Source organism: Vulpes vulpes, chromosome 16 (assembly GCF_048418805.1).
Source record: "Vulpes vulpes isolate BD-2025 chromosome 16, VulVul3, whole genome shotgun sequence".
In the NCBI taxonomy this organism is placed as follows: Eukaryota; Metazoa; Chordata; class Mammalia; order Carnivora; family Canidae; genus Vulpes; species Vulpes vulpes.
The window spans coordinates 32,074,506-32,146,594 of record NC_132795.1 but is presented as its reverse complement, the minus strand read 5'-3'; positions in this window follow the sequence as shown (position 1 = coordinate 32,146,594).

Below are 72,089 nucleotides of genomic sequence, written 5' to 3'. Positions count from 1 at the left end.
ACTTAGGATGGAGCACCTGGCTCATGCAGGGAACACTAGAAAATCGATGGATTGAGCTTGGATGCCTAGTCTTGTGGGCCGGGACTTTCCACTTAGCTTTCACAACACTTCAGGCACGCATCAGGGCTAGGCCTGTTAGGAACGCGGTGTATCTCCAGGCAGGATGTGGGAGGGACAGTCCATAAGCTCAACTCTCGGAAGTGTGTATGCTTTGCAGGCAGATGTCTGCTAGACACTTTGATGGGAGCTAGGACCGAGCTACACTCTCATTGAACAAGGACGTTTGCAATGTCTGTATTGAGATCAGATACACTTGAGGAGAATCCTGTCACTTCCACAAGCTTTTCACACAACCTCTTCGGCACCTAACATAAGGATGCTGGGAACTACGTCCACGGGCAGTCATGATGCGGGAGGGTCCTGCCCTTATCTCAGCTCGCAGAAGGAAGCTCGCCTACAAGCCAGCTTTCAAGTAGCTGCGTTCCTCGGGCACTGAGAACGTAACAGTGTTCTAAGCCAGGAGGTACCCAGAATACAACTCCAAGGCAGCTGGAGACACCCTCCAGGTCTGCTTATTCCACTTGCGTCTCACAAGCCTCTGACAAACGGCTCTGGGTCAGATAATGGAAACTCTTTCTGCAGGCAGTGTGCAACTGTGAGGGACTGAGGGTGATCTCCACTCTCGGAACAAAGTTGATTTTGGACAAGGCGTTCAGCTAGCTTCTCTCGAATGGCGGTTAGGATGTAGCAACTGGTTCATACAGGGAATACTAGGAAAACGCTTGTTGAGCTTGGATGCACTAGTCTTGTGGGCCGGGAATTTCCACTTATCTCTCACAACACTTCAGGCACGCATCGGAGCTAGGCCTGTTAGGTGCGCGGTGTACCTGCAGGCAGGATGTGAGAGGGACAGTCCATAAGCTCAACTCTGAGACGTCTGTATGGTTTGCAGGCAGATGTCTGCTAGACACTTTGATGGGAGCTAGGACCGAGCTACACTCTCATTGAACAAGGACGTTTGCAATGTCTGTATTGAGATCAGATACACTTGAGGAGAATCCTGTCACTTCCACAAGATTTTCACACAACCTCTTCGGGACCTAAAATAAGGATGCTGGGACCTACATCTACGGGCAGTCAGGATGGGGGCGGGTCCTGCCCTGACATCAGCTCGCAGAACGAAGCATGCCTCCAAGCAAGCTTTCAACTAGCTGCGTTCTTAGGGCACTGAGAACGTCGCAGTACTCTAAGCCAGGAGGTACCCAGAATACCCCTCCACTGCAGCTAGAGACACCCTCCAGCTCTGCTTATTCCACCTGCGTCTCACAAGACTCTGACAAATGGCTGTGATGCAGATGTTGGAAAATCTTTCTGCAGGCAGTGTGCAACTGCGAGGGACTGAGGGTTAGCTCAACTCTCCGAAGTAAGTTGCTTTTGGACAAGGCGTTCAGCTAGCTTCTCTCGTATGGCACTTAGGATGTAGCACGTGGTTCATACAGGGAATACTAGGAAATCGCTGGTTTGAGCTTGGATGCACTAGTCTTGTGGGCCGTGAATTTCCACTTAACTCTCACAACACTTCAGGCACGCATCGGGGCTAGGCCTGTTAGGAGCGCGGTGTTCCTGCAGGCAGAATGTGAGAGGGACAGTCCATAAGCTCAACTCTGAGACGTCTGTATGGTTTGTAGCAGATGTCTGCTAGACACTTTGATGGGAGCTTGGACCGAGCTACACTCTCATTGAACAAGGACGTTTGCAATGTCTGTATTGAGATCAGATACACTTGAGGAGAATCCTGTCACTTCCACAAGATTTTCACACAACCTCTTCGGGACCTAAAATAAGGATGCTGGGACCTACATCTACGGGCAGTCAGGATGGGGGCGGGTCCTGCCCTGATCTCAGCTCGCACAAGTAAGCTCGCCTAAAAGCCAGCTTTCAACTAGCTGCGTTCCTCGGGCACTGAGAACGTAACAGTGTTCTAAGCCAGGAGGTACCTAGAATACAACTCCACTGCAGCTGGAGACACCCTCCAGGTCTGCTTATTCCACTTGCGTCTCACAAGCCTCTGACAAACGGCTCAGATGCAGATGTTGGAAAATCTTTCTGCAGGTAGTGTGCAACTGCGAGGGACTGAGTGTTAGCTCAACTCTCCGAAGTATGTTGCTTTTGGACTAGGCGTTCAGCTAGCTTCTCTCGTATGGCACTTAGGATGTAGCACCTGGTTCATACAGGGAATACTAGGAAATCGCTGGATTGAGCTTGGATGCACTAGTCTCGTGGGCCGGGACTTTCCACTTAGCTCTCACAACACTCAGGCTCGCATCGGGGCTAGGCCTCTTAGGAGCGTGGTGTAACTGCAGGCAGGATGAGGGAGGGACAGTCCATAAGCTCAACTCTCGGAAGTGTGTATGCTTTGCAGGCAGATGTCTGCTAGACACTTTGATGGGAGCTAGGACGGAGCTACACTCCCATTGAACAAGGACGTTTGCAATGTCTGTATTGAGATCAGATACACTTGAGGAGAATCCTGTCACTTCCACATGCTATGCACAAAACCTCTTCCAGCACCAAACATAAGGATGCTAGGTCCTATGTCTACGGGCAGTCAGGATGCGGGTGGGTCCTGCCCTGACATCAGCTCGCAGAACGAAGCATGCCTACAAGCAAGCTTTCAACTAGCTGCGTTCTTAGGGCACTGAGAACGTCGCAGTACTCTAAGCCAGGAGGTACCCAGAATACCCCTCCACTGCAGCTGGAGACACCCTCCAGCTCTGCTTATTCCACCTGCGTCTCACAAGACTCTGACAAACGGCTGTGATGCAGATGTTGGAAAATCTTTCTGCAGGCAGTGTGCAACTGCGAGGGACTGAGGGTTAGCTCAACTCTCCGAAATAAGTTGCTTTTGGACAAGGCGTTCAGCTAGCTTCTCTCGTATGGCACTTAGGATGGAGCACCTGGCTCATGCAGGGAACACTAGAAAATCGATGGATTGAGCTTGGATGCCTAGTCTTGTGGGCCGGGACTTTCCACTTAGCTTTCACAACACTTCAGGCACGCATCAGGGCTAGGCCTGTTAGGAACGCGGTGTATCTCCAGGCAGGATGTGGGAGGGACAGTCCATAAGCTCAACTCTCGGAAGTGTGTATGCTTTGCAGGCAGATGTCTGCTAGACACTTTGATGGGAGCTAGGACCGAGCTACACTCTCATTGAACAAGGACGTTTGCAATGTCTGTATTGAGATCAGATACACTTGAGGAGAATCCTGTCACTTCCACAAGCTTTTCACACAACCTCTTCGGCACCTAACATAAGGATGCTGGGAACTACGTCCACGGGCAGTCATGATGCGGGAGGGTCCTGCCCTTATCTCAGCTCGCAGAAGGAAGCTCGCCTACAAGCCAGCTTTCAAGTAGCTGCGTTCCTCGGGCACTGAGAACGTAACAGTGTTCTACGCCAGGAGGTACCCAGAATACAACTCCAAGGCAGCTGGAGACACCCTCCAGGTCTGCTTATTCCACTTGCGTCTCACAAGCCTCTGACAAACGGCTCTGGGTCAGATAATGGAAACTCTTTCTGCAGGCAGTGTGCAACTGTGAGGGACTGAGGGTGATCTCCACTCTCGGAACAAAGTTGATTTTGGACAAGGCGTTCAGCTAGCTTCTCTCGAATGGCGGTTAGGATGTAGCAACTGGTTCATACAGGGAATACTAGGAAAACGCTTGTTGAGCTTGGATGCACTAGTCTTGTGGGCCGGGAATTTCCACTTATCTCTCACAACACTTCAGGCACGCATCGGAGCTAGGCCTGTTAGGTGCGCGGTGTACCTGCAGGCAGGATGTGAGAGGGACAGTCCATAAGCTCAACTCTGAGACGTCTGTATGGTTTGCAGGCAGATGTCTGCTAGACACTTTGATGGGAGCTTGGACCGAGCTACACTCTCATTGAACAAGGACGTTTGCAATGTCTGTATTGAGATCAGATACACTTGAGGAGAATCCTGTCACTTCCACAAGATTTTCACGCAACCTCTTCGGGACCTAAAATAAGGATGCTGGGACCTACATCTACGGGCAGTCAGGATGGGGGCGGGTCCTGCCCTGATCTCAGCTCGCACAAGTAAGCTCGCCTAAAAGCCAGCTTTCAACTAGCTGCGTTCCTCGGGCACTGAGAACGTAACAGTGTTCTAAGCCAGGAGGTACCTAGAATACAACTCCACTGCAGCTGGAGACACCCTCCAGGTCTGCTTATTCCACTTGCGTCTCACAAGCCTCTGACAAACGGCTCAGATGCAGATGTTGGAAAATCATTCTGCAGGTAGTGTGCAACTGCGAGGGACTGAGTGTTAGCTCAACTCTCCGAAGTATGTTGCTTTTGGACTAGGCGTTCAGCTAGCTTCTCTCGTATGGCACTTAGGATGTAGCACCTGGTTCATACAGGGAATACTAGGAAATCGCTGGATTGAGCTTGGATGCACTAGTCTCGTGGGCCGGGACTTTCCACTTAGCTCTCACAACACTCAGGCTCGCATCGGGGCTAGGCCTGTTAGGAGCGTGGTGTAACTGCAGGCAGGATGAGGGAGGGACAGTCCATAAGCTCAACTCTCGGAAGTGTGTATGCTTTCCATGCAGATGTCTGCTAGACACTTTGATGGGAGCTAGGACGGAGCTACACTCCCATTGAACAAGGACGTTTGCAATGTCTGTATTGAGATCAGATACACTTGAGGAGAATCCTGTCACTTCCACATGCTATGCACAAAACCTCTTCCAGCACCAAACATAAGGATGCTAGGTCCTATGTCTACGGGCAGTCAGGATGCGGGTGGGTCCTGCCCTGACATCAGCTCGCAGAACGAAGCATGCCTCCAAGCAAGCTTTCAACTAGCTGCGTTCTTAGGGCACTGAGAACGTCGCAGTACTCTAAGCCAGGAGGTACCCAGAATACCCCTCCACTGCAGCTGGAGACACCCTCCAGCTCTGCTTATTCCACCTGCGTCTCACAAGACTCTGACAAACGGCTGTGATGCAGATGTTGGAAAATCTTTCTGCAGGCAGTGTGCAACTGCGAGGGACTGAGGGTTAGCTCAACTCTCCGAAGTAAGTTGCTTTTGGACAAGGCGTTCAGCTAGCTTCTCTCGTATGGCACTTAGGATGTAGCACCTGGCTCATGCAGGGAATACCTGGAAATCGCTGCATTGAGCTTGGATGCACTAGTCTTGTGGGCCGGGACTTTCCACTTAGCTCTGACAACACTTCAGGCACGCATCGGGGCTAGGCCTGTTAGGAGCGTGGTGTTCCTGCAGGCAGGATGTGATAGGGACAGTCCATAAGTTCAACTCTGAGACGTCTGTATGGTTTGTAGATGTCTGCTAGACACTTTGATGGGAGCTAGGACCGAGCTACACTCTCATTGAACAAGGACGTTTGCAATGTCTGTATTGAGATCAGATACACTTGAGGAGAATCCTGTCACTTCCACAAGGTTTTCACACAACCTCTTCGGGACCTAAAATAAGGATGCTGGGACCTACATCTACGGGCAGTCAGGATGGGGGCGCGTCCTGCCCTGATCTCACCTCGCACAAGTAAGCTCGCCTAAAATCCAGCTTTCAACTAGCTGCGTTCCTCGGGCACTGGGAACGTAACAGTGTTCTAAGCCAGGAGGTACCTAGAATACAACTCCACTGCAGCTGGAGACACCCTCCAGGTCTGCTTATTCCACCTGCGTCTCACCAGACTCTGACAAACGGCTGTGGTGCAGATGTTGGAAACTGTCTGCGGGCAGTGTGCAACTGTGAGGGACTGAGGGTTAGCTCAACTCTCCAAAGTACGTTGATTTTGGACAAGGCGTTCAGCTAGCTTCTCTCGTATGGCACTTAGGATGTAGCACGTGGTTCATACAGGGAATACTAGGAAATCGCTGGTTTGAGCTTGGATGCACTAGTCTTGTGGGCCGTGAATTTCCACTTACCTCTCACAACACTTCAGGCACGCATCGGGGCTAGGCCTGTTAGGAGCGCGGTGTTCCTGCAGGCAGGATGTGAAAGGGACAGTCCATAAGCTCAACTCTGAGACGTCTGTATGGTTTGTAACAGATGTCTGCTAGACACTTTGATGGGAGCTAGGACCGAGCTACACTCTCATTGAACAAGGACGTTTGCAATGTGTGTATTGAGATCAGATACACTTGAGGAGAATCCAGTCACTTCCACAAGATTTTCACACAACCTCTTCGGGACCTAAAATAAGGATGCTGGGACCTACATCTACGGGCAGTCAGGATGGGGGAGGGTCCTGCCCTCATCTCAGCTCGCACAAGTAAGCTCGCCTAAAAGCCAGCTTTCAACTAGCTGCGTTCCTCGGGCACTGAGAAGGTAACAGTGTTCTAAGCCAGGAGGTACCTAGAATACAACTCCACTGCAGCTGGAGACACCCTCCAGGTCTGCTTATTCCACTTGCGTCTCACAAGCCTCTGACAAACGGCTCAGATGCAGATGTTGGAAAATCTTTCTGCAGGTAGTGTGCAACTGCGAGGGACTGAGGGTTAGCTCAACTCTCCGAAGTATGTTGCTTTTAGACTAGGCGTTCAGCTAGCTTCTCTCGTATGGCACTTAGGATGTAGCACCTGGTTCATACAGGGAATACTAGGAAATCGGTGGATTGAGCTTGGATGCACTAGACTTGTGGGCCGGGACTTTCCACTTAGCTCTCACAACACTCAGGCACGCATCGGGGCTAGGCCTGTTAGGAGCGTGGTGTAACTGCAGGCAGGATGAGGGAGGGACAGTCCATAAGCTCAACTCTCGGAAGTGTGTATGCTTTCCATGCAGATGTCTGCTAGACACTTTGATGGGAGCTAGGACGGAGCTACACTCCCATTGAACAAGGACGTTTGCAATGTCTGTATTGAGATCAGATACACTTGAGGAGAATCCTGTCACTTCCACATGCTATGCACAAAACCTCTTCCAGCACCAAACATAAGGATGCTAGGTCCTATGTCTACGGGCAGTCAGGATGCGGGTGGGTCCTGCCCTGACATCAGCTCGCAGAACGAAGCATGCCTCCAAGCAAGCTTTCAACTAGCTGCGTTCTTAGGGCACTGAGAACGTCGCAGTACTCTAAGCCAGGAGGTACCCAGAATACCCCTCCACTGCAGCTAGAGACACCCTCCAGCTCTGCTTATTCCACCTGCGTCTCACAAGACTCTGACAAATGGCTGTGATGCAGATGTTGGAAAATCTTTCTGCAGGCAGTGTGCAACTGCGAGGGACTGACGGTTAGCTCAACTCTCCGAAGTAAGTTGCTTTTGGACAAGGCGTTCAGCTAGCTTCTCTCGTATGGCACTTAGGATTTAGCACGTGGTTCATACAGGGAATACTAGGAAATCGCTGGTTTGAGCTTGGATGCACTAGTCTTGTGGGCCGTGAATTTCCACTTAACTCTCACAACACTTCAGGCACGCATCGGGGCTAGGCCTGTTAGGAGCGCGGTGTTCCTGCAGGCAGGATGTGAGAGGGACAGTCCATAAGCTCAACTCTGAGACGTCTGTATGGTTTGTAGCAGATGTCTGCTAGACACTTTGATGGGAGCTTGGACCGAGCTACACTCTCATTGAACAAGGACGTTTGCAATGTCTGTATTGAGATCAGATACACTTGAGGAGAATCCTGTCACTTCCACATGCTATGCACAAAACCTCTTCCAGCACCAAACATAAGGATGCTAGGTCCTATGTCTACGGGCAGTCAGGATGCGGGTGGGTCCTGCCCTGACATCAGCTCGCAGAACGAAGCATGCCTCCAAGCAAGCTTTCAACTAGCTGCGTTCTTAGGGCACTGAGAACGTCGCAGTACTCTAAGCCAGGAGGTACCCAGAATACCCCTCCACTGCAGCTGGAGACACCCTCCAGCTCTGCTTATTCCACCTGCGTCTCACAAGACTCTGACAAACGGCTGTGATGCAGATGTTGGAAAATCTTTCTGCAGGCAGTGTGCAACTGCGAGGGACTGAGGGTTAGCTCAACTCTCCGAAGTAAGTTGCTTTTGGACAAGGCGTTCAGCTAGCTTCTCTCGTATGGCACTTAGGATGGAGCACCTGGCTCATGCAGGGAACACTAGAAAATCGATGGATTGAGCTTGGATGCCTAGTCTTGTGGGCCGGGACTTTCCACTTAGCTTTCACAACACTTCAGGCACGCATCAGGGCTAGGCCTGTTAGGAACGCGGTGTATCTCCAGGCAGGATGTGGGAGGGACAGTCCATAAGCTCAACTCTCGGAAGTGTGTATGCTTTGCAGGCAGATGTCTGCTAGACACTTTGATGGGAGCTAGGACCGAGCTACACTCTCATTGAACAAGGACGTTTGCAATGTCTGTATTGAGATCAGATACACTTGAGGAGAATCCTGTCACTTCCACAAGCTTTTCACACAACCTCTTCGGCACCTAACATAAGGATGCTGGGAACTACGTCCACGGGCAGTCATGATGCGGGAGGGTCCTGCCCTTATCTCAGCTCGCAGAAGGAAGCTCGCCTACAAGCCAGCTTTCAAGTAGCTGCGTTCCTCGGGCACTGAGAACGTAACAGTGTTCTAAGCCAGGAGGTACCCAGAATACAACTCCAAGGCAGCTGGAGACACCCTCCAGGTCTGCTTATTCCACTTGCGTCTCACAAGCCTCTGACAAACGGCTCTGGGTCAGATAATGGAAACTCTTTCTGCAGGCAGTGTGCAACTGTGAGGGACTGAGGGTGATCTCCACTCTCGGAACAAAGTTGATTTTGGACAAGGCGTTCAGCTAGCTTCTCTCGAATGGCGGTTAGGATGTAGCAACTGGTTCATACAGGGAATACTAGGAAAACGCTTGTTGAGCTTGGATGCACTAGTCTTGTGGGCCGGGAATTTCCACTTATCTCTCACAACACTTCAGGCACGCATCGGAGCTAGGCCTGTTAGGTGCGCGGTGTACCTGCAGGCAGGATGTGAGAGGGACAGTCCATAAGCTCAACTCTGAGACGTCTGTATGGTTTGCAGGCAGATGTCTGCTAGACACTTTGATGGGAGCTAGGACCGAGCTACACTCTCATTGAACAAGGACGTTTGCAATGTCTGTATTGAGATCAGATACACTTGAGGAGAATCCTGTCACTTCCACAAGATTTTCACACAACCTCTTCGGGACCTAAAATAAGGATGCTGGGACCTACATCTACGGGCAGTCAGGATGGGGGAGGGTCCTGCCCTCATCTCAGCTCGCACAAGTAAGCTCGCCTAAAAGCCAGCTTTCAACTAGCTGCGTTCCTCGGGCACTGAGAAGGAAACAGTGTTCTAAGCCAGGAGGTACCTAGAATACAACTCCACTGCAGCTGGAGACACCCTCCAGGTCTGCTTATTCCACTTGCGTCTCACAAGCCTCTGACAAACGGCTCAGATGCAGATGTTGGAAAATCTTTCTGCAGGTAGTGTGCAACTGCGAGGGACTGAGGGTTAGCTCAACTCTCCGAAGTATGTTGCTTTTAGACTAGGCGTTCAGCTAGCTTCTCTCGTATGGCACTTAGGATGTAGCACCTGGTTCATACAGGGAATACTAGGAAATCGGTGGATTGAGCTTGGATGCACTAGACTTGTGGGCCGGGACTTTCCACTTAGCTCTCACAACACTCAGGCACGCATCGGGGCTAGGCCTGTTAGGAGCGTGGTGTAACTGCAGGCAGGATGAGGGAGGGACAGTCCATAAGCTCAACTCTCGGAAGTGTGTATGCTTTCCATGCAGATGTCTGCTAGACACTTTGATGGGAGCTAGGACGGAGCTACACTCCCATTGAACAAGGACGTTTGCAATGTCTGTATTGAGATCAGATACACTTGAGGAGAATCCTGTCACTTCCACATGCTATGCACAAAACCTCTTCCAGCACCAAACATAAGGATGCTAGGTCCTATGTCTACGGGCAGTCAGGATGCGGGTGGGTCCTGCCCTGACATCAGCTCGCAGAACGAAGCATGCCTCCAAGCAAGCTTTCAACTAGCTGCGTTCTTAGGGCACTGAGAACGTCGCAGTACTCTAAGCCAGGAGGTACCCAGAATACCCCTCCACTGCAGCTAGAGACACCCTCCAGCTCTGCTTATTCCACCTGCGTCTCACAAGACTCTGACAAATGGCTGTGATGCAGATGTTGGAAAATCTTTCTGCAGGCAGTGTGCAACTGCGAGGGACTGACGGTTAGCTCAACTCTCCGAAGTAAGTTGCTTTTGGACAAGGCGTTCAGCTAGCTTCTCTCGTATGGCACTTAGGATTTAGCACGTGGTTCATACAGGGAATACTAGGAAATCGCTGGTTTGAGCTTGGATGCACTAGTCTTGTGGGCCGTGAATTTCCACTTAACTCTCACAACACTTCAGGCACGCATCGGGGCTAGGCCTGTTAGGAGCGCGGTGTTCCTGCAGGCAGGATGTGAGAGGGACAGTCCATAAGCTCAACTCTGAGACGTCTGTATGGTTTGTAGCAGATGTCTGCTAGACACTTTGATGGGAGCTTGGACCGAGCTACACTCTCATTGAACAAGGACGTTTGCAATGTCTGTATTGAGATCAGATACACTTGAGGAGAATCCTGTCACTTCCACATGCTATGCACAAAACCTCTTCCAGCACCAAACATAAGGATGCTAGGTCCTATGTCTACGGGCAGTCAGGATGCGGGTGGGTCCTGCCCTGACATCAGCTCGCAGAACGAAGCATGCCTCCAAGCAAGCTTTCAACTAGCTGCGTTCTTAGGGCACTGAGAACGTCGCAGTACTCTAAGCCAGGAGGTACCCAGAATACCCCTCCACTGCAGCTGGAGACACCCTCCAGCTCTGCTTATTCCACCTGCGTCTCACAAGACTCTGACAAACGGCTGTGATGCAGATGTTGGAAAATCTTTCTGCAGGCAGTGTGCAACTGCGAGGGACTGAGGGTTAGCTCAACTCTCCGAAGTAAGTTGCTTTTGGACAAGGCGTTCAGCTAGCTTCTCTCGTATGGCACTTAGGATGGAGCACCTGGCTCATGCAGGGAACACTAGAAAATCGATGGATTGAGCTTGGATGCCTAGTCTTGTGGGCCGGGACTTTCCACTTAGCTTTCACAACACTTCAGGCACGCATCAGGGCTAGGCCTGTTAGGAACGCGGTGTATCTCCAGGCAGGATGTGGGAGGGACAGTCCATAAGCTCAACTCTCGGAAGTGTGTATGCTTTGCAGGCAGATGTCTGCTAGACACTTTGATGGGAGCTAGGACCGAGCTACACTCTCATTGAACAAGGACGTTTGCAATGTCTGTATTGAGATCAGATACACTTGAGGAGAATCCTGTCACTTCCACAAGCTTTTCACACAACCTCTTCGGCACCTAACATAAGGATGCTGGGAACTACGTCCACGGGCAGTCATGATGCGGGAGGGTCCTGCCCTTATCTCAGCTCGCAGAAGGAAGCTCGCCTACAAGCCAGCTTTCAAGTAGCTGCGTTCCTCGGGCACTGAGAACGTAACAGTGTTCTAAGCCAGGAGGTACCCAGAATACAACTCCAAGGCAGCTGGAGACACCCTCCAGGTCTGCTTATTCCACTTGCGTCTCACAAGCCTCTGACAAACGGCTCTGGGTCAGATAATGGAAACTCTTTCTGCAGGCAGTGTGCAACTGTGAGGGACTGAGGGTGATCTCCACTCTCGGAACAAAGTTGATTTTGGACAAGGCGTTCAGCTAGCTTCTCTCGAATGGCGGTTAGGATGTAGCAACTGGTTCATACAGGGAATACTAGGAAAACGCTTGTTGAGCTTGGATGCACTAGTCTTGTGGGCCGGGAATTTCCACTTATCTCTCACAACACTTCAGGCACGCATCGGAGCTAGGCCTGTTAGGTGCGCGGTGTACCTGCAGGCAGGATGTGAGAGGGACAGTCCATAAGCTCAACTCTGAGACGTCTGTATGGTTTGCAGGCAGATGTCTGCTAGACACTTTGATGGGAGCTAGGACCGAGCTACACTCTCATTGAACAAGGACGTTTGCAATGTCTGTATTGAGATCAGATACACTTGAGGAGAATCCTGTCACTTCCACAAGATTTTCACACAACCTCTTCGGGACCTAAAATAAGGATGCTGGGACCTACATCTACGGGCAGTCAGGATGGGGGCGGTTCCTGCCCTGATCTCAGCTCGCACAAGTAAGCTCGCCTAAAAGCCAGCTTTCAACTAGCTGCGTTCCTCGGGCACTGAGAACGTAACAGTGTTCTAAGCCAGGAGGTACCTAGAATACAACTCCACTGCAGCTGGAGACACCCTCCAGGTCTGCTTATTCCACTTGCGTCTCACAAGCCTCTGACAAACGGCTCAGATGCAGATGTTGGAAAATCTTTCTGCAGGTAGTGTGCAACTGCGAGGGACTGTTAGCTCAACTCTCCGAAGTATGTTGCTTTTGGACTAGGCGTTCAGCTAGCTTCTCTCGTATGGCACTTAGGATGTAGCACCTGGTTCATACAGGGAATACTAGGAAATCGGTGGATTGAGCTTGGATGCACTAGACTTGTGGGCCGGGACTTTCCACTTAGCTCTCACAACACTCAGGCACGCATCGGGGCTAGGCCTGTTAGGAGCGTGGTGTAACTGCAGGCAGGATGAGGGAGGGACAGTCCATAAGCTCAACTCTCGGAAGTGTGTATGCTTTCCATGCAGATGTCTGCTAGACACTTTGATGGGAGCTAGGACGGAGCTACACTCCCATTGAACAAGGACGTTTGCAATGTCTGTATTGAGATCAGATACACTTGAGGAGAATCCTGTCACTTCCACATGCTATGCACAAAACCTCTTCCAGCACCAAACATAAGGATGCTAGGTCCTATGTCTACGGGCAGTCAGGATGCGGGTGGGTCCTGCCCTGACATCAGCTCGCAGAACGAAGCATGCCTCCAAGCAAGCTTTCAACTAGCTGCGTTCTTAGGGCACTGAGAACGTCGCAGTACTCTAAGCCAGGAGGTACCCAGAATACCCCTCCACTGCAGCTAGAGACACCCTCCAGCTCTGCTTATTCCACCTGCGTCTCACAAGACTCTGACAAATGGCTGTGATGCAGATGTTGGAAAATCTTTCTGCAGGCAGTGTGCAACTGCGAGGGACTGAGGGTTAGCTCAACTCTCCGAAGTAAGTTGCTTTTGGACAAGGCGTTCAGCTAGCTTCTCTCGTATGGCACTTAGGATGTAGCACGTGGTTCATACAGGGAATACTAGGAAATCGCTGGTTTGAGCTTGGATGCACTAGTCTTGTGGGCCGTGAATTTCCACTTAACTCTCACAACACTTCAGGCACGCATCGGGGCTAGGCCTGTTAGGAGCGCGGTGTTCCTGCAGGCAGGATGTGAGAGGGACAGTCCATAAGCTCAACTCTGAGACGTCTGTATGGTTTGTAGCAGATGTCTGCTAGACACTTTGATGGGAGCTTGGACCGAGCTACACTCTCATTGAACAAGGACGTTTGCAATGTCTGTATTGAGATCAGATACACTTGAGGAGAATCCTGTCACTTCCACAAGATTTTCACACAACCTCTTCGGGACCTAAAATAAGGATGCTGGGACCTACATCTACGGGCAGTCAGGATGGGGGCGGGTCCTGCCCTGATCTCAGCTCGCACAAGTAAGCTCGCCTAAAAGCCAGCTTTCAACTAGCTGCGTTCCTCGGGCACTGAGAACGTAACAGTGTTCTAAGCCAGGAGGTACCTAGAATACAACTCCACTGCAGCTGGAGACACCCTCCAGGTCTGCTTATTCCACTTGCGTCTCACAAGCCTCTGACAAACGGCTCAGATGCAGATGTTGGAAAATCTTTCTGCAGGTAGTGTGCAACTGCGAGGGACTGAGTGTTAGCTCAACTCTCCGAAGTATGTTGCTTTTGGACTAGGCGTTCAGCTAGCTTCTCTCGTATGGCACTTAGGGTGTAGCACCTGGTTCATACAGGGAATACTAGGAAATCGCTGGATTGAGCTTGGATGCACTAGTCTCGTGGGCCGGGACGTTCCACTTAGCTCTCACAACACTCAGGCTCGCATCGGGGCTAGGCCTCTTAGGAGCGTGGTGTAACTGCAGGCAGGATGAGGGAGGGACAGTCCATAAGCTCAACTCTCGGAAGTGTGTATGCTTTGCAGGCAGATGTCTGCTAGACACTTTGATGGGAGCTAGGACGGAGCTACACTCCCATTGAACAAGGACGTTTGCAATGTCTGTATTGAGATCAGATACACTTGAGGAGAATCCTGTCACTTCCACATGCTATGCACAAAACCTCTTCCAGCACCAAACATAAGGATGCTAGGTCCTATGTCTACGGGCAGTCAGGATGCGGGTGGGTCCTGCCCTGACATCAGCTCGCAGAACGAAGCATGCCTACAAGCAAGCTTTCAACTAGCTGCGTTCTTAGGGCACTGAGAACGTCGCAGTACTCTAAGCCAGGAGGTACCCAGAATACCCCTCCACTGCAGCTGGAGACACCCTCCAGCTCTGCTTATTCCACCTGCGTCTCACAAGACTCTGACAAACGGCTGTGATGCAGATGTTGGAAAATCTTTCTGCAGGCAGTGTGCAACTGCGAGGGACTGAGGGTTAGCTCAACTCTCCGAAATAAGTTGCTTTTGGACAAGGCGTTCAGCTAGCTTCTCTCGTATGGCACTTAGGATGGAGCACCTGGCTCATGCAGGGAACACTAGAAAATCGATGGATTGAGCTTGGATGCCTAGTCTTGTGGGCCGGGACTTTCCACTTAGCTTTCACAACACTTCAGGCACGCATCAGGGCTAGGCCTGTTAGGAACGCGGTGTATCTCCAGGCAGGATGTGGGAGGGACAGTCCATAAGCTCAACTCTCGGAAGTGTGTATGCTTTGCAGGCAGATGTCTGCTAGACACTTTGATGGGAGCTAGGACCGAGCTACACTCTCATTGAACAAGGACGTTTGCAATGTCTGTATTGAGATCAGATACACTTGAGGAGAATCCTGTCACTTCCACAAGCTTTTCACACAACCTCTTCGGCACCTAACATAAGGATGCTGGGAACTACGTCCACGGGCAGTCATGATGCGGGAGGGTCCTGCCCTTATCTCAGCTCGCAGAAGGAAGCTCGCCTACAAGCCAGCTTTCAAGTAGCTGCGTTCCTCGGGCACTGAGAACGTAACAGTGTTCTAAGCCAGGAGGTACCCAGAATACAACTCCAAGGCAGCTGGAGACACCCTCCAGGTCTGCTTATTCCACTTGCGTCTCACAAGCCTCTGACAAACGGCTCTGGGTCAGATAATGGAAACTCTTTCTGCAGGCAGTGTGCAACTGTGAGGGACTGAGGGTGATCTCCACTCTCGGAACAAAGTTGATTTTGGACAAGGCGTTCAGCTAGCTTCTCTCGAATGGCGGTTAGGATGTAGCAACTGGTTCATACAGGGAATACTAGGAAAACGCTTGTTGAGCTTGGATGCACTAGTCTTGTGGGCCGGGAATTTCCACTTATCTCTCACAACACTTCAGGCACGCATCGGAGCTAGGCCTGTTAGGTGCGCGGTGTACCTGCAGGCAGGATGTGAGAGGGACAGTCCATAAGCTCAACTCTGAGACGTCTGTATGGTTTGCAGGCAGATGTCTGCTAGACACTTTGATGGGAGCTAGGACCGAGCTACACTCTCATTGAAAAAGGACGTTTGCAATGTCTGTATTGAGATCAGATACACTTGAGGAGAATCCTGTCACTTCCACAAGATTTTCACACAACCTCTTCGGGACCTAAAATAAGGATGCTGGGACCTACATCTACGGGCAGTCAGGATGGGGGCGGGTCCTGCCCTCATCTCAGCTCGCACAAGTAAGCTCGCCTAAAAGCCAGCTTTCAACTAGCTGCGTTCCTCGGGCACTGAGAAGGTAACAGTGTTCTAAGCCAGGAGGTACCTAGAATACAACTCCACTGCAGCTGGAGACACCCTCCAGGTCTGCTTATTCCACTTGCGTCTCACAAGCCTCTGACAAACGGCTCAGATGCAGATGTTGGAAAATCTTTCTGCAGGTAGTGTGCAACTGCGAGGGACTGAGGGTTAGCTCAACTCTCCGAAGTATGTTGCTTTTGGACTAGGCGTTCAGCTAGCTTCTCTCGTATGGCACTTAGGATGTAGCACCTGGTTCATACAGGGAATACTAGGAAATCGCTGGATTGAGCTTGGATGCACTAGTCTCGTGGGCCGGGACTTTCCACTTAGCTCTCACAACACTCAGGCTCGCATCGGGGCTAGGCCTGTTAGGAGCGTGGTGTAACTGCAGGCAGGATGAGGGAGGGACAGTCCATAAGCTCAACTCTCGGAAGTGTGTATGCTTTCCATGCAGATGTCTGCTAGACACTTTGATGGGAGCTAGGACGGAGCTACACTCCCATTGAACAAGGACGTTTGCAATGTCTGTATTGAGATCAGATACACTTGAGGAGAATCCTGTCACTTCCACATGCTATGCACAAAACCTCTTCCAGCACCAAACATAAGGATGCTAGGTCCTATGTCTACGGGCAGTCAGGATGCGGGTGGGTCCTGCCCTGACATCAGCTCGCAGAACGAAGCATGCCTCCAAGCAAGCTTTCAACTAGCTGCGTTCTTAGGGCACTGAGAACGTCGCAGTACTCTAAGCCAGGAGGTACCCAGAATACCCCTCCACTGCAGCTAGAGACACCCTCCAGCTCTGCTTATTCCACCTGCGTCTCACAAGACTCTGACAAATGGCTGTGATGCAGATGTTGGAAAATCTTTCTGCAGGCAGTGTGCAACTGCGAGGGACTGACGGTTAGCTCAACTCTCCGAAGTAAGTTGCTTTTGGACAAGGCGTTCAGCTAGCTTCTCTCGTATGGCACTTAGGATGTAGCACGTGGTTCATACAGGGAATACTAGGAAATCGCTGGTTTGAGCTTGGATGCACTAGTCTTGTGGGCCGTGAATTTCCACTTAACTCTCACAACACTTCAGGCACGCATCGGGGCTAGGCCTGTTAGGAGCGCGGTGTTCCTGCAGGCAGGATGTGAGAGGGACAGTCCATAAGCTCAACTCTGAGACGTCTGTATGGTTTGTAGCAGATGTCTGCTAGACACTTTGATGGGAGCTTGGACCGAGCTACACTCTCATTGAACAAGGACGTTTGCAATGTCTGTATTGAGATCAGATACACTTGAGGAGAATCCTGTCACTTCCACAAGATTTTCACACAACCTCTTCGGGACCTAAAATAAGGATGCTGGGACCTACATCTACGGGCAGTCAGGATGGGGGCGGGTCCTGCCCTGATCTCAGCTCGCACAAGTAAGCTCGCCTAAAAGCCAGCTTTCAACTAGCTGCGTTCCTCGGGCACTGAGAACGTAACAGTGTTCTAAGCCAGGAGGTACCTAGAATACAACTCCACTGCAGCTGGAGACACCCTCCAGCTCTGCTTATTCCACCTGCGTCTCACAAGACTCTGACAAACGGCTGTGATGCAGATGTTGGAAAATCTTTCTGCAGGCAGTGTGCAACTGCGAGGGACTGAGGGTTAGCTCAACTCTCCGAAGTAAGTTGCTTTTGGACAAGGCGTTCAGCTAGCTTCTCTCGTATGGCACTTAGGATGTAGCACCTGGCTCATGCAGGGAACACTAGAAAATCGATGGATTGAGCTTGGATGCCTAGTCTTGTGGGCCGGGACTTTCCACTTAGCTTTCACAACACTTCAGGCACGCATCAGGGCTAGGCCTGTTAGGAACGCGGTGTATCTCCAGGCAGGATGTGGGAGGGACAGTCCATAAGCTCAACTCTCGGAAGTGTGTATGCTTTGCAGGCAGATGTCTGCTAGACACTTTGATGGGAGCTAGGACCGAGCTACACTCTCATTGAACAAGGACGTTTGCAATGTCTGTATTGAGATCAGATACACTTGAGGAGAATCCTGTCACTTCCACAAGCTTTTCACACAACCTCTTCGGCACCTAACATAAGGATGCTGGGAACTACGTCCACGGGCAGTCATGATGCGGGAGGGTCCTGCCCTTATCTCAGCTCGCAGAAGGAAGCTCGCCTACAAGCCAGCTTTCAAGTAGCTGCGTTCCTCGGGCACTGAGAACGTAACAGTGTTCTAAGCCAGGAGGTACCCAGAATACAACTCCAAGGCAGCTGGAGACACCCTCCAGGTCTGCTTATTCCACTTGCGTCTCACAAGCCTCTGACAAACGGCTCTGGGTCAGATAATGGAAACTCTTTCTGCAGGCAGTGTGCAACTGTGAGGGACTGAGGGTGATCTCCACTCTCGGAACAAAGTTGATTTTGGACAAGGCGTTCAGCTAGCTTCTCTCGAATGGCGGTTAGGATGTAGCAACTGGTTCATACAGGGAATACTAGGAAAACGCTTGTTGAGCTTGGATGCACTAGTCTTGTGGGCCGGGAATTTCCACTTATCTCTCACAACACTTCAGGCACGCATCGGAGCTAGGCCTGTTAGGTGCGCGGTGTACCTGCAGGCAGGATGTGAGAGGGACAGTCCATAAGCTCAACTCTGAGACGTCTGTATGGTTTGCAGGCAGATGTCTGCTAGACACTTTGATGGGAGCTAGGACCGAGCTACACTCTCATTGAACAAGGACGTTTGCAATGTCTGTATTGAGATCAGATACACTTGAGGAGAATCCTGTCACTTCCACAAGATTTTCACACAACCTCTTCGGGACCTAAAATAAGGATGCTGGGACCTACATCTACGGGCAGTCAGGATGGGGGCGGTTCCTGCCCTGATCTCAGCTCGCACAAGTAAGCTCGCCTAAAAGCCAGCTTTCAACTAGCTGCGTTCCTCGGGCACTGAGAACGTAACAGTGTTCTAAGCCAGGAGGTACCTAGAATACAACTCCACTGCAGCTGGAGACACCCTCCAGGTCTGCTTATTCCACTTGCGTCTCACAAGCCTCTGACAAACGGCTCAGATGCAGATGTTGGAAAATCTTTCTGCAGGTAGTGTGCAACTGCGAGGGACTGAGTGTTAGCTCAACTCTCCGAAGTATGTTGCTTTTGGACTAGGCGTTCAGCTAGCTTCTCTCGTATGGCACTTAGGATGTAGCACCTGGTTCATACAGGGAATACTAGGAAATCGGTGGATTGAGCTTGGATGCACTAGACTTGTGGGCCGGGACTTTCCACTTAGCTCTCACAACACTCAGGCACGCATCGGGGCTAGGCCTGTTAGGAGCGTGGTGTAACTGCAGGCAGGATGAGGGAGGGACAGTCCATAAGCTCAACTCTCGGAAGTGTGTATGCTTTCCATGCAGATGTCTGCTAGACACTTTGATGGGAGCTAGGACGGAGCTACACTCCCATTGAACAAGGACGTTTGCAATGTCTGTATTGAGATCAGATACACTTGAGGAGAATCCTGTCACTTCCACATGCTATGCACAAAACCTCTTCCAGCACCAAACATAAGGATGCTAGGTCCTATGTCTACGGGCAGTCAGGATGCGGGTGGGTCCTGCCCTGACATCAGCTCGCAGAACGAAGCATGCCTCCAAGCAAGCTTTCAACTAGCTGCGTTCTTAGGGCACTGAGAACGTCGCAGTACTCTAAGCCAGGAGGTACCCAGAATACCCCTCCACTGCAGCTAGAGACACCCTCCAGCTCTGCTTATTCCACCTGCGTCTCACAAGACTCTGACAAATGGCTGTGATGCAGATGTTGGAAAATCTTTCTGCAGGCAGTGTGCAACTGCGAGGGACTGAGGGTTAGCTCAACTCTCCGAAGTAAGTTGCTTTTGGACAAGGCGTTCAGCTAGCTTCTCTCGTATGGCACTTAGGATGTAGCACGTGGTTCATACAGGGAATACTAGGAAATCGCTGGTTTGAGCTTGGATGCACTAGTCTTGTGGGCCGTGAATTTCCACTTAACTCTCACAACACTTCAGGCACGCATCGGGGCTAGGCCTGTTAGGAGCGCGGTGTTCCTGCAGGCAGGATGTGAGAGGGACAGTCCATAAGCTCAACTCTGAGACGTCTGTATGGTTTGTAGCAGATGTCTGCTAGACACTTTGATGGGAGCTTGGACCGAGCTACACTCTCATTGAACAAGGACGTTTGCAATGTCTGTATTGAGATCAGATACACTTGAGGAGAATCCTGTCACTTCCACATGCTATGCACAAAACCTCTTCCAGCACCAAACATAAGGATGCTAGGTCCTATGTCTACGGGCAGTCAGGATGCGGGTGGGTCCTGCCCTGACATCAGCTCGCAGAACGAAGCATGCCTCCAAGCAAGCTTTCAACTAGCTGCGTTCTTAGGGCACTGAGAACGTCGCAGTACTCTAAGCCAGGAGGTACCCAGAATACCCCTCCACTGCAGCTAGAGACACCCTCCAGCTCTGCTTATTCCACCTGCGTCTCACAAGACTCTGACAAATGGCTGTGATGCAGATGTTGGAAAATCTTTCTGCAGGCAGTGTGCAACTGCGAGGGACTGAGGGTTAGCTCAACTCTCCGAAGTAAGTTGCTTTTGGACAAGGCGTTCAGCTAGCTTCTCTCGTATGGCACTTAGGATTTAGCACGTGGTTCATACAGGGAATACTAGGAAATCGCTGGTTTGAGCTTGGATGCACTAGTCTTGTGGGCCGTGAATTTCCACTTAACTCTCACAACACTTCAGGCACGCATCGGGGCTAGGCCTGTTAGGAGCGCGGTGTTCCTGCAGGCAGGATGTGAGAGGGACAGTCCATAAGCTCAACTCTGAGACGTCTGTATGGTTTGTAGCAGATGTCTGCTAGACACTTTGATGGGAGCTTGGACCGAGCTACACTCTCATTGAACAAGGACGTTTGCAATGTCTGTATTGAGATCAGATACACTTGAGGAGAATCCTGTCACTTCCACAAGATTTTCACACAACCTCTTCGGGACCTAAAATAAGGATGCTGGGACCTACATCTACGGGCAGTCAGGATGGGGGCGGGTCCTGCCCTGATCTCAGCTCGCACAAGTAAGCTCGCCTAAAAGCCAGCTTTCAACTAGCTGCGTTCCTCGGGCACTGAGAACGTAACAGTGTTCTAAGCCAGGAGGTACCTAGAATACAACTCCACTGCAGCTGGAGACACCCTCCAGGTCTGCTTATTCCACTTGCGTCTCACAAGCCTCTGACAAACGGCTCAGATGCAGATGTTGGAAAATCTTTCTGCAGGTAGTGTGCAACTGCGAGGGACTGAGTGTTAGCTCAACTCTCCGAAGTATGTTGCTTTTGGACTAGGCGTTCAGCTAGCTTCTCTCGTATGGCACTTAGGATGTAGCACCTGGTTCATACAGGGAATACTAGGAAATCGCTGGATTGAGCTTGGATGCACTAGTCTCGTGGGCCGGGACTTTCCACTTAGCTCTCACAACACTCAGGCTCGCATCGGGGCTAGGCCTCTTAGGAGCGTGGTGTAACTGCAGGCAGGATGAGGGAGGGACAGTCCATAAGCTCAACTCTCGGAAGTGTGTATGCTTTCCATGCAGATGTCTGCTAGACACTTTGATGGGAGCTAGGACGGAGCTACACTCCCATTGAACAAGGACGTTTGCAATGTCTGTATTGAGATCAGATACACTTGAGGAGAATCCTGTCACTTCCACATGCTATGCACAAAACCTCTTCCAGCACCAAACATAAGGATGCTAGGTCCTATGTCTACGGGCAGTCAGGATGCGGGTGGGTCCTGCCCTGACATCAGCTCGCAGAACGAAGCATGCCTCCAAGCAAGCTTTCAACTAGCTGCGTTCTTAGGGCACTGAGAACGTCGCAGTACTCTAAGCCAGGAGGTACCCAGAATACCCCTCCACTGCAGCTGGAGACACCCTCCAGCTCTGCTTATTCCACCTGCGTCTCACAAGACTCTGACAAACGGCTGTGATGCAGATGTTGGAAAATCTTTCTGCAGGCAGTGTGCAACTGCGAGGGACTGAGGGTTAGCTCAACTCTCCGAAGTAAGTTGCTTTTGGACAAGGCGTTCAGCTAGCTTCTCTCGTATGGCACTTAGGATGGAGCACCTGGCTCATGCAGGGAACACTAGAAAATCGATGGATTGAGCTTGGATGCCTAGTCTTGTGGGCCGGGACTTTCCACTTAGCTTTCACAACACTTCAGGCACGCATCAGGGCTAGGCCTGTTAGGAACGCGGTGTATCTCCAGGCAGGATGTGGGAGGGACAGTCCATAAGCTCAACTCTCGGAAGTGTGTATGCTTTGCAGGCAGATGTCTGCTAGACACTTTGATGGGAGCTAGGACCGAGCTACACTCTCATTGAACAAGGACGTTTGCAATGTCTGTATTGAGATCAGATACACTTGAGGAGAATCCTGTCACTTCCACAAGCTTTTCACACAACCTCTTCGGCACCTAACATAAGGATGCTGGGAACTACGTCCACGGGCAGTCATGATGCGGGAGGGTCCTGCCCTTATCTCAGCTCGCAGAAGGAAGCTCGCCTACAAGCCAGCTTTCAAGTAGCTGCGTTCCTCGGGCACTGAGAACGTAACAGTGTTCTAAGCCAGGAGGTACCCAGAATACAACTCCAAGGCAGCTGGAGACACCCTCCAGGTCTGCTTATTCCACTTGCGTCTCACAAGCCTCTGACAAACGGCTCTGGGTCAGATAATGGAAACTCTTTCTGCAGGCAGTGTGCAACTGTGAGGGACTGAGGGTGATCTCCACTCTCGGAACAAAGTTGATTTTGGACAAGGCGTTCAGCTAGCTTCTCTCGAATGGCGGTTAGGATGTAGCAACTGGTTCATACAGGGAATACTAGGAAAACGCTTGTTGAGCTTGGATGCACTAGTCTTGTGGGCCGGGAATTTCCACTTATCTCTCACAACACTTCAGGCACGCATCGGAGCTAGGCCTGTTAGGTGCGCGGTGTACCTGCAGGCAGGATGTGAGAGGGACAGTCCATAAGCTCAACTCTGAGACGTCTGTATGGTTTGCAGGCAGATGTCTGCTAGACACTTTGATGGGAGCTAGGACCGAGCTACACTCTCATTGAACAAGGACGTTTGCAATGTCTGTATTGAGATCAGATACACTTGAGGAGAATCCTGTCACTTCCACAAGATTTTCACACAACCTCTTCGGGACCTAAAATAAGGATGCTGGGACCTACATCTACGGGCAGTCAGGATGGGGGCGGTTCCTGCCCTGATCTCAGCTCGCACAAGTAAGCTCGCCTAAAAGCCAGCTTTCAACTAGCTGCGTTCCTCGGGCACTGAGAACGTAACAGTGTTCTAAGCCAGGAGGTACCTAGAATACAACTCCACTGCAGCTGGAGACACCCTCCAGGTCTGCTTATTCCACCTGCGTCTCACAAGCCTCTGACAAACGGCTCAGATGCAGATGTTGGAAAATCTTTCTGCAGGTAGTGTGCAACTGCGAGGGACTGAGGGTTAGCTCAACTCTCCGAAGTATGTTGCTTTTGGACTAGGCGTTCAGCTAGCTTCTCTCGTATGGCACTTAGGATGTAGCACCTGGTTCATACAGGGAATACTAGGAAATCGGTGGATTGAGCTTGGATGCACTAGACTTGTGGGCCGGGACTTTCCACTTAGCTCTCACAACACTCAGGCACGCATCGGGGCTAGGCCTGTTAGGAGCGTGGTGTAACTGCAGGCAGGATGAGGGAGGGACAGTCCATAAGCTCAACTCTCGGAAGTGTGTATGCTTTCCATGCAGATGTCTGCTAGACACTTTGATGGGAGCTAGGACGGAGCTACACTCCCATTGAACAAGGACGTTTGCAATGTCTGTATTGAGATCAGATACACTTGAGGAGAATCCTGTCACTTCCACATGCTATGCACAAAACCTCTTCCAGCACCAAACATAAGGATGCTAGGTCCTATGTCTACGGGCAGTCAGGATGCGGGTGGGTCCTGCCCTGACATCAGCTCGCAGAACGAAGCATGCCTCCAAGCAAGCTTTCAACTAGCTGCGTTCTTAGGGCACTGAGAACGTCGCAGTACTCTAAGCCAGGAGGTACCCAGAATACCCCTCCACTGCAGCTAGAGACACCCTCCAGCTCTGCTTATTCCACCTGCGTCTCACAAGACTCTGACAAATGGCTGTGATGCAGATGTTGGAAAATCTTTCTGCAGGCAGTGTGCAACTGCGAGGGACTGAGGGTTAGCTCAACTCTCCGAAGTAAGTTGCTTTTGGACAAGGCGTTCAGCTAGCTTCTCTCGTATGGCACTTAGGATGTAGCACGTGGTTCATACAGGGAATACTAGGAAATCGCTGGTTTGAGCTTGGATGCACTAGTCTTGTGGGCCGTGAATTTCCACTTAACTCTCACAACACTTCAGGCACGCATCGGGGCTAGGCCTGTTAGGAGCGCGGTGTTCCTGCAGGCAGGATGTGAGAGGGACAGTCCATAAGCTCAACTCTGAGACGTCTGTATGGTTTGTAGCAGATGTCTGCTAGACACTTTGATGGGAGCTTGGACCGAGCTACACTCTCATTGAACAAGGACGTTTGCAATGTCTGTATTGAGATCAGATACACTTGAGGAGAATCCTGTCACTTCCACAAGATTTTCACACAACCTCTTCGGGACCTAAAATAAGGATGCTGGGACCTACATCTACGGGCAGTCAGGATGGGGGCGGTCCTGCCCTGATCTCAGCTCGCACAAGTAAGCTCGCCTAAAAGCCAGCTTTCAACTAGCTGCGTTCCTCGGGCACTGAGAACGTAACAGTGTTCTAAGCCAGGAGGTACCTAGAATACAACTCCACTGCAGCTGGAGACACCCTCCAGGTCTGCTTATTCCACTTGCGTCTCACAAGCCTCTGACAAACGTCTCAGATGCAGATGTTGGAAAATCTTTCTGCAGGTAGTGTGCAACTGCGAGGGACTGAGTGTTAGCTCAACTCTCCGAAGTATGTTGCTTTTGGACTAGGCGTTCAGCTAGCTTCTCTCGTATGGCACTTAGGGTGTAGCACCTGGTTCATACAGGGAATACTAGGAAATCGCTGGATTGAGCTTGGATGCACTAGTCTCGTGGGCCGGGACTTTCCACTTAGCTCTCACAACACTCAGGCTCGCATCGGGGCTAGGCCTCTTAGGAGCGTGGTGTAACTGCAGGCAGGATGAGGGAGGGACAGTCCATAAGCTCAACTCTCGGAAGTGTGTATGCTTTGCAGGCAGATGTCTGCTAGACACTTTGATGGGAGCTAGGACGGAGCTACACTCCCATTGAACAAGGACGTTTGCAATGTCTGTATTGAGATCAGATACACTTGAGGAGAATCCTGTCACTTCCACATGCTATGCACAAAACCTCTTCCAGCACCAAACATAAGGATGCTAGGTCCTATGTCTACGGGCAGTCAGGATGCGGGTGGGTCCTGCCCTGACATCAGCTCGCAGAACGAAGCATACCTACAAGCAAGCTTTCAACTAGCTGCGTTCTTAGGGCACTGAGAACGTCGCAGTACTCTAAGCCAGGAGGTACCCAGAATACCCCTCCACTGCAGCTGGAGACACCCTCCAGCTCTGCTTATTCCACCTGCGTCTCACAAGACTCTGACAAACGGCTGTGATGCAGATGTTGGAAAATCTTTCTGCAGGCAGTGTGCAACTGCGAGGGACTGAGGGTTAGCTCAACTCTCCGAAATAAGTTGCTTTTGGACAAGGCGTTCAGCTAGCTTCTCTCGTATGGCACTTAGGATGGAGCACCTGGCTCATGCAGGGAACACTAGAAAATCGATGGATTGAGCTTGGATGCCTAGTCTTGTGGGCCGGGACTTTCCACTTAGCTTTCACAACACTTCAGGCACGCATCAGGGCTAGGCCTGTTAGGAACGCGGTGTATCTCCAGGCAGGATGTGGGAGGGACAGTCCATAAGCTCAACTCTCGGAAGTGTGTATGCTTTGCAGGCAGATGTCTGCTAGACACTTTGATGGGAGCTAGGACCGAGCTACACTCTCATTGAACAAGGACGTTTGCAATGTCTGTATTGAGATCAGATACACTTGAGGAGAATCCTGTCACTTCCACAAGCTTTTCACACAACCTCTTCGGCACCTAACATAAGGATGCTGGGAACTACGTCCACGGGCAGTCATGATGCGGGAGGGTCCTGCCCTTATCTCAGCTCGCAGAAGGAAGCTCGCCTACAAGCCAGCTTTCAAGTAGCTGCGTTCCTCGGGCACTGAGAACGTAACAGTGTTCTAAGCCCGGAGGTACCCAGAATACAACTCCAAGGCAGCTGGAGACACCCTCCAGGTCTGCTTATTCCACTTGCGTCTCACAAGCCTCTGACAAACGGCTCTGGGTCAGATAATGGAAACTCTTTCTGCAGGCAGTGTGCAACTGTGAGGGACTGAGGGTGATCTCCACTCTCGGAACAAAGTTGATTTTGGACAAGGCGTTCAGCTAGCTTCTCTCGAATGGCGGTTAGGATGTAGCACCTGGTTCATACAGGGAATACTAGGAAAACGCTTGTTGAGCTTGGATGCACTAGTCTTGTGGGCCGGGAATTTCCACTTATCTCTCACAACACTTCAGGCACGCATCGGAGCTAGGCCTGTTAGGTGCGCGGTGTACCTGCAGGCAGGATGTGAGAGGGACAGTCCATAAGCTCAACTCTGAGACGTCTGTATGGTTTGCAGGCAGATGTCTGCTAGACACTTTGATGGGAGCTAGGACCGAGCTACACTCTCATTGAAAAAGGACGTTTGCAATGTCTGTATTGAGATCAGATACACTTGAGGAGAATCCTGTCACTTCCACAAGATTTTCACACAACCTCTTCGGGACCTAAAATAAGGATGCTGGGACCTACATCTACGGGCAGTCAGGATGGGGGCGGGTCCTGCCCTCATCTCAGCTCGCACAAGTAAGCTCGCCTAAAAGCCAGCTTTCAACTAGCTGCGTTCCTCGGGCACTGAGAAGGTAACAGTGTTCTAAGCCAGGAGGTACCTAGAATACAACTCCACTGCAGCTGGAGACACCCTCCAGGTCTGCTTATTCCACTTGCGTCTCACAAGCCTCTGACAAACGGCTCAGATGCAGATGTTGGAAAATCTTTCTGCAGGTAGTGTGCAACTGCGAGGGACTGAGGGTTAGCTCAACTCTCCGAAGTATGTTGCTTTTGGACTAGGCGTTCAGCTAGCTTCTCTCGTATGGCACTTAGGATGTAGCACCTGGTTCATACAGGGAATACTAGGAAATCGCTGGATTGAGCTTGGATGCACTAGTCTCGTGGGCCGGGACTTTCCACTTAGCTCTCACAACACTCAGGCTCGCATCGGGGCTAGGCCTGTTAGGAGCGTGGTGTAACTGCAGGCAGGATGAGGGAGGGACAGTCCATAAGCTCAACTCTCGGAAGTGTGTATGCTTTCCATGCAGATGTCTGCTAGACACTTTGATGGGAGCTAGGACGGAGCTACACTCCCATTGAACAAGGATGTTTGCAATGTCTGTATTGAGATCAGATACACTTGAGGAGAATCCTGTCACTTCCACATGCTATGCACAAAACCTCTTCCAGCACCAAACATAAGGATGCTAGGTCCTATGTCTACGGGCAGTCAGGATGCGGGTGGGTCCTGCCCTGACATCAGCTCGCAGAACGAAGCATGCCTACAAGCAAGCTTTCAACTAGCTGCGTTCTTAGGGCACTGAGAACGTCGCAGTACTCTAAGCCAGGAGGTACCCAGAATACCCCTCCACTGCAGCTGGAGACACCCTGCAGGTATGCTTATTCCACCTGCGTCTCACAAGACTCTGACAAACGGCTGTGATGCAGATGTTGGAAAATCTTTCTGCAGGCAGTGTGCAACTGCGAGGGACTGAGGGTTAGCTCAACTCTCCGAAGTAAGTTGCTTTTGGACAAGGCGTTCAGCTAGCTTCTCTCGTATGGCACTTAGGATGTAGCACCTGGCTCATGCAGGGAACACTAGAAAATCGATGGATTGAGCTTGGATGCCTAGTCTTGTGGGCCGTGACTTTCCACTTAGCTTTCACAACACTTCAGGCACGCATCAGGGCTAGGCCTGTTAGGAACGCGGTGTATCTCCAGGCAGGATGTGGGAGGGACAGTCCATAAGCTCAACTCTCGGAAGTGTGTATGCTTTGCAGGCAGATGTCTGCTAGACACTTTAATGGGAGCTAGGACCGAGCTACACTCTCATTGAACAAGGACGTTTGCAATGTCTGTATTGAGATCAGATACACTTGAGGAGAATCCTGTCACTTCCACAAGCTTTTCACACAACCTCTTCGGCACCTAACTTAAGGATGCTGGGAACTACGTCTACGGGCAGTCATGATGCGGGAGGGTCCTGCCCTTATCTCAGCTCGCACAAGTAAGCTCGCCTAAAAGCCAGCTTTCAACTAGCTGCGTTCCTCGGGCACTGAGAACGTAACAGTGTTCTAAGCCAGGAGGTACCTAGAATACAACTCCACTGCAGCTGGAGACACCCTCCAGGTCTGCTTATTCCACTTGCGTCTCACAAGCCTCTGACAAACGGCTCAGATGCAGATGTTGGAAAATCTTTCTGCAGGTAGTGTGCATCTCCGAGGGACTGAGGGTTAGCTCAACTCTCCGAAGTATGTTGCTTTTGGACTAGGCGTTCAGCTAGCTTCTCTCGTATGGCACTTAGGATGTAGCACCTGGTTCATACAGGGAATACTAGGAAATCGCTGGATTGAGCTTGGATGCACTAGTCTTGTGGGCCGGGACTTTCCACTTAGCTCTGACAACACTTCAGGCACGCATCGGGGCTAGGCCCGTTAGGAGCGCGGTGTTCCTGCAGGCAGGATGTGAGAGGGACAGTCCATAAGCTCAACTCTGAGACGTCTGTATGGTTTGTAGCAGATGTCTGCTAGACACTTTGATGGGAGCTAGGACCGAGCTACACTCTCATTGAACAAGGACGTTTGCAATGTCTGTATTGAGATCAGATACACTTGAGGAGAATCCTGTCACTTCCACAAGATTTTCACACAACCTCTTCGGGACCTAAAATAAGGATGCTGGGACCTACATCTACGGGCAGTCAGGATGGGGGCGGGTCCTGCCCTGATCTCACCTCGCACAAGTAAGCTCGCCTAAAAGCCAGCTTTCAACTAGCTGCGTTCCTCGGGCACTGAGAACGTAACAGTGTTCTAAGCCAGGAGGTACCTAGAATACAACTCCACTGCAGCTGGAGACACCTTCCAGGTCTGCTTATTCCACCTGCGTCTCACAAGCCTCTGACAAACGGCTCAGATGCAGATGTTGGAAAATCTTTCTGCAGGTAGTGTGCAACTGCGAGGGACTGAGGGTTAGCTCCACTCTCCGTAGTAAGTTGCTTTTGGACAAGGCGTTCAGCTAGCTACTCTCGTATGGCACTTAGGATGTAGCACCTGGTTCATACAGGGAATACTAGGAAATCGCTGGATTGAGCTTGGATGCACTAGTCTCGTGGGCCGGGACTTTCCACTTAGCTCTCACAACACTCAGGCTCGCATCGGGGCTAGGCCTCTTAGGAGCGTGGTGTAACTGCAGGCAGGATGAGGGAGGGACAGTCCATAAGCTCAACTCTCGGAAGTGTGTAAGCTTTCCATGCAGATGTCTGCTAGACACTTTGATGGGAGCTCGGACGGAGCTACACTCCCATTGAACAAGGACGTTTGCAATGTCTGTATTGAGATCAGATACACTTGAGGAGAATCCTGTCACTTCCACATGCTATGCACAAAACCTCTTCCAGCACCAAACATAAGGATGCTAGGTCCTATGTCTACGGGCAGTCAGGATGCGGGTGGGTCCTGCCCTGACATCAGCTCGCAGAACGAAGCATGCCTACAAGCAAGCTTTCAACTAGCTGCGTTCTTAGGGCACTGAGAACGTCGCAGTACTCTAAGCCAGGAGGTACCCAGAATACCCCTCCACTGCAGCTGGAGACACCCTCCAGCTCTGCTTATTCCACCTGCGTCTCACAAGACTCTGACAAACGGCTGTGATGCAGATGTTGGAAAATCTTTCTGCAGGCAGTGTGCAACTGCGAGGGACTGAGGGTTAGCTCAACTCTCCGAAGTAAGTTGCTTTTGGACAAGGCGTTCAGCTAGCTTCTCTCGTATGGCACTTAGGATGGAGCACCTGGCTCATGCAGGGAACACTAGAAAATCGATGGATTGAGCTTGGATGCCTAGTCTTGTGGGCCGGGACTTTCCACTTAGCTTTCACAACACTTCAGGCACGCATCGGGGCTAGGCCTGTTAGGAACGCGGTGTATCTCCAGGCAGGATGTGGGAGGGACAGTCCATAAGCTCAACTCTCGGAAGTGTGTATGCTTTGCAGGCAGATGTCTGCTAGACACTTTGATGGGAGCTAGGACCGAGCTACACTCTCATTGAACAAGGACGTTTGCAATGTCTGTATTGAGATCAGATACACTTGAGGAGAATCCTGTCACTTCCACAAGCTTTTCACACAACCTCTTCCGCACCTAACATAAGGATGCTGGGAACTACGTCTACGGGCAGTCATGATGCGGGAGGGTCCTGCCCTTATCTCAGCTCGCAGAAGGAAGCTCGCCTACAAGCCAGCTTTCAAGTAGCTGCGTTCCTCGGGCACTGAGAACGTAACAGTGTTCTAAGCCAGGAGGTACCCAGAATACAACTCCAAGGCAGCTGGAGACACCCTCCAGGTCTGCTTATTCCACTTGCGTCTCACAAGCCTCTGACAAACGGCTCTGGGTCAGATAATGGAAACTCTTTCTGCAGGCAGTGTGCAACTGTGAGGGACTGAGGGTGATCTCCACTCTCGGAACAAAGTTGATTTTGGACAAGGCGTTCAGCTAGCTTCTCTCGAATGGCGGTTAGGATGTAGCAACTGGTTCATACAGGGAATACTAGGAAAACGCTTGTTGAGCTTGGATGCACTAGTCTTGTGGGCCGGGAATTTCCACTTATCTCTCACAACACTTCAGGCACGCATCGGAGCTAGGCCTGTTAGGTGCGCGGTGTACCTGCAGGCAGGATGTGAGAGGGACAGTCCATAAGCTCAACTCTGAGACGTCTGTATGGTTTGCAGGCAGATGTCTGCTAGACACTTTGATGGGAGCTTGGACCGAGCTACACTCTCATTGAACAAGGACGTTTGCAATGTCTGTATTGAGATCAGATACACTTGAGGAGAATCCTGTCACTTCCACAAGATTTTCACGCAACCTCTTCGGGACCTAAAATAAGGATGCTGGGACCTACATCTACGGGCAGTCAGGATGGGGGCGGGTCCTGCCCTGATCTCAGCTCGCACAAGTAAGCTCGCCTAAAAGCCAGCTTTCAACTAGCTGCGTTCCTCGGGCACTGAGAATGTAACAGTGTTCTAAGCCAGGAGGTACCTAGAATACAACTCCACTGCAGCTGGAGACACCCTCCAGGTCTGCTTATTCCACTTGCGTCTCACAAGCCTCTGACAAACGGCTCAGATGCAGATGTTGGAAAATCATTCTGCAGGTAGTGTGCAACTGCGAGGGACTGAGTGTTAGCTCAACTCTCCGAAGTATGTTGCTTTTGGACTAGGCGTTCAGCTAGCTTCTCTCGTATGGCACTTAGGATGTAGCACCTGGTTCATACAGGGAATACTAGGAAATCGCTGGATTGAGCTTGGATGCACTAGTCTCGTGGGCCGGGACTTTCCACTTAGCTCTCACAACACTCAGGCTCGCATCGGGGCTAGGCCTGTTAGGAGCGTGGTGTAACTGCAGGCAGGATGAGGGAGGGACAGTCCATAAGCTCAACTCTCGGAAGTGTGTATGCTTTCCATGCAGATGTCTGCTAGACACTTTGATGGGAGCTAGGACGGAGCTACACTCCCATTGAACAAGGACGTTTGCAATGTCTGTATTGAGATCAGATACACTTGAGGAGAATCCTGTCACTTCCACATGCTATGCACAAAACCTCTTCCAGCACCAAACATAAGGATGCTAGGTCCTATGTCTACGGGCAGTCAGGATGCGGGTGGGTCCTGCCCTGACATCAGCTCGCAGAACGAAGCATGCCTACAAGCAAGCTTTCAACTAGCTGCGTTCTTAGGGCACTGAGAACGTCGCAGTACTCTAAGCCAGGAGGTACCCAGAATACCCCTCCACTGCAGCTGGAGACACCCTCCAGCTCTGCTTATTCCACCTGCGTCTCACAAGACTCTGACAAACGGCTGTGATGCAGATGTTGGAAAATCTTTCTGCAGGCAGTGTGCAACTGCGAGGGACTGAGGGTTAGCTCAACTCTCCGAAGTAAGTTGCTTTTGGACAAGGCGTTCAGCTAGCTTCTCTCGTATGGCACTTAGGATGGAGCACCTGGCTCATGCAGGGAACACTAGAAAATCGATGGATTGAGCTTGGATGCCTAGTCTTGTGGGCCGGGACTTTCCACTTAGCTTTCACAACACTTCAGGCACGCATCAGGGCTAGGCCTGTTAGGAACGCGGTGTATCTCCAGGCAGGATGTGGGAGGGACAGTCCATAAGCTCAACTCTCGGAAGTGTGTATGCTTTGCAGGCAGATGTCTGCTAGACACTTTGATGGGAGCTAGGACCGAGCTACACTCTCATTGAACAAGGACGTTTGCAATGTCTGTATTGAGATCAGATACACTTGAGGAGAATCCTGTCACTTCCACAAGCTTTTCACACAACCTCTTCGGCACCTAACATAAGGATGCTGGGAACTACGTCCACGGGCAGTCATGATGCGGGAGGGTCCTGCCCTTATCTCAGCTCGCAGAAGGAAGCTCGCCTACAAGCCAGCTTTCAAGTAGCTGCGTTCCTCGGGCACTGAGAACGTAACAGTGTTCTAAGCCAGGAGGTACCCAGAATACAACTCCAAGGCAGCTGGAGACACCCTCCAGGTCTGCTTATTCCACTTGCGTCTCACAAGCCTCTGACAAACGGCTCTGGGTCAGATAATGGAAACTCTTTCTGCAGGCAGTGTGCAACTGTGAGGGACTGAGGGTGATCTCCACTCTCGGAACAAAGTTGATTTTGGACAAGGCGTTCAGCTAGCTTCTCTCGAATGGCGGTTAGGATGTAGCAACTGGTTCATACAGGGAATACTAGGAAAACGCTTGTTGAGCTTGGATGCACTAGTCTTGTGGGCCGGGAATTTCCACTTATCTCTCACAACACTTCAGGCACGCATCGGAGCTAGGCCTGTTAGGTGCGCGGTGTACCTGCAGGCAGGATGTGAGAGGGACAGTCCATAAGCTCAACTCTGAGACGTCTGTATGGTTTGCAGGCAGATGTCTGCTAGACACTTTGATGGGAGCTAGGACCGAGCTACACTCTCATTGAACAAGGACGTTTGCAATGTCTGTATTGAGATCAGATACACTTGAGGAGAATCCTGTCACTTCCACAAGATTTTCACACAACCTCTTCGGGACCTAAAATAAGGATGCTGGGACCTACATCTACGGGCAGTCAGGATGGGGGCGGTTCCTGCCCTGATCTCAGCTCGCACAAGTAAGCTCGCCTAAAAGCCAGCTTTCAACTAGCTGCGTTCCTCGGGCACTGAGAACGTAACAGTGTTCTAAGCCAGGAGGTACCTAGAATACAACTCCACTGCAGCTGGAGACACCCTCCAGGTCTGCTTATTCCACTTGCGTCTCACAAGCCTCTGACAAACGGCTCAGATGCAGATGTTGGAAAATCTTTCTGCAGGTAGTGTGCAACTGCGAGGGACTGTTAGCTCAACTCTCCGAAGTATGTTGCTTTTGGACTAGGCGTTCAGCTAGCTTCTCTCGTATGGCACTTAGGATGTAGCACCTGGTTCATACAGGGAATACTAGGAAATCGGTGGATTGAGCTTGGATGCACTAGACTTGTGGGCCGGGACTTTCCACTTAGCTCTCACAACACTCAGGCACGCATCGGGGCTAGGCCTGTTAGGAGCGTGGTGTAACTGCAGGCAGGATGAGGGAGGGACAGTCCATAAGCTCAACTCTCGGAAGTGTGTATGCTTTCCATGCAGATGTCTGCTAGACACTTTGATGGGAGCTTGGACCGAGCTACACTCTCATTGAACAAGGACGTTTGCAATGTCTGTATTGAGATCAGATACACTTGAGGAGAATCCTGTCACTTCCACAAGATTTTCACACAACCTCTTCGGGACCTAAAATAAGGATGCTGGGACCTACATCTACGGGCAGTCAGGATGGGGGCGGGTCCTGCCCTCATCTCAGCTCGCACAAGTAAGCTCGCCTAAAAGCCAGCTTTCAACTAGCTGCGTTCCTCGGGCACTGAGAACGTAACAGTGTTCTAAGCCAGGAGGTACCTAGAATACAACTCCACTGCAGCTGGAGACACCCTCCAGGTCTGCTTATTCCACTTGCGTCTCACAAGCCTCTGACAAACGGCTCAGATGCAGATGTTGGAAAATCTTTCTGCAGGTAGTGTGCAACTGCGAGGGACTGAGTGTTAGCTCAACTCTCCGAAGTATGTTGCTTTTGGACTAGGCGTTCAGCTAGCTTCTCTCGTATGGCACTTAGGATGTAGCACCTGGTTCATACAGGGAATACTAGGAAATCGCTGGATTGAGCTTGGATGCACTAGTCTCGTGGGCCGGGACTTTCCACTTAGCTCTCACAACACTCAGGCTCGCATCGGGGCTAGGCCTCTTAGGAGCGTGGTGTAACTGCAGGCAGGATGAGGGAGGGACAGTCCATAAGCTCAACTCTCGGAAGTGTGTATGCTTTGCAGGCAGATGTCTGCTAGACACTTTGATGGGAGCTAGGACGGAGCTACACTCCCATTGAACAAGGACGTTTGCAATGTCTGTATTGAGATCAGATACACTTGAGGAGAATCCTGTCACTTCCACATGCTATGCACAAAACCTCTTCCAGCACCAAACATAAGGATGCTAGGTCCTATGTCTACGGGCAGTCAGGATGCGGGTGGGTCCTGCCCTGACATCAGCTCGCAGAACGAAGCATGCCTCCAAGCAAGCTTTCAACTAGCTGCGTTCTTAGGGCACTGAGAACGTCGCAGTACTCTAAGCCAGGAGGTACCCAGAATACCCCTCCACTGCAGCTGGAGACACCCTCCAGCTCTGCTTATTCCACCTGCGTCTCACAAGACTCTGACAAACGGCTGTGATGCAGATGTTGGAAAATCTTTCTGCAGGCAGTGTGCAACTGCGAGGGACTGAGGGTTAGCTCAACTCTCCGAAGTAAGTTGCTTTTGGACAAGGCGTTCAGCTAGCTTCTCTCGTATGGCACTTAGGATGGAGCACCTGGCTCATGCAGGGAACACTAGAAAATCGATGGATTGAGCTTGGATGCCTAGTCTTGTGGGCCGGGACTTTCCACTTAGCTTTCACAACACTTCAGGCACGCATCAGGGCTAGGCCTGTTAGGAACGCGGTGTATCTCCAGGCAGGATGTGGGAGGGACAGTCCATAAGCTCAACTCTCGGAAGTGTGTATGCTTTGCAGGCAGATGTCTGCTAGACACTTTGATGGGAGCTAGGACCGAGCTACACTCTCATTGAACAAGGACGTTTGCAATGTCTGTATTGAGATCAGATACACTTGAGGAGAATCCTGTCACTTCCACAAGCTTTTCACACAACCTCTTCGGCACCTAACATAAGGATGCTGGGAACTACGTCCACGGGCAGTCATGATGCGGGAGGGTCCTGCCCTTATCTCAGCTCGCAGAAGGAAGCTCGCCTACAAGCCAGCTTTCAAGTAGCTGCGTTCCTCGGGCACTGAGAACGTAACAGTGTTCTAAGCCAGGAGGTACCCAGAATACAACTCCAAGGCAGCTGGAGACACCCTCCAGGTCTGCTTATTCCACTTGCGTCTCACAAGCCTCTGACAAACGGCTCTGGGTCAGATAATGGAAACTCTTTCTGCAGGCAGTGTGCAACTGTGAGGGACTGAGGGTGATCTCCACTCTCGGAACAAAGTTGATTTTGGACAAGGCGTTCAGCTAGCTTCTCTCGAATGGCGGTTAGATGTAGCAACTGGTTCATACAGGGAATACTAGGAAAACGCTTGTTGAGCTTGGATGCACTAGTCTTGTGGGCCGGGAATTTCCACTTATCTCTCACAACACTTCAGGCACGCATCGGAGCTAGGCCTGTTAGGTGCGCGGTGTACCTGCAGGCAGGATGTGAGAGGGACAGTCCATAAGCTCAACTCTGAGACGTCTGTATGGTTTGCAGGCAGATGTCTGCTAGACACTTTGATGGGAGCTAGGACCGAGCTACACTCTCATTGAACAAGGACGTTTGCAATGTCTGTATTGAGATCAGATACACTTGAGGAGAATCCTGTCACTTCCACAAGATTTTCACACAACCTCTTCGGGACCTAAAATAAGGATGCTGGGACCTACATCTACGGGCAGTCAGGATGGGGGCGGTTCCTGCCCTGATCTCAGCTCGCACAAGTAAGCTCGCCTAAAAGCCAGCTTTCAACTAGCTGCGTTCCTCGGGCACTGAGAACGTAACAGTGTTCTAAGCCAGGAGGTACCTAGAATACAACTCCACTGCAGCTGGAGACACCCTCCAGGTCTGCTTATTCCACTTGCGTCTCACAAGCCTCTGACAAACGGCTCAGATGCAGATGTTGGAAAATCTTTCTGCAGGTAGTGTGCAACTGCGAGGGACTGTTAGCTCAACTCTCCGAAGTATGTTGCTTTTGGACTAGGCGTTCAGCTAGCTTCTCTCGTATGGCACTTAGGATGTAGCACCTGGTTCATACAGGGAATACTAGGAAATCGGTGGATTGAGCTTGGATGCACTAGACTTGTGGGCCGGGACTTTCCACTTAGCTCTCACAACACTCAGGCACGCATCGGGGCTAGGCCTGTTAGGAGCGTGGTGTAACTGCAGGCAGGATGAGGGAGGGACAGTCCATAAGCTCAACTCTCGGAAGTGTGTATGCTTTCCATGCAGATGTCTGCTAGACACTTTGATGGGAGCTAGGACGGAGCTACACTCCCATTGAACAAGGACGTTTGCAATGTCTGTATTGAGATCAGATACACTTGAGGAGAATCCTGTCACTTCCACATGCTATGCACAAAACCTCTTCCAGCACCAAACATAAGGATGCTAGGTCCTATGTCTACGGGCAGTCAGGATGCGGGTGGGTCCTGCCCTGACATCAGCTCGCAGAACGAAGCATGCCTCCAAGCAAGCTTTCAACTAGCTGCGTTCTTAGGGCACTGAGAACGTCGCAGTACTCTAAGCCAGGAGGTACCCAGAATACCCCTCCACTGCAGCTAGAGACACCCTCCAGCTCTGCTTATTCCACCTGCGTCTCACAAGACTCTGACAAATGGCTGTGATGCAGATGTTGGAAAATCTTTCTGCAGGCAGTGTGCAACTGCGAGGGACTGAGGGTTAGCTCAACTCTCCGAAGTAAGTTGCTTTTGGACAAGGCGTTCAGCTAGCTTCTCTCGTATGGCACTTAGGATGTAGCACGTGGTTCATACAGGGAATACTAGGAAATCGCTGGTTTGAGCTTGGATGCACTAGTCTTGTGGGCCGTGAATTTCCACTTAACTCTCACAACACTTCAGGCACGCATCGGGGCTAGGCCTGTTAGGAGCGCGGTGTTCCTGCAGGCAGGATGTGAGAGGGACAGTCCATAAGCTCAACTCTGAGACGTCTGTATGGTTTGTAGCAGATGTCTGCTAGACACTTTGATGGGAGCTTGGACCGAGCTACACTCTCATTGAACAAGGACGTTTGCAATGTCTGTATTGAGATCAGATACACTTGAGGAGAATCCTGTCACTTCCACAAGATTTTCACACAACCTCTTCGGGACCTAAAATAAGGATGCTGGGACCTACATCTACGGGCAGTCAGGATGGGGGCGGGTCCTGCCCTGATCTCAGCTCGCACAAGTAAGCTCGCCTAAAAGCCAGCTTTCAACTAGCTGCGTTCCTCGGGCACTGAGAACGTAACAGTGTTCTAAGCCAGGAGGTACCTAGAATACAACTCCACTGCAGCTGGAGACACCCTCCAGGTCTGCTTATTCCACTTGCGTCTCACAAGCCTCTGACAAACGGCTCAGATGCAGATGTTGGAAAATCTTTCTGCAGGTAGTGTGCAACTGCGAGGGACTGAGGGTTAGCTCAACTCTCCGAAGTATGTTGCTTTTGGACTAGGCGGTCAGCTAGCTTCTCTCGTATGGCACTTAGGGTGTAGCACCTGGTTCATACAGGGAATACTAGGAAATCGCTGGATTGAGCTTGGATGCACTAGTCTCGTGGGCCGGGACTTTCCACTTAGCTCTCACAACACTCAGGCTCGCATCGGGGCTAGGCCTCTTAGGAGCGTGGTGTAACTGCAGGCAGGATGAGGGAGGGACAGTCCATAAGCTCAACTCTCGGAAGTGTGTATGCTTTGCAGGCAGATGTCTGCTAGACACTTTGATGGGAGCTAGGACGGAGCTACACTCCCATTGAACAAGGACGTTTGCAATGTCTGTATTGAGATCAGATACACTTGAGGAGAATCCTGTCACTTCCACATGCTATGCACAAAACCTCTTCCAGCACCAAACATAAGGATGCTAGGTCCTATGTCTACGGGCAGTCAGGATGCGGGTGGGTCCTGCCCTGACATCAGCTCGCAGAACGAAGCATGCCTACAAGCAGGCTTTCAACTAGCTGCGTTCTTAGGGCACTGAGAACGTCGCAGTACTCTAAGCCAGGAGGTACCCAGAATACCCCTCCACTGCAGCTGGAGACACCCTCCAGCTCTGCTTATTCCACCTGCGTCTCACAAGACTCTGACAAACGGCTGTGATGCAGATGTTGGAAAATCTTTCTGCAGGCAGTGTGCAACTGCGAGGGACTGAGGGTTAGCTCAACTCTCCGAAATAAGTTGCTTTTGGACAAGGCGTTCAGCTAGCTTCTCTCGTATGACACTTAGGATGGAGCACCTGGCTCATGCAGGGAACACTAGAAAATCGATGGATTGAGCTTGGATGCCTAGTCTTGTGGGCCGGGACTTTCCACTTAGCTTTCACAACACTTCAGGCACGCATCAGGGCTAGGCCTGTTAGGAACGCGGTGTATCTCCAGGCAGGATGTGGGAGGGACAGTCCATAAGCTCAACTCTCGGAAGTGTGTATGCTTTGCAGGCAGATGTCTGCTAGACACTTTGATGGGAGCTAGGACCGAGCTACACTCTCATTGAACAAGGACGTTTGCAATGTCTGTATTGAGATCAGATACACTTGAGGAGAATCCTGTCACTTCCACAAGCTTTTCACACAACCTCTTCGGCACCTAACATAAGGATGCTGGGAACTACGTCCACGGGCAGTCATGATGCGGGAGGGTCCTGCCCTTATCTCAGCTCGCAGAAGGAAGCTCGCCTACAAGCCAGCTTTCAAGTAGCTGCGTTCCTCGGGCACTGAGAACGTAACAGTGTTCTAAGCCAGGAGGTACCCAGAATACAACTCCCAGGCAGCTGGAGACACCCTCCAGGTCTGCTTATTCCACTTGCGTCTCACAAGCCTCTGACAAACGGCTCTGGGTCAGATAATGGAAACTCTTTCTGCAGGCAGTGTGCAACTGTGAGGGACTGAGGGTGATCTCCACTCTCGGAACAAAGTTGATTTTGGACAAGGCGTTCAGCTAGCTTCTCTCGAATGGCGGTTAGGATGTAGCACCTGGTTCATACAGGGAATACTAGGAAAACGCTTGTTGAGCTTGGATGCACTAGTCTTGTGGGCCGGGAATTTCCACTTATCTCTCACAACACTTCAGGCACGCATCGGAGCTAGGCCTGTTAGGTGCGCGGTGTACCTGCAGGCAGGATGTGAGAGGGACAGTCCATAAGCTCAACTCTGAGACGTCTGTATGGTTTGCAGGCAGATGTCTGCTAGACACTTTGATGGGAGCTAGGACCGAGCTACACTCTCATTGAAAAAGGACGTTTGCAATGTCTGTATTGAGATCAGATACACTTGAGGAGAATCCTGTCACTTCCACAAGATTTTCACACAACCTCTTCGGGACCTAAAATAAGGATGCTGGGACCTACATCTACGGGCAGTCAGGATGGGGGCGGGTCCTGCCCTCATCTCAGCTCGCACAAGTAAGCTCGCCTAAAAGCCAGCTTTCAACTAGCTGCGTTCCTCGGGCACTGAGAACGTAACAGTGTTCTAAGCCAGGAGGTACCTAGAATACAACTCCACTGCAGCTGGAGACACCCTCCAGGTCTGCTTATTCCACTTGCGTCTCACAAGCCTCTGACAAACGGCTCAGATGCAGATGTTGGAAAATCTTTCTGCAGGTAGTGTGCAACTGCGAGGGACTGAGGGTTAGCTCAACTCTCCGAAGTATGTTGCTTTTGGACTAGGCGTTCAGCTAGCTTCTCTCGTATGGCACTTAGGATGTAGCACCTGGTTCATACAGGGAATACTAGGAAATCGCTGGATTGAGCTTGGATGCACTAGTCTCGTGGGCCGGGACTTTCCACTTAGCTCTCACAACACTCAGGCTCGCATCGGGGCTAGGCCTCTTAGGAGCGTGGTGTAACTGCAGGCAGGATGAGGGAGGGACAGTCCATAAGCTCAACTCTCGGAAGTGTGTATGCTTTGCAGGCAGATGTCTGCTAGACACTTTGATGGGAGCTAGGACGGAGCTACACTCCCATTGAACAAGGACGTTTGCAATGTCTGTATTGAGATCAGATACACTTGAGGAGAATCCTGTCACTTCCACATGCTATGCACAAAACCTCTTCCAGCACCAAACATAAGGATGCTAGGTCCTATGTCTACGGGCAGTCAGGATGCGGGTGGGTCCTGCCCTGACATCAGCTCGCAGAACGAAGCATGCCTCCAAGCAAGCTTTCAACTAGCTGCGTTCTTAGGGCACTGAGAACGTCGCAGTACTCTAAGCCAGGAGGTACCCAGAATACCCCTCCACTGCAGCTGGAGACACCCTCCAGCTCTGCTTATTCCACCTGCGTCTCACAAGACTCTGACAAACGGCTGTGATGCAGATGTTGGAAAATCTTTCTGCAGGCAGTGTGCAACTGCGAGGGACTGAGGGTTAGCTCAACTCTCCGAAGTAAGTTGCTTTTGGACAAGGCGTTCAGCTAGCTTCTCTCGTATGGCACTTAGGATGGAGCACCTGGCTCATGCAGGGAACACTAGAAAATCGATGGATTGAGCTTGGATGCCTAGTCTTGTGGGCCGGGACTTTCCACTTAGCTTTCACAACACTTCAGGCACGCATCAGGGCTAGGCCTGTTAGGAACGCGGTGTATCTCCAGGCAGGATGTGGGAGGGACAGTCCATAAGCTCAACTCTCGGAAGTGTGTATGCTTTGCAGGCAGATGTCTGCTAGACACTTTGATGGGAGCTAGGACCGAGCTACACTCTCATTGAACAAGGACGTTTGCAATGTCTGTATTGAGATCAGATACACTTGAGGAGAATCCTGTCACTTCCACAAGCTTTTCACACAACCTCTTCGGCACCTAACATAAGGATGCTGGGAACTACGTCCACGGGCAGTCATGATGCGGGAGGGTCCTGCCCTTATCTCAGCTCGCAGAAGGAAGCTCGCCTACAAGCCAGCTTTCAAGTAGCTGCGTTCCTCGGGCACTGAGAACGTAACAGTGTTCTAAGCCAGGAGGTACCCAGAATACAACTCCAAGGCAGCTGGAGACACCCTCCAGGTCTGCTTATTCCACTTGCGTCTCACAAGCCTCTGACAAACGGCTCTGGGTCAGATAATGGAAACTCTTTCTGCAGGCAGTGTGCAACTGTGAGGGACTGAGGGTGATCTCCACTCTCGGAACAAAGTTGATTTTGGACAAGGCGTTCAGCTAGCTTCTCTCGAATGGCGGTTAGATGTAGCAACTGGTTCATACAGGGAATACTAGGAAAACGCTTGTTGAGCTTGGATGCACTAGTCTTGTGGGCCGGGAATTTCCACTTATCTCTCACAACACTTCAGGCACGCATCGGAGCTAGGCCTGTTAGGTGCGCGGTGTACCTGCAGGCAGGATGTGAGAGGGACAGTCCATAAGCTCAACTCTGAGACGTCTGTATGGTTTGCAGGCAGATGTCTGCTAGACACTTTGATGGGAGCTAGGACCGAGCTACACTCTCATTGAACAAGGACGTTTGCAATGTCTGTATTGAGATCAGATACACTTGAGGAGAATCCTGTCACTTCCACAAGATTTTCACACAACCTCTTCGGGACCTAAAATAAGGATGCTGGGACCTACATCTACGGGCAGTCAGGATGGGGGCGGTTCCTGCCCTGATCTCAGCTCGCACAAGTAAGCTCGCCTAAAAGCCAGCTTTCAACTAGCTGCGTTCCTCGGGCACTGAGAACGTAACAGTGTTCTAAGCCAGGAGGTACCTAGAATACAACTCCACTGCAGCTGGAGACACCCTCCAGGTCTGCTTATTCCACTTGCGTCTCACAAGCCTCTGACAAACGGCTCAGATGCAGATGTTGGAAAATCTTTCTGCAGGTAGTGTGCAACTGCGAGGGACTGTTAGCTCAACTCTCCGAAGTATGTTGCTTTTGGACTAGGCGTTCAGCTAGCTTCTCTCGTATGGCACTTAGGATGTAGCACCTGGTTCATACAGGGAATACTAGGAAATCGGTGGATTGAGCTTGGATGCACTAGACTTGTGGGCCGGGACTTTCCACTTAGCTCTCACAACACTCAGGCACGCATCGGGGCTAGGCCTGTTAGGAGCGTGGTGTAACTGCAGGCAGGATGAGGGAGGGACAGTCCATAAGCTCAACTCTCGGAAGTGTGTATGCTTTCCATGCAGATGTCTGCTAGACACTTTGATGGGAGCTAGGACGGAGCTACACTCCCATTGAACAAGGACGTTTGCAATGTCTGTATTGAGATCAGATACACTTGAGGAGAATCCTGTCACTTCCACATGCTATGCACAAAACCTCTTCCAGCACCAAACATAAGGATGCTAGGTCCTATGTCTACGGGCAGTCAGGATGCGGGTGGGTCCTGCCCTGACATCAGCTCGCAGAACGAAGCATGCCTCCAAGCAAGCTTTCAACTAGCTGCGTTCTTAGGGCACTGAGAACGTCGCAGTACTCTAAGCCAGGAGGTACCCAGAATACCCCTCCACTGCAGCTAGAGACACCCTCCAGCTCTGCTTATTCCACCTGCGTCTCACAAGACTCTGACAAATGGCTGTGATGCAGATGTTGGAAAATCTTTCTGCAGGCAGTGTGCAACTGCGAGGGACTGAGGGTTAGCTCAACTCTCCGAAGTAAGTTGCTTTTGGACAAGGCGTTCAGCTAGCTTCTCTCGTATGGCACTTAGGATGTAGCACGTGGTTCATACAGGGAATACTAGGAAATCGCTGGTTTGAGCTTGGATGCACTAGTCTTGTGGGCCGTGAATTTCCACTTAACTCTCACAACACTTCAGGCACGCATCGGGGCTAGGCCTGTTAGGAGCGCGGTGTTCCTGCAGGCAGGATGTGAGAGGGACAGTCCATAAGCTCAACTCTGAGACGTCTGTATGGTTTGTAGCAGATGTCTGCTAGACACTTTGATGGGAGCTTGGACCGAGCTACACTCTCATTGAACAAGGACGTTTGCAATGTCTGTATTGAGATCAGATACACTTGAGGAGAATCCTGTCACTTCCACAAGATTTTCACACAACCTCTTCGGGACCTAAAATAAGGATGCTGGGACCTACATCTACGGGCAGTCAGGATGGGGGCGGGTCCTGCCCTGATCTCAGCTCGCACAAGTAAGCTCGCCTAAAAGCCAGCTTTCAACTAGCTGCGTTCCTCGGGCACTGAGAACGTAACAGTGTTCTAAGCCAGGAGGTACCTAGAATACAACTCCACTGCAGCTGGAGACACCCTCCAGGTCTGCTTATTCCACTTGCGTCTCACAAGCCTCTGACAAACGGCTCAGATGCAGATGTTGGAAAATCTTTCTGCAGGTAGTGTGCAACTGCGAGGGACTGAGTGTTAGCTCAACTCTCCGAAGTATGTTGCTTTTGGACTAGGCGGTCAGCTAGCTTCTCTCGTATGGCACTTAGGGTGTAGCACCTGGTTCATACAGGGAATACTAGGAAATCGCTGGATTGAGCTTGGATGCACTAGTCTCGTGGGCCGGGACTTTCCACTTAGCTCTCACAACACTCAGGCTCGCATCGGGGCTAGGCCTCTTAGGAGCGTGGTGTAACTGCAGGCAGGATGAGGGAGGGACAGTCCATAAGCTCAACTCTCGGAAGTGTGTATGCTTTGCAGGCAGATGTCTGCTAGACACTTTGATGGGAGCTAGGACGGAGCTACACTCCCATTGAACAAGGACGTTTGCAATGTCTGTATTGAGATCAGATACACTTGAGGAGAATCCTGTCACTTCCACATGCTATGCACAAAACCTCTTCCAGCACCAAACATAAGGATGCTAGGTCCTATGTCTACGGGCAGTCAGGATGCGGGTGGGTCCTGCCCTGACATCAGCTCGCAGAACGAAGCATGCCTACAAGCAAGCTTTCAACTAGCTGCGTTCTTAGGGCACTGAGAACGTCGCAGTACTCTAAGCCAGGAGGTACCCAGAATACCCCTCCACTGCAGCTGGAGACACCCTCCAGCTCTGCTTATTCCACCTGCGTCTCACAAGACTCTGACAAACGGCTGTGATGCAGATGTTGGAAAATCTTTCTGCAGGCAGTGTGCAACTGCGAGGGACTGAGGGTTAGCTCAACTCTCCGAAATAAGTTGCTTTTGGACAAGGCGTTCAGCTAGCTTCTCTCGTATGACACTTAGGATGGAGCACCTGGCTCATGCAGGGAACACTAGAAAATCGATGGATTGAGCTTGGATGCCTAGTCTTGTGGGCCGGGACTTTCCACTTAGCTTTCACAACACTTCAGGCACGCATCAGGGCTAGGCCTGTTAGGAACGCGGTGTATCTCCAGGCAGGATGTGGGAGGGACAGTCCATAAGCTCAACTCTCGGAAGTGTGTATGCTTTGCAGGCAGATGTCTGCTAGACACTTTGATGGGAGCTAGGACCGAGCTACACTCTCATTGAACAAGGACGTTTGCAATGTCTGTATTGAGATCAGATACACTTGAGGAGAATCCTGTCACTTCCACAAGCTTTTCACACAACCTCTTCGGCACCTAACATAAGGATGCTGGGAACTACGTCCACGGGCAGTCATGATGCGGGAGGGTCCTGCCCTTATCTCAGCTCGCAGAAGGAAGCTCGCCTACAAGCCAGCTTTCAAGTAGCTGCGTTCCTCGGGCACTGAGAACGTAACAGTGTTCTAAGCCAGGAGGTACCCAGAATACAACTCCCAGGCAGCTGGAGACACCCTCCAGGTCTGCTTATTCCACTTGCGTCTCACAAGCCTCTGACAAACGGCTCTGGGTCAGATAATGGAAACTCTTTCTGCAGGCAGTGTGCAACTGTGAGGGACTGAGGGTGATCTCCACTCTCGGAACAAAGTTGATTTTGGACAAGGCGTTCAGCTAGCTTCTCTCGAATGGCGGTTAGGATGTAGCACCTGGTTCATACAGGGAATACTAGGAAAACGCTTGTTGAGCTTGGATGCACTAGTCTTGTGGGCCGGGAATTTCCACTTATCTCTCACAACACTTCAGGCACGCATCGGAGCTAGGCCTGTTAGGTGCGCGGTGTACCTGCAGGCAGGATGTGAGAGGGACAGTCCATAAGCTCAACTCTGAGACGTCTGTATGGTTTGCAGGCAGATGTCTGCTAGACACTTTGATGGGAGCTAGGACCGAGCTACACTCTCATTGAAAAAGGACGTTTGCAATGTCTGTATTGAGATCAGATACACTTGAGGAGAATCCTGTCACTTCCACAAGATTTTCACACAACCTCTTCGGGACCTAAAATAAGGATGCTGGGACCTACATCTACGGGCAGTCAGGATGGGGGCGGGTCCTGCCCTCATCTCAGCTCGCACAAGTAAGCTCGCCTAAAAGCCAGCTTTCAACTAGCTGCGTTCCTCGGGCACTGAGAAGGTAACAGTGTTCTAAGCCAGGAGGTACCTAGAATACAACTCCACTGCAGCTGGAGACACCCTCCAGGTCTGCTTATTCCACTTGCGTCTCACAAGCCTCTGACAAACGGCTCAGATGCAGATGTTGGAAAATCTTTCTGCAGGTAGTGTGCAACTGCGAGGGACTGAGGGTTAGCTCAACTCTCCGAAGTATGTTGCTTTTGGACTAGGCGTTCAGCTAGCTTCTCTCGTATGGCACTTAGGATGTAGCACCTGGTTCATACAGGGAATACTAGGAAATCGCTGGATTGAGCTTGGATGCACTAGTCTCGTGGGCCGGGACTTTCCACTTAGCTCTCACAACACTCAGGCTCGCATCGGGGCTAGGCCTGTTAGGAGCGTGGTGTAACTGCAGGCAGGATGAGGGAGGGACAGTCCATAAGCTCAACTCTCGGAAGTGTGTATGCTTTCCATGCAGATGTCTGCTAGACACTTTGATGGGAGCTAGGACGGAGCTACACTCCCATTGAACAAGGACGTTTGCAATGTCTGTATTGAGATCAGATACACTTGAGGAGAATCCTGTCACTTCCACATGCTATGCACAAAACCTCTTCCAGCACCAAACATAAGGATGCTAGGTCCTATGTCTACGGGCAGTCAGGATGCGGGTGGGTCCTGCCCTGACATCAGCTCGCAGAACGAAGCATGCCTCCAAGCAAGCTTTCAACTAGCTGCGTTCTTAGGGCACTGAGAACGTCGCAGTACTCTAAGCCAGGAGGTACCCAGAATACCCCTCCACTGCAGCTAGAGACACCCTCCAGCTCTGCTTATTCCACCTGCGTCTCACAAGACTCTGACAAATGGCTGTGATGCAGATGTTGGAAAATCTTTCTGCAGGCAGTGTGCAACTGCGAGGGACTGACGGTTAGCTCAACTCTCCGAAGTAAGTTGCTTTTGGACAAGGCGTTCAGCTAGCTTCTCTCGTATGGCACTTAGGATTTAGCACGTGGTTCATACAGGGAATACTAGGAAATCGCTGGTTTGAGCTTGGATGCACTAGTCTTGTGGGCCGTGAATTTACACTTAACTCTCACAACACTTCAGGCACGCATCGGGGCTAGGCCTGTTAGGAGCGCGGTGTTCCTGCAGGCAGGATGTGAGAGGGACAGTCCATAAGCTCAACTCTGAGACGTCTGTATGGTTTGTAGCAGATGTCTGCTAGACACTTTGATGGGAGCTTGGACCGAGCTACACTCTCATTGAACAAGGACGTTTGCAATGTCTGTATTGAGATCAGATACACTTGAGGAGAATCCTGTCACTTCCACAAGATTTTCACACAACCTCTTCGGGACCTAAAATAAGGATGCTGGGACCTACATCGACGGGCAGTCAGGATGGGGGCGGGTCCTGCCCTGATCTCAGCTCGCACAAGTAAGCTCGCCTAAAAGCCAGCTTTCAACTAGCTGCGTTCCTCGGGCACTGAGAACGTAACAGTGTTCTAAGCCAGGAGGTACCTAGAATACAACTCCACTGCAGCTGGAGACACCCTCCAGCTCTGCTTATTCCACCTGCGTCTCACAAGACTCTGACAAACGGCTGTGATGCAGATGTTGGAAAATCTTTCTGCAGGCAGTGTGCAACTGCGAGGGACTGAGGGTTAGCTCAACTCTCCGAAGTAAGTTGCTTTTGGACAAGGCGTTCAGCTAGCTTCTCTCGTATGGCACTTAGGATGTAGCACCTGGCTCATGCAGGGAACACTAGAAAATCGATGGATTGAGCTTGGATGCCTAGTCTTGTGGGCCGGGACTTTCCACTTAGCTTTCACAACACTTCAGGCACGCATCAGGGCTAGGCCTGTTAGGAACGCGGTGTATCTCCAGGCAGGATGTGGGAGGGACAGTCCATAAGCTCAACTCTCGGAAGTGTGTATGCTTTGCAGGCAGATGTCTGCTAGACACTTTGATGGGAGCTAGGACCGAGCTACACTCTCATTGAACAAGGACGTTTGCAATGTCTGTATTGAGATCAGATACACTTGAGGAGAATCCTGTCACTTCCACAAGCTTTTCACACAACCTCTTCGGCACCTAACATAAGGATGCTGGGAACTACGTCCACGGGCAGTCATGATGCGGGAGGGTCCTGCCCTTATCTCAGCTCGTAGAAGGAAGCTCGCCTACAAGCCAGCTTTCAAGTAGCTGCGTTCCTCGGGCACTGAGAACGTAACAGTGTTCTAAGCCAGGAGGTACCCAGAATACAACTCCAAGGCAGCTGGAGACACCCTCCAGGTCTGCTTATTCCACTTGCGTCTCACAAGCCTCTGACAAACGGCTCTGGGTCAGATAATGGAAACTCTTTCTGCAGGCAGTGTGCAACTGTGAGGTACTGAGGGTGATCTCCACTCTCGGAACAAAGTTGATTTTGGACAAGGCGTTCAGCTAGCTTCTCTCGAATGGCGGTTAGGATGTAGCACCTGGTTCATACAGGGAATACTAGGAAAACGCTTGTTGAGCTTGGATGCACTAGTCTTGTGGGCCGGGAATTTCCACTTATCTCTCACAACACTTCAGGCACGCATCGGAGCTAGGCCTGTTAGGTGCGCGGTGTACCTGCAGGCAGGATGTGAGAGGGACAGTCCATAAGCTCAACTCTGAGACGTCTGTATGGTTTGCAGGCAGATGTCTGCTAGACACTTTGATGGGAGCTAGGACCGAGCTACACTCTCATTGAAAAAGGACGTTTGCAATGTCTGTATTGAGATCAGATACACTTGAGGAGAATCCTGTCACTTCCACAAGATTTTCACACAACCTCTTCGGGACCTAAAATAAGGATGCTGGGACCTACATCTACGGGCAGTCAGGATGGGGGCGGGTCCTGCCCTCATCTCAGCTCGCACAAGTAAGCTCGCCTAAAAGCCAGCTTTCAACTAGCTGCGTTCCTCGGGCACTGAGAAGGTAACAGTGTTCTAAGCCAGGAGGTACCTAGAATACAACTCCACTGCAGCTGGAGACACCCTCCAGGTCTGCTTATTCCACTTGCGTCTCACAAGCCTCTGACAAACGGCTCAGATGCAGATGTTGGAAAATCTTTCTGCAGGTAGTGTGCAACTGCGAGGGACTGAGGGTTAGCTCAACTCTCCGAAGTATGTTGCTTTTGGACTAGGCGTTCAGCTAGCTTCTCTCGTATGGCACTTAGGATGTAGCACCTGGTTCATACAGGGAATACTAGGAAATCGCTGGATTGAGCTTGGATGCACTAGTCTCGTGGGCCGGGACTTTCCACTTAGCTCTCACAACACTCAGGCTCGCATCGGGGCTAGGCCTGTTAGGAGCGTGGTGTAACTGCAGGCAGGATGAGGGAGGGACAGTCCATAAGCTCAACTCTCGGAAGTGTGTATGCTTTCCATGCAGATGTCTGCTAGACACTTTGATGGGAGCTAGGACGGAGCTACACTCCCATTGAACAAGGACGTTTGCAATGTCTGTATTGAGATCAGATACACTTGAGGAGAATCCTGTCACTTCCACATGCTATGCACAAAACCTCTTCCAGCACCAAACATAAGGATGCTAGGTCCTATGTCTACGGGCAGTCAGGATGCGGGTGGGTCCTGCCCTGACATCAGCTCGCAGAACGAAGCATGCCTACAAGCAAGCTTTCAACTAGCTGCGTTCTTAGGGCACTGAGAACGTCGCAGTACTCTAAGCCAGGAGGTACCCAGAATACCCCTCCACTGCAGCTGGAGACACCCTGCAGGTATGCTTATTCCACCTGCGTCTCACAAGACTCTGACAAACGGCTGTGATGCAGATGTTGGAAAATCTTTCTGCAGGCAGTGTGCAACTGCGAGGGACTGAGGGTTAGCTCAACTCTCCGAAGTAAGTTGCTTTTGGACAAGGCGTTCAGCTAGCTTCTCTCGTATGGCACTTAGGATGTAGCACCTGGCTCATGCAGGGAACACTAGAAAATCGATGGATTGAGCTTGGATGCCTAGTCTTGTGGGCCGTGACTTTCCACTTAGCTTTCACAACACTTCAGGCACGCATCAGGGCTAGGCCTGTTAGGAACGCGGTGTATCTCCAGGCAGGATGTGGGAGGGACAGTCCATAAGCTCAACTCTCGGAAGTGTGTATGCTTTGCAGGCAGATGTCTGCTAGACACTTTAATGGGAGCTAGGACCGAGCTACACTCTCATTGAACAAGGACGTTTGCAATGTCTGTATTGAGATCAGATACACTTGAGGAGAATCCTGTCACTTCCACAAGCTTTTCACACAACCTCTTCGGCACCTAACTTAAGGATGCTGGGAACTACGTCTACGGGCAGTCATGATGCGGGAGGGTCCTGCCCTTATCTCAGCTCGCACAAGTAAGCTCGCCTAAAAGCCAGCTTTCAACTAGCTGCGTTCCTCGGGCACTGAGAACGTAACAGTGTTCTAAGCCAGGAGGTACCTAGAATACAACTCCACTGCAGCTGGAGACACCCTCCAGGTCTGCTTATTCCACTTGCGTCTCACAAGCCTCTGACAAACGGCTCAGATGCAGATGTTGGAAAATCTTTCTGCAGGTAGTGTGCATCTCCGAGGGACTGAGGGTTAGCTCAACTCTCCGAAGTATGTTGCTTTTGGACTAGGCGTTCAGCTAGCTTCTCTCGTATGGCACTTAGGATGTAGCACCTGGTTCATACAGGGAATACTAGGAAATCGCTGGATTGAGCTTGGATGCACTAGTCTTGTGGGCCGGGACTTTCCACTTAGCTCTGACAACACTTCAGGCACGCATCGGGGCTAGGCCCGTTAGGAGCGCGGTGTTCCTGCAGGCAGGATGTGAGAGGGACAGTCCATAAGCTCAACTCTGAGACGTCTGTATGGTTTGTAGCAGATGTCTGCTAGACACTTTGATGGGAGCTAGGACCGAGCTACACTCTCATTGAACAAGGACGTTTGCAATGTCTGTATTGAGATCAGATACACTTGAGGAGAATCCTGTCACTTCCACAAGATTTTCACACAACCTCTTCGGGACCTAAAATAAGGATGCTGGGACCTACATCTACGGGCAGTCAGGATGGGGGCGGGTCCTGCCCTGATCTCACCTCGCACAAGTAAGCTCGCCTAAAAGCCAGCTTTCAACTAGCTGCGTTCCTCGGGCACTGAGAACGTAACAGTGTTCTAAGCCAGGAGGTACCTAGAATACAACTCCACTGCAGCTGGAGACACCTTCCAGGTCTGCTTATTCCACCTGCGTCTCACAAGCCTCTGACAAACGGCTCAGATGCAGATGTTGGAAAATCTTTCTGCAGGTAGTGTGCAACTGCGAGGGACTGAGGGTTAGCTCCACTCTCCGTAGTAAGTTGCTTTTGGACAAGGCGTTCAGCTAGCTACTCTCGTATGGCACTTAGGATGTAGCACCTGGTTCATACAGGGAATACTAGGAAATCGCTGGATTGAGCTTGGATGCACTAGTCTCGTGGGCCGGGACTTTCCACTTAGCTCTCACAACACTCAGGCTCGCATCGGGGCTAGGCCTGTTAGGAGCGTGGTGTAACTGCAGGCAGGATGAGGGAGGGACAGTCCATAAGCTCAACTCTCGGAAGTGTGTATGCTTTCCATGCAGATGTCTGCTAGACACTTTGATGGGAGCTAGGACGGAGCTACACTCCCATTGAACAAGGACGTTTGCAATGTCTGTATTGAGATCAGATACACTTGAGGAGAATCCTGTCACTTCCACATGCTATGCACAAAACCTCTTCCAGCACCAAACATAAGGATGCTAGGTCCTATGTCTACGGGCAGTCAGGATGCGGGTGGGTCCTGCCCTGACATCAGCTCGCAGAACGAAGCATGCCTACAAGCAAGCTTTCAACTAGCTGCGTTCTTAGGGCACTGAGAACGTCGCAGTACTCTAAGCCAGGAGGTACCCAGAATACCCCTCCACTGCAGCTGGAGACACCCTCCAGCTCTGCTTATTCCACCTGCGTCTCACAAGACTCTGACAAACGGCTGTGATGCAGATGTTGGAAAATCTTTCTGCAGGCAGTGTGCAACTGCGAGGGACTGAGGGTTAGCTCAACTCTCCGAAGTAAGTTGCTTTTGGACAAGGCGTTCAGCTAGCTTCTCTCGTATGGCACTTAGGATGTAGCACCTGGCTCATGCAGGGAATACCTGGAAATCGCTGCATTGAGCTTGGATGCACTAGTCTTGTGGGCCGGGACTTTCCACTTAGCTCTGACAACACTTCAGGCACGCATCGGGGCTAGGCCTGTTAGGAGCGTGGTGTTCCTGCAGGCAGGATGTGAGAGGGACAGTCCATAAGTTCAACTCTGAGACGTCTGTATGGTTTGTAGATGTCTGCTAGACACTTTGATGGGAGCTAGGACCGAGCTACACTCTCATTGAACAAGGACGTTTGCAATGTCTGTATTGAGATCAGATACACTTGAGGAGAATCCTGTCACTTCCACAAGGTTTTCACACAACCTCTTCGGGACCTAAAATAAGGATGCTGGGACCTACATCTACGGGCAGTCAGGATGGGGGCGCGTCCTGCCCTGATCTCACCTCGCACAAGTAAGCTCGCCTAAAATCCAGCTTTCAACTAGCTGCGTTCCTCGGGCACTGGGAACGTAACAGTGTTCTAAGCCAGGAGGTACCTAGAATACAACTCCACTGCAGCTGGAGACACCCTCCAGGTCTGCTTATTCCACCTGCGTCTCACCACACTCTGACAAACGGCTGTGGTGCAGATGTTGGAAACTGTCTGCGGGCAGTGTGCAACTGTGAGGGACTGAGGGTTAGCTCAACTCTCCAAAGTACGTTGATTTTGGACAAGGCGTTCAGCTAGCTTCTCTCGTATGGCACTTAGGATGTAGCACGTGGTTCATACAGGGAATACTAGGAAATCGCTGGTTTGAGCTTGGATGCACTAGTCTTGTGGGCCGTGAATTTCCACTTACCTCTCACAACACTTCAGGCACGCATCGGGGCTAGGCCTGTTAGGAGCGCGGTGTTCCTGCAGGCAGGATGTGAAAGGGACAGTCCATAAGCTCAACTCTGAGACGTCTGTATGGTTTGTAACAGATGTCTGCTAGACACTTTGATGGGAGCTAGGACCGAGCTACACTCTCATTGAACAAGGACGTTTGCAATGTGTGTATTGAGATCAGATACACTTGAGGAGAATCCAGTCACTTCCACAAGATTTTCACACAACCTCTTCGGGACCTAAAATAAGGATGCTGGGACCTACATCTACGGGCAGTCAGGATGGGGGAGGGTCCTGCCCTCATCTCAGCTCGCACAAGTAAGCTCGCCTAAAAGCCAGCTTTCAACTAGCTGCGTTCCTCGGGCACTGAGAAGGTAACAGTGTTCTAAGCCAGGAGGTACCTAGAATACAACTCCACTGCAGCTGGAGACACCCTCCAGGTCTGCTTATTCCACTTGCGTCTCACAAGCCTCTGACAAACGGCTCAGATGCAGATGTTGGAAAATCTTTCTGCAGGTAGTGTGCAACTGCGAGGGACTGAGGGTTAGCTCAACTCTCCGAAGTATGTTGCTTTTAGACTAGGCGTTCAGCTAGCTTCTCTCGTATGGCACTTAGGATGTAGCACCTGGTTCATACAGGGAATACTAGGAAATCGGTGGATTGAGCTTGGATGCACTAGACTTGTGGGCCGGGACTTTCCACTTAGCTCTCACAACACTCAGGCACGCATCGGGGCTAGGCCTGTTAGGAGCGTGGTGTAACTGCAGGCAGGATGAGGGAGGGACAGTCCATAAGCTCAACTCTCGGAAGTGTGTATGCTTTCCATGCAGATGTCTGCTAGACACTTTGATGGGAGCTAGGACGGAGCTACACTCCCATTGAACAAGGACGTTTGCAATGTCTGTATTGAGATCAGATACACTTGAGGAGAATCCTGTCACTTCCACATGCTATGCACAAAACCTCTTCCAGCACCAAACATAAGGATGCTAGGTCCTATGTCTACGGGCAGTCAGGATGCGGGTGGGTCCTGCCCTGACATCAGCTCGCAGAACGAAGCATGCCTCCAAGCAAGCTTTCAACTAGCTGCGTTCTTAGGGCACTGAGAACGTCGCAGTACTCTAAGCCAGGAGGTACCCAGAATACCCCTCCACTGCAGCTAGAGACACCCTCCAGCTCTGCTTATTCCACCTGCGTCTCACAAGACTCTGACAAATGGCTGTGATGCAGATGTTGGAAAATCTTTCTGCAGGCAGTGTGCAACTGCGAGGGACTGACGGTTAGCTCAACTCTCCGAAGTAAGTTGCTTTTGGACAAGGCGTTCAGCTAGCTTCTCTCGTATGGCACTTAGGATTTAGCACGTGGTTCATACAGGGAATACTAGGAAATCGCTGGTTTGAGCTTGGATGCACTAGTCTTGTGGGCCGTGAATTTCCACTTAACTCTCACAACACTTCAGGCACGCATCGGGGCTAGGCCTGTTAGGAGCGCGGTGTTCCTGCAGGCAGGATGTGAGAGGGACAGTCCATAAGCTCAACTCTGAGACGTCTGTATGGTTTGTAGCAGATGTCTGCTAGACACTTTGATGGGAGCTTGGACCGAGCTACACTCTCATTGAACAAGGACGTTTGCAATGTCTGTATTGAGATCAGATACACTTGAGGAGAATCCTGTCACTTCCACAAGATTTTCACACAACCTCTTCGGGACCTAAAATAAGGATGCTGGGACCTACATCTACGGGCAGTCAGGATGGGGGCGGGTCCTGCCCTGATCTCAGCTCGCACAAGTAAGCTCGCCTAAAAGCCAGCTTTCAACTAGCTGCGTTCCTCGGGCACTGAGAACGTAACAGTGTTCTAAGCCAGGAGGTACCTAGAATACAACTCCACTGCAGCTGGAGACACCCTCCAGCTCTGCTTATTCCACCTGCGTCTCACAAGACTCTGACAAACGGCTGTGATGCAGATGTTGGAAAATCTTTCTGCAGGCAGTGTGCAACTGCGAGGGACTGAGGGTTAGCTCAACTCTCCGAAGTAAGTTGCTTTTGGACAAGGCGTTCAGCTAGCTTCTCTCGTATGGCACTTAGGATGTAGCACCTGGCTCATGCAGGGAACACTAGAAAATCGATGGATTGAGCTTGGATGCCTAGTCTTGTGGGCCGGGACTTTCCACTTAGCTTTCACAACACTTCAGGCACGCATCAGGGCTAGGCCTGTTAGGAACGCGGTGTATCTCCAAGCAGGATGTGGGAGGGACAGTCCATAAGCTCAACTCTCGGAAGTGTGTATGCTTTGCAGGCAGATGTCTGCTAGACACTTTGATGGGAGCTAGGACCGAGCTACACTCTCATTGAACAAGGACGTTTGCAATGTCTGTATTGAGATCAGATACACTTGAGGAGAATCCTGTCACTTCCACAAGCTTTTCACACAACCTCTTCGGCACCTAACATAAGGATGCTGGGAACTACGTCCACGGGCAGTCATGATGCGGGAGGGTCCTGCCCTTATCTCAGCTCGCAGAAGGAAGCTCGCCTACAAGCCAGCTTTCAAGTAGCTGCGTTCCTCGGGCACTGAGAACGTAACAGTGTTCTAAGCCAGGAGGTACCCAGAATACAACTCCAAGGCAGCTGGAGACACCCTCCAGGTCTGCTTATTCCACTTGCGTCTCACAAGCCTCTGACAAACGGCTCTGGGTCAGATAATGGAAACTCTTTCTGCAGGCAGTGTGCAACTGTGAGGGACTGAGGGTGATCTCCACTCTCGGAACAAAGTTGATTTTGGACAAGGCGTTCAGCTAGCTTCTCTCGAATGGCGGTTAGGATGTAGCAACTGGTTCATACAGGGAATACTAGGAAAACGCTTGTTGAGCTTGGATGCACTAGTCTTGTGGGCCGGGAATTTCCACTTATCTCTCACAACACTTCAGGCACGCATCGGAGCTAGGCCTGTTAGGTGCGCGGTGTACCTGCAGGCAGGATGTGAGAGGGACAGTCCATAAGCTCAACTCTGAGACGTCTGTATGGTTTGCAGGCAGATGTCTGCTAGACACTTTGATGGGAGCTAGGACCGAGCTACACTCTCATTGAACAAGGACGTTTGCAATGTCTGTATTGAGATCAGATACACTTGAGGAGAATCCTGTCACTTCCACAAGATTTTCACACAACCTCTTCGGGACCTAAAATAAGGATGCTGGGACCTACATCTACGGGCAGTCAGGATGGGGGCGGTTCCTGCCCTGATCTCAGCTCGCACAAGTAAGCTCGCCTAAAAGCCAGCTTTCAACTAGCTGCGTTCCTCGGGCACTGAGAACGTAACAGTGTTCTAAGCCAGGAGGTACCTAGAATACAACTCCACTGCAGCTGGAGACACCCTCCAGGTCTGCTTATTCCACTTGCGTCTCACAAGCCTCTGACAAACGGCTCAGATGCAGATGTTGGAAAATCTTTCTGCAGGTAGTGTGCAACTGCGAGGGACTGAGTGTTAGCTCAACTCTCCGAAGTATGTTGCTTTTGGACTAGGCGTTCAGCTAGCTTCTCTCGTATGGCACTTAGGATGTAGCACCTGGTTCATACAGGGAATACTAGGAAATCGGTGGATTGAGCTTGGATGCACTAGACTTGTGGGCCGGGACTTTCCACTTAGCTCTCACAACACTCAGGCACGCATCGGGGCTAGGCCTGTTAGGAGCGTGGTGTAACTGCAGGCAGGATGAGGGAGGGACAGTCCATAAGCTCAACTCTCGGAAGTGTGTATGCTTTCCATGCAGATGTCTGCTAGACACTTTGATGGGAGCTAGGACGGAGCTACACTCCCATTGAACAAGGACGTTTGCAATGTCTGTATTGAGATCAGATACACTTGAGGAGAATCCTGTCACTTCCACATGCTATGCACAAAACCTCTTCCAGCACCAAACATAAGGATGCTAGGTCCTATGTCTACGGGCAGTCAGGATGCGGGTGGGTCCTGCCCTGACATCAGCTCGCAGAACGAAGCATGCCTCCAAGCAAGCTTTCAACTAGCTGCGTTCTTAGGGCACTGAGAACGTCGCAGTACTCTAAGCCAGGAGGTACCCAGAATACCCCTCCACTGCAGCTAGAGACACCCTCCAGCTCTGCTTATTCCACCTGCGTCTCACAAGACTCTGACAAATGGCTGTGATGCAGATGTTGGAAAATCTTTCTGCAGGCAGTGTGCAACTGCGAGGGACTGAGGGTTAGCTCAACTCTCCGAAGTAAGTTGCTTTTGGACAAGGCGTTCAGCTAGCTTCTCTCGTATGGCACTTAGGATGTAGCACGTGGTTCATACAGGGAATACTAGGAAATCGCTGGTTTGAGCTTGGATGCACTAGTCTTGTGGGCCGTGAATTTCCACTTAACTCTCACAACACTTCAGGCACGCATCGGGGCTAGGCCTGTTAGGAGCGCGGTGTTCCTGCAGGCAGGATGTGAGAGGGACAGTCCATAAGCTCAACTCTGAGACGTCTGTATGGTTTGTAGCAGATGTCTGCTAGACACTTTGATGGGAGCTTGGACCGAGCTACACTCTCATTGAACAAGGACGTTTGCAATGTCTGTATTGAGATCAGATACACTTGAGGAGAATCCTGTCACTTCCACATGCTATGCACAAAACCTCTTCCAGCACCAAACATAAGGATGCTAGGTCCTATGTCTACGGGCAGTCAGGATGCGGGTGGGTCCTGCCCTGACATCAGCTCGCAGAACGAAGCATGCCTCCAAGCAAGCTTTCAACTAGCTGCGTTCTTAGGGCACTGAGAACGTCGCAGTACTCTAAGCCAGGAGGTACCCAGAATACCCCTCCACTGCAGCTAGAGACACCCTCCAGCTCTGCTTATTCCACCTGCGTCTCACAAGACTCTGACAAATGGCTGTGATGCAGATGTTGGAAAATCTTTCTGCAGGCAGTGTGCAACTGCGAGGGACTGAGGGTTAGCTCAACTCTCCGAAGTAAGTTGCTTTTGGACAAGGCGTTCAGCTAGCTTCTCTCGTATGGCACTTAGGATTTAGCACGTGGTTCATACAGGGAATACTAGGAAATCGCTGGTTTGAGCTTGGATGCACTAGTCTTGTGGGCCGTGAATTTCCACTTAACTCTCACAACACTTCAGGCACGCATCGGGGCTAGGCCTGTTAGGAGCGCGGTGTTCCTGCAGGCAGGATGTGAGAGGGACAGTCCATAAGCTCAACTCTGAGACGTCTGTATGGTTTGTAGCAGATGTCTGCTAGACACTTTGATGGGAGCTTGGACCGAGCTACACTCTCATTGAACAAGGACGTTTGCAATGTCTGTATTGAGATCAGATACACTTGAGGAGAATCCTGTCACTTCCACAAGATTTTCACACAACCTCTTCGGGACCTAAAATAAGGATGCTGGGACCTACATCTACGGGCAGTCAGGATGGGGGCGGGTCCTGCCCTCATCTCAGCTCGCACAAGTAAGCTCGCCTAAAAGCCAGCTTTCAACTAGCTGCGTTCCTCGGGCACTGAGAACGTAACAGTGTTCTAAGCCAGGAGGTACCTAGAATACAACTCCACTGCAGCTGGAGACACCCTCCAGGTCTGCTTATTCCACTTGCGTCTCACAAGCCTCTGACAAACGGCTCAGATGCAGATGTTGGAAAATCTTTCTGCAGGTAGTGTGCAACTGCGAGGGACTGAGTGTTAGCTCAACTCTCCGAAGTATGTTGCTTTTGGACTAGGCGTTCAGCTAGCTTCTCTCGTATGGCACTTAGGATGTAGCACCTGGTTCATACAGGGAATACTAGGAAATCGCTGGATTGAGCTTGGATGCACTAGTCTCGTGGGCCGGGACTTTCCACTTAGCTCTCACAACACTCAGGCTCGCATCGGGGCTAGGCCTCTTAGGAGCGTGGTGTAACTGCAGGCAGGATGAGGGAGGGACAGTCCATAAGCTCAACTCTCGGAAGTGTGTATGCTTTGCAGGCAGATGTCTGCTAGACACTTTGATGGGAGCTAGGACGGAGCTACACTCCCATTGAACAAGGACGTTTGCAATGTCTGTATTGAGATCAGATACACTTGAGGAGAATCCTGTCACTTCCACATGCTATGCACAAAACCTCTTCCAGCACCAAACATAAGGATGCTAGGTCCTATGTCTACGGGCAGTCAGGATGCGGGTGGGTCCTGCCCTGACATCAGCTCGCAGAACGAAGCATGCCTCCAAGCAAGCTTTCAACTAGCTGCGTTCTTAGGGCACTGAGAACGTCGCAGTACTCTAAGCCAGGAGGTACCCAGAATACCCCTCCACTGCAGCTGGAGACACCCTCCAGCTCTGCTTATTCCACCTGCGTCTCACAAGACTCTGACAAACGGCTGTGATGCAGATGTTGGAAAATCTTTCTGCAGGCAGTGTGCAACTGCGAGGGACTGAGGGTTAGCTCAACTCTCCGAAGTAAGTTGCTTTTGGACAAGGCGTTCAGCTAGCTTCTCTCGTATGGCACTTAGGATGGAGCACCTGGCTCATGCAGGGAACACTAGAAAATCGATGGATTGAGCTTGGATGCCTAGTCTTGTGGGCCGGGACTTTCCACTTAGCTTTCACAACACTTCAGGCACGCATCAGGGCTAGGCCTGTTAGGAACGCGGTGTATCTCCAGGCAGGATGTGGGAGGGACAGTCCATAAGCTCAACTCTCGGAAGTGTGTATGCTTTGCAGGCAGATGTCTGCTAGACACTTTGATGGGAGCTAGGACCGAGCTACACTCTCATTGAACAAGGACGTTTGCAATGTCTGTATTGAGATCAGATACACTTGAGGAGAATCCTGTCACTTCCACAAGCTTTTCACACAACCTCTTCGGCACCTAACATAAGGATGCTGGGAACTACGTCCACGGGCAGTCATGATGCGGGAGGGTCCTGCCCTTATCTCAGCTCGCAGAAGGAAGCTCGCCTACAAGCCAGCTTTCAAGTAGCTGCGTTCCTCGGGCACTGAGAACGTAACAGTGTTCTAAGCCAGGAGGTACCCAGAATACAACTCCAAGGCAGCTGGAGACACCCTCCAGGTCTGCTTATTCCACTTGCGTCTCACAAGCCTCTGACAAACGGCTCTGGGTCAGATAATGGAAACTCTTTCTGCAGGCAGTGTGCAACTGTGAGGGACTGAGGGTGATCTCCACTCTCGGAACAAAGTTGATTTTGGACAAGGCGTTCAGCTAGCTTCTCTCGAATGGCGGTTAGGATGTAGCAACTGGTTCATACAGGGAATACTAGGAAAACGCTTGTTGAGCTTGGATGCACTAGTCTTGTGGGCCGGGAATTTCCACTTATCTCTCACAACACTTCAGGCACGCATCGGAGCTAGGCCTGTTAGGTGCGCGGTGTACCTGCAGGCAGGATGTGAGAGGGACAGTCCATAAGCTCAACTCTGAGACGTCTGTATGGTTTGCAGGCAGATGTCTGCTAGACACTTTGATGGGAGCTAGGACCGAGCTACACTCTCATTGAACAAGGACGTTTGCAATGTCTGTATTGAGATCAGATACACTTGAGGAGAATCCTGTCACTTCCACAAGATTTTCACACAACCTCTTCGGGACCTAAAATAAGGATGCTGGGACCTACATCTACGGGCAGTCAGGATGGGGGCGGTTCCTGCCCTGATCTCAGCTCGCACAAGTAAGCTCGCCTAAAAGCCAGCTTTCAACTAGCTGCGTTCCTCGGGCACTGAGAACGTAACAGTGTTCTAAGCCAGGAGGTACCTAGAATACAACTCCACTGCAGCTGGAGACACCCTCCAGGTCTGCTTATTCCACTTGCGTCTCACAAGCCTCTGACAAACGGCTCAGATGCAGATGTTGGAAAATCTTTCTGCAGGTAGTGTGCAACTGCGAGGGACTGTTAGCTCAACTCTCCGAAGTATGTTGCTTTTGGACTAGGCGTTCAGCTAGCTTCTCTCGTATGGCACTTAGGATGTAGCACCTGGTTCATACAGGGAATACTAGGAAATCGGTGGATTGAGCTTGGATGCACTAGACTTGTGGGCCGGGACTTTCCACTTAGCTCTCACAACACTCAGGCACGCATCGGGGCTAGGCCTGTTAGGAGCGTGGTGTAACTGCAGGCAGGATGAGGGAGGGACAGTCCATAAGCTCAACTCTCGGAAGTGTGTATGCTTTCCATGCAGATGTCTGCTAGACACTTTGATGGGAGCTTGGACCGAGCTACACTCTCATTGAACAAGGACGTTTGCAATGTCTGTATTGAGATCAGATACACTTGAGGAGAATCCTGTCACTTCCACAAGATTTTCACACAACCTCTTCGGGACCTAAAATAAGGATGCTGGGACCTACATCTACGGGCAGTCAGGATGGGGGCGGGTCCTGCCCTCATCTCAGCTCGCACAAGTAAGCTCGCCTAAAAGCCAGCTTTCAACTAGCTGCGTTCCTCGGGCACTGAGAACGTAACAGTGTTCTAAGCCAGGAGGTACCTAGAATACAACTCCACTGCAGCTGGAGACACCCTCCAGGTCTGCTTATTCCACTTGCGTCTCACAAGCCTCTGACAAACGGCTCAGATGCAGATGTTGGAAAATCTTTCTGCAGGTAGTGTGCAACTGCGAGGGACTGAGTGTTAGCTCAACTCTCCGAAGTATGTTGCTTTTGGACTAGGCGTTCAGCTAGCTTCTCTCGTATGGCACTTAGGATGTAGCACCTGGTTCATACAGGGAATACTAGGAAATCGCTGGATTGAGCTTGGATGCACTAGTCTCGTGGGCCGGGACTTTCCACTTAGCTCTCACAACACTCAGGCTCGCATCGGGGCTAGGCCTCTTAGGAGCGTGGTGTAACTGCAGGCAGGATGAGGGAGGGACAGTCCATAAGCTCAACTCTCGGAAGTGTGTATGCTTTGCAGGCAGATGTCTGCTAGACACTTTGATGGGAGCTAGGACGGAGCTACACTCCCATTGAACAAGGACGTTTGCAATGTCTGTATTGAGATCAGATACACTTGAGGAGAATCCTGTCACTTCCACATGCTATGCACAAAACCTCTTCCAGCACCAAACATAAGGATGCTAGGTCCTATGTCTACGGGCAGTCAGGATGCGGGTGGGTCCTGCCCTGACATCAGCTCGCAGAACGAAGCATGCCTCCAAGCAAGCTTTCAACTAGCTGCGTTCTTAGGGCACTGAGAACGTCGCAGTACTCTAAGCCAGGAGGTACCCAGAATACCCCTCCACTGCAGCTGGAGACACCCTCCAGCTCTGCTTATTCCACCTGCGTCTCACAAGACTCTGACAAACGGCTGTGATGCAGATGTTGGAAAATCTTTCTGCAGGCAGTGTGCAACTGCGAGGGACTGAGGGTTAGCTCAACTCTCCGAAGTAAGTTGCTTTTGGACAAGGCGTTCAGCTAGCTTCTCTCGTATGGCACTTAGGATGGAGCACCTGGCTCATGCAGGGAACACTAGAAAATCGATGGATTGAGCTTGGATGCCTAGTCTTGTGGGCCGGGACTTTCCACTTAGCTTTCACAACACTTCAGGCACGCATCAGGGCTAGGCCTGTTAGGAACGCGGTGTATCTCCAGGCAGGATGTGGGAGGGACAGTCCATAAGCTCAACTCTCGGAAGTGTGTATGCTTTGCAGGCAGATGTCTGCTAGACACTTTGATGGGAGCTAGGACCGAGCTACACTCTCATTGAACAAGGACGTTTGCAATGTCTGTATTGAGATCAGATACACTTGAGGAGAATCCTGTCACTTCCACAAGCTTTTCACACAACCTCTTCGGCACCTAACATAAGGATGCTGGGAACTACGTCCACGGGCAGTCATGATGCGGGAGGGTCCTGCCCTTATCTCAGCTCGCAGAAGGAAGCTCGCCTACAAGCCAGCTTTCAAGTAGCTGCGTTCCTCGGGCACTGAGAACGTAACAGTGTTCTAAGCCAGGAGGTACCCAGAATACAACTCCAAGGCAGCTGGAGACACCCTCCAGGTCTGCTTATTCCACTTGCGTCTCACAAGCCTCTGACAAACGGCTCTGGGTCAGATAATGGAAACTCTTTCTGCAGGCAATGTGCAACTGTGAGGGACTGAGGGTGATCTCCACTCTCGGAACAAAGTTGATTTTGGACAAGGCGTTCAGCTAGCTTCTCTCGAATGGCGGTTAGATGTAGCAACTGGTTCATACAGGGAATACTAGGAAAACGCTTGTTGAGCTTGGATGCACTAGTCTTGTGGGCCGGGAATTTCCACTTATCTCTCACAACACTTCAGGCACGCATCGGAGCTAGGCCTGTTAGGTGCGCGGTGTACCTGCAGGCAGGATGTGAGAGGGACAGTCCATAAGCTCAACTCTGAGACGTCTGTATGGTTTGCAGGCAGATGTCTGCTAGACACTTTGATGGGAGCTAGGACCGAGCTACACTCTCATTGAACAAGGACGTTTGCAATGTCTGTATTGAGATCAGATACACTTGAGGAGAATCCTGTCACTTCCACAAGATTTTCACACAACCTCTTCGGGACCTAAAATAAGGATGCTGGGACCTACATCTACGGGCAGTCAGGATGGGGGCGGTTCCTGCCCTGATCTCAGCTCGCACAAGTAAGCTCGCCTAAAAGCCAGCTTTCAACTAGCTGCGTTCCTCGGGCACTGAGAACGTAACAGTGTTCTAAGCCAGGAGGTACCTAGAATACAACTCCACTGCAGCTGGAGACACCCTCCAGGTCTGCTTATTCCACTTGCGTCTCACAAGCCTCTGACAAACGGCTCAGATGCAGATGTTGGAAAATCTTTCTGCAGGTAGTGTGCAACTGCGAGGGACTGTTAGCTCAACTCTCCGAAGTATGTTGCTTTTGGACTAGGCGTTCAGCTAGCTTCTCTCGTATGGCACTTAGGATGTAGCACCTGGTTCATACAGGGAATACTAGGAAATCGGTGGATTGAGCTTGGATGCACTAGACTTGTGGGCCGGGACTTTCCACTTAGCTCTCACAACACTCAGGCACGCATCGGGGCTAGGCCTGTTAGGAGCGTGGTGTAACTGCAGGCAGGATGAGGGAGGGACAGTCCATAAGCTCAACTCTCGGAAGTGTGTATGCTTTCCATGCAGATGTCTGCTAGACACTTTGATGGGAGCTAGGACGGAGCTACACTCCCATTGAACAAGGACGTTTGCAATGTCTGTATTGAGATCAGATACACTTGAGGAGAATCCTGTCACTTCCACATGCTATGCACAAAACCTCTTCCAGCACCAAACATAAGGATGCTAGGTCCTATGTCTACGGGCAGTCAGGATGCGGGTGGGTCCTGCCCTGACATCAGCTCGCAGAACGAAGCATGCCTCCAAGCAAGCTTTCAACTAGCTGCGTTCTTAGGGCACTGAGAACGTCGCAGTACTCTAAGCCAGGAGGTACCCAGAATACCCCTCCACTGCAGCTAGAGACACCCTCCAGCTCTGCTTATTCCACCTGCGTCTCACAAGACTCTGACAAATGGCTGTGATGCAGATGTTGGAAAATCTTTCTGCAGGCAGTGTGCAACTGCGAGGGACTGAGGGTTAGCTCAACTCTCCGAAGTAAGTTGCTTTTGGACAAGGCGTTCAGCTAGCTTCTCTCGTATGGCACTTAGGATGTAGCACGTGGTTCATACAGGGAATACTAGGAAATCGCTGGTTTGAGCTTGGATGCACTAGTCTTGTGGGCCGTGAATTTCCACTTAACTCTCACAACACTTCAGGCACGCATCGGGGCTAGGCCTGTTAGGAGCGCGGTGTTCCTGCAGGCAGGATGTGAGAGGGACAGTCCATAAGCTCAACTCTGAGACGTCTGTATGGTTTGTAGCAGATGTCTGCTAGACACTTTGATGGGAGCTTGGACCGAGCTACACTCTCATTGAACAAGGACGTTTGCAATGTCTGTATTGAGATCAGATACACTTGAGGAGAATCCTGTCACTTCCACAAGATTTTCACACAACCTCTTCGGGACCTAAAATAAGGATGCTGGGACCTACATCTACGGGCAGTCAGGATGGGGGCGGGTCCTGCCCTGATCTCAGCTCGCACAAGTAAGCTCGCCTAAAAGCCAGCTTTCAACTAGCTGCGTTCCTCGGGCACTGAGAACGTAACAGTGTTCTAAGCCAGGAGGTACCTAGAATACAACTCCACTGCAGCTGGAGACACCCTCCAGGTCTGCTTATTCCACTTGCGTCTCACAAGCCTCTGACAAACGGCTCAGATGCAGATGTTGGAAAATCTTTCTGCAGGTAGTGTGCAACTGCGAGGGACTGAGTGTTAGCTCAACTCTCCGAAGTATGTTGCTTTTGGACTAGGCGGTCAGCTAGCTTCTCTCGTATGGCACTTAGGGTGTAGCACCTGGTTCATACAGGGAATACTAGGAAATCGCTGGATTGAGCTTGGATGCACTAGTCTCGTGGGCCGGGACTTTCCACTTAGCTCTCACAACACTCAGGCTCGCATCGGGGCTAGGCCTCTTAGGAGCGTGGTGTAACTGCAGGCAGGATGAGGGAGGGACAGTCCATAAGCTCAACTCTCGGAAGTGTGTATGCTTTGCAGGCAGATGTCTGCTAGACACTTTGATGGGAGCTAGGACGGAGCTACACTCCCATTGAACAAGGACGTTTGCAATGTCTGTATTGAGATCAGATACACTTGAGGAGAATCCTGTCACTTCCACATGCTATGCACAAAACCTCTTCCAGCACCAAACATAAGGATGCTAGGTCCTATGTCTACGGGCAGTCAGGATGCGGGTGGGTCCTGCCCTGACATCAGCTCGCAGAACGAAGCATGCCTACAAGCAAGCTTTCAACTAGCTGCGTTCTTAGGGCACTGAGAACGTCGCAGTACTCTAAGCCAGGAGGTACCCAGAATACCCCTCCACTGCAGCTGGAGACACCCTCCAGCTCTGCTTATTCCACCTGCGTCTCACAAGACTCTGACAAACGGCTGTGATGCAGATGTTGGAAAATCTTTCTGCAGGCAGTGTGCAACTGCGAGGGACTGAGGGTTAGCTCAACTCTCCGAAATAAGTTGCTTTTGGACAAGGCGTTCAGCTAGCTTCTCTCGTATGGCACTTAGGATGGAGCACCTGGCTCATGCAGGGAACACTAGAAAATCGATGGATTGAGCTTGGATGCCTAGTCTTGTGGGCCGGGACTTTCCACTTAGCTTTCACAACACTTCAGGCACGCATCAGGGCTAGGCCTGTTAGGAACGCGGTGTATCTCCAGGCAGGATGTGGGAGGGACAGTCCATAAGCTCAACTCTCGGAAGTGTGTATGCTTTGCAGGCAGATGTCTGCTAGACACTTTGATGGGAGCTAGGACCGAGCTACACTCTCATTGAACAAGGACGTTTGCAATGTCTGTATTGAGATCAGATACACTTGAGGAGAATCCTGTCACTTCCACAAGCTTTTCACACAACCTCTTCGGCACCTAACATAAGGATGCTGGGAACTACGTCCACGGGCAGTCATGATGCGGGAGGGTCCTGCCCTTATCTCAGCTCGCAGAAGGAAGCTCGCCTACAAGCCAGCTTTCAAGTAGCTGCGTTCCTCGGGCACTGAGAACGTAACAGTGTTCTAAGCCAGGAGGTACCCAGAATACAACTCCCAGGCAGCTGGAGACACCCTCCAGGTCTGCTTATTCCACTTGCGTCTCACAAGCCTCTGACAAACGGCTCTGGGTCAGATAATGGAAACTCTTTCTGCAGGCAGTGTGCAACTGTGAGGGACTGAGGGTGATCTCCACTCTCGGAACAAAGTTGATTTTGGACAAGGCGTTCAGCTAGCTTCTCTCGAATGGCGGTTAGGATGTAGCACCTGGTTCATACAGGGAATACTAGGAAAACGCTTGTTGAGCTTGGATGCACTAGTCTTGTGGGCCGGGAATTTCCACTTATCTCTCACAACACTTCAGGCACGCATCGGAGCTAGGCCTGTTAGGTGCGCGGTGTACCTGCAGGCAGGATGTGAGAGGGACAGTCCATAAGCTCAACTCTGAGACGTCTGTATGGTTTGCAGGCAGATGTCTGCTAGACACTTTGATGGGAGCTAGGACCGAGCTACACTCTCATTGAAAAAGGACGTTTGCAATGTCTGTATTGAGATCAGATACACTTGAGGAGAATCCTGTCACTTCCACAAGATTTTCACACAACCTCTTCGGGACCTAAAATAAGGATGCTGGGACCTACATCTACGGGCAGTCAGGATGGGGGCGGGTCCTGCCCTCATCTCAGCTCGCACAAGTAAGCTCGCCTAAAAGCCAGCTTTCAACTAGCTGCGTTCCTCGGGCACTGAGAAGGTAACAGTGTTCTAAGCCAGGAGGTACCTAGAATACAACTCCACTGCAGCTGGAGACACCCTCCAGGTCTGCTTATTCCACTTGCGTCTCACAAGCCTCTGACAAACGGCTCAGATGCAGATGTTGGAAAATCTTTCTGCAGGTAGTGTGCAACTGCGAGGGACTGAGGGTTAGCTCAACTCTCCGAAGTATGTTGCTTTTGGACTAGGCGTTCAGCTAGCTTCTCTCGTATGGCACTTAGGATGTAGCACCTGGTTCATACAGGGAATACTAGGAAATCGCTGGATTGAGCTTGGATGCACTAGTCTCGTGGGCCGGGACTTTCCACTTAGCTCTCACAACACTCAGGCTCGCATCGGGGCTAGGCCTGTTAGGAGCGTGGTGTAACTGCAGGCAGGATGAGGGAGGGACAGTCCATAAGCTCAACTCTCGGAAGTGTGTATGCTTTCCATGCAGATGTCTGCTAGACACTTTGATGGGAGCTAGGACGGAGCTACACTCCCATTGAACAAGGACGTTTGCAATGTCTGTATTGAGATCAGATACACTTGAGGAGAATCCTGTCACTTCCACATGCTATGCACAAAACCTCTTCCAGCACCAAACATAAGGATGCTAGGTCCTATGTCTACGGGCAGTCAGGATGCGGGTGGGTCCTGCCCTGACATCAGCTCGCAGAACGAAGCATGCCTCCAAGCAAGCTTTCAACTAGCTGCGTTCTTAGGGCACTGAGAACGTCGCAGTACTCTAAGCCAGGAGGTACCCAGAATACCCCTCCACTGCAGCTAGAGACACCCTCCAGCTCTGCTTATTCCACCTGCGTCTCACAAGACTCTGACAAATGGCTGTGATGCAGATGTTGGAAAATCTTTCTGCAGGCAGTGTGCAACTGCGAGGGACTGACGGTTAGCTCAACTCTCCGAAGTAAGTTGCTTTTGGACAAGGCGTTCAGCTAGCTTCTCTCGTATGGCACTTAGGATTTAGCACGTGGTTCATACAGGGAATACTAGGAAATCGCTGGTTTGAGCTTGGATGCACTAGTCTTGTGGGCCGTGAATTTCCACTTAACTCTCACAACACTTCAGGCACGCATCGGGGCTAGGCCTGTTAGGAGCGCGGTGTTCCTGCAGGCAGGATGTGAGAGGGACAGTCCATAAGCTCAACTCTGAGACGTCTGTATGGTTTGTAGCAGATGTCTGCTAGACACTTTGATGGGAGCTTGGACCGAGCTACACTCTCATTGAACAAGGACGTTTGCAATGTCTGTATTGAGATCAGATACACTTGAGGAGAATCCTGTCACTTCCACAAGATTTTCACACAACCTCTTCGGGACCTAAAATAAGGATGCTGGGACCTACATCGACGGGCAGTCAGGATGGGGGCGGGTCCTGCCCTGATCTCAGCTCGCACAAGTAAGCTCGCCTAAAAGCCAGCTTTCAACTAGCTGCGTTCCTCGGGCACTGAGAACGTAACAGTGTTCTAAGCCAGGAGGTACCTAGAATACAACTCCACTGCAGCTGGAGACACCCTCCAGCTCTGCTTATTCCACCTGCGTCTCACAAGACTCTGACAAACGGCTGTGATGCAGATGTTGGAAAATCTTTCTGCAGGCAGTGTGCAACTGCGAGGGACTGAGGGTTAGCTCAACTCTCCGAAGTAAGTTGCTTTTGGACAAGGCGTTCAGCTAGCTTCTCTCGTATGGCACTTAGGATGGAGCACCTGGCTCATGCAGGGAACACTAGAAAATCGATGGATTGAGCTTGGATGCCTAGTCTTGTGGGCCGGGACTTTCCACTTAGCTTTCACAACACTTCAGGCACGCATCAGGGCTAGGCCTGTTAGGAACGCGGTGTATCTCCAGGCAGGATGTGGGAGGGACAGTCCATAAGCTCAACTCTCGGAAGTGTGTATGCTTTGCAGGCAGATGTCTGCTAGACACTTTGATGGGAGCTAGGACCGAGCTACACTCTCATTGAACAAGGACGTTTGCAATGTCTGTATTGAGATCAGATACACTTGAGGAGAATCCTGTCACTTCCACAAGCTTTTCACACAACCTCTTCGGCACCTAACATAAGGATGCTGGGAACTACGTCCACGGGCAGTCATGATGCGGGAGGGTCCTGCCCTTATCTCAGCTCGCAGAAGGAAGCTCGCCTACAAGCCAGCTTTCAAGTAGCTGCGTTCCTCGGGCACTGAGAACGTAACAGTGTTCTAAGCCAGGAGGTACCCAGAATACAACTCCAAGGCAGCTGGAGACACCCTCCAGGTCTGCTTATTCCACTTGCGTCTCACAAGCCTCTGACAAACGGCTCTGGGTCAGATAATGGAAACTCTTTCTGCAGGCAGTGTGCAACTGTGAGGGACTGAGGGTGATCTCCACTCTCGGAACAAAGTTGATTTTGGACAAGGCGTTCAGCTAGCTTCTCTCGAATGGCGGTTAGGATGTAGCAACTGGTTCATACAGGGAATACTAGGAAAACGCTTGTTGAGCTTGGATGCACTAGTCTTGTGGGCCGGGAATTTCCACTTATCTCTCACAACACTTCAGGCACGCATCGGAGCTAGGCCTGTTAGGTGCGCGGTGTACCTGCAGGCAGGATGTGAGAGGGACAGTCCATAAGCTCAACTCTGAGACGTCTGTATGGTTTGCAGGCAGATGTCTGCTAGACACTTTGATGGGAGCTAGGACCGAGCTACACTCTCATTGAACAAGGACGTTTGCAATGTCTGTATTGAGATCAGATACACTTGAGGAGAATCCTGTCACTTCCACAAGATTTTCACACAACCTCTTCGGGACCTAAAATAAGGATGCTGGGACCTACATCTACGGGCAGTCAGGATGGGGGCGGTTCCTGCCCTGATCTCAGCTCGCACAAGTAAGCTCGCCTAAAAGCCAGCTTTCAACTAGCTGCGTTCCTCGGGCACTGAGAACGTAACAGTGTTCTAAGCCAGGAGGTACCTAGAATACAACTCCACTGCAGCTGGAGACACCCTCCAGGTCTGCTTATTCCACTTGCGTCTCACAAGCCTCTGACAAACGGCTCAGATGCAGATGTTGGAAAATCTTTCTGCAGGTAGTGTGCAACTGCGAGGGACTGAGTGTTAGCTCAACTCTCCGAAGTATGTTGCTTTTGGACTAGGCGTTCAGCTAGCTTCTCTCGTATGGCACTTAGGATGTAGCACCTGGTTCATACAGGGAATACTAGGAAATCGGTGGATTGAGCTTGGATGCACTAGACTTGTGGGCCGGGACTTTCCACTTAGCTCTCACAACACTCAGGCACGCATCGGGGCTAGGCCTGTTAGGAGCGTGGTGTAACTGCAGGCAGGATGAGGGAGGGACAGTCCATAAGCTCAACTCTCGGAAGTGTGTATGCTTTCCATGCAGATGTCTGCTAGACACTTTGATGGGAGCTAGGACGGAGCTACACTCCCATTGAACAAGGACGTTTGCAATGTCTGTATTGAGATCAGATACACTTGAGGAGAATCCTGTCACTTCCACATGCTATGCACAAAACCTCTTCCAGCACCAAACATAAGGATGCTAGGTCCTATGTCTACGGGCAGTCAGGATGCGGGTGGGTCCTGCCCTGACATCAGCTCGCAGAACGAAGCATGCCTCCAAGCAAGCTTTCAACTAGCTGCGTTCTTAGGGCACTGAGAACGTCGCAGTACTCTAAGCCAGGAGGTACCCAGAATACCCCTCCACTGCAGCTAGAGACACCCTCCAGCTCTGCTTATTCCACCTGCGTCTCACAAGACTCTGACAAATGGCTGTGATGCAGATGTTGGAAAATCTTTCTGCAGGCAGTGTGCAACTGCGAGGGACTGAGGGTTAGCTCAACTCTCCGAAGTAAGTTGCTTTTGGACAAGGCGTTCAGCTAGCTTCTCTCGTATGGCACTTAGGATGTAGCACGTGGTTCATACAGGGAATACTAGGAAATCGCTGGTTTGAGCTTGGATGCACTAGTCTTGTGGGCCGTGAATTTCCACTTAACTCTCACAACACTTCAGGCACGCATCGGGGCTAGGCCTGTTAGGAGCGCGGTGTTCCTGCAGGCAGGATGTGAGAGGGACAGTCCATAAGCTCAACTCTGAGACGTCTGTATGGTTTGTAGCAGATGTCTGCTAGACACTTTGATGGGAGCTTGGACCGAGCTACACTCTCATTGAACAAGGACGTTTGCAATGTCTGTATTGAGATCAGATACACTTGAGGAGAATCCTGTCACTTCCACATGCTATGCACAAAACCTCTTCCAGCACCAAACATAAGGATGCTAGGTCCTATGTCTACGGGCAGTCAGGATGCGGGTGGGTCCTGCCCTGACATCAGCTCGCAGAACGAAGCATGCCTCCAAGCAAGCTTTCAACTAGCTGCGTTCTTAGGGCACTGAGAACGTCGCAGTACTCTAAGCCAGGAGGTACCCAGAATACCCCTCCACTGCAGCTAGAGACACCCTCCAGCTCTGCTTATTCCACCTGCGTCTCACAAGACTCTGACAAATGGCTGTGATGCAGATGTTGGAAAATCTTTCTGCAGGCAGTGTGCAACTGCGAGGGACTGAGGGTTAGCTCAACTCTCCGAAGTAAGTTGCTTTTGGACAAGGCGTTCAGCTAGCTTCTCTCGTATGGCACTTAGGATTTAGCACGTGGTTCATACAGGGAATACTAGGAAATCGCTGGTTTGAGCTTGG